Raw genomic sequence first — 72,089 nt, 5'->3', positions numbered from 1 at the left:
ATACTTGAATATATAATTGTTATTCAACTGTGCCTTATGCTTGTATGCACCAGCCTTGTCCTTCAATGCTTTCTAAAAGCCACCAATGGTCCTCTCCTCTAAAATCGTCCCCTAATTTCGATTGCTGAAGTGTTCCAATTGTTACACTCTATCGAGCAAGGACTTGTCAATGCTACTCTTCGTTTTTTCCTTGCCTAAAAAACCCATTTCGAACATATATACAAGACTGACCTTCACCACATCTAGGTCGTTTACAAACTGTATCTTCCTATAGAGCTTTTCGAAGGTGGTCAGATGGATCTCTGTCGCTTGTAGACTACTAAAGTACGTCATCTGCAATGACTCCATCACTTCAACATTCTCCTCAACTTGACAGGTGATCGCCACAGTCCTGTCACCAATAGGAATTCATCCTTCAAAAAATTAACAATGTATCCATTCAATCTAAAACTCATGGACTCATCACCTCTATTCTCATCCACTCCCTCAGTAGAATATTGGTGGACTAGGGATTGTTGAAGACTATATCCGTATTCACGAACCTTCCAAATACAGTCCTCTTAAACAAATGAAGTTGTATATCAATAAGTTTCTCCTTGATTTTCTAGTTAACAACTTCAATATGAGATGATAAGCTTATAACTTGGCCAGAAAAACGGTCTTCAACATTAATCTTGAACATAGTCATCAAATACTGCAAGTAAACAATAGATTCAAATAATAGGAGGATAAAATTAACACAACCAACTAAAAGAAAGCTCTTTGTAATTTTCTCGATTCTCTTACTTGGTCTTGGTCCCCGTTCTCTTACTCGGTCTTGGTCCCCGTACTCAATCCTAATGCTCCATCCTCTCAAATGATTCTCCTACTTGATTCTCCTGCTCGATTCTCTCAAATGATTTTCTCGCTCGATTTTCACTAACGCTTCTCTCAAACGATTCTCATGCTCGATTCTTTCATTCAATTTTCACTAACACTTCTCTCAAACGACTTTCATGCTCAATTTGCATCCTTAGTTCTCATGCTCAATTCTCAATATCCTCTCCCTAAAAATCATACATCTACCAGATCATTCATCCTCATAGACGAACATTCTTCCTAAACCTAAACCCTAACTCTAACAACGAATAATGAAAGAAGCACATGCACAAAAGCCCTAACCAAAAGTAGCACATGCAAAATAATGATCAATGAAATAAGAAAATGAAAATGATAAACAAAGATTTTACCTTTCGAGTTGAACGATGCAATGAACAAAATATGAGATTTTGTAAGTCATTAAAGGTGTAAGGATCATGGGAACATTGGTCTAAAGAAACGACTGATAGCACCGAAATGTGCTATCTCCCTCTCCTTAATTAAGGATCATTAGATTATTTAATGAATTTAATTGATGTTTTTATAGGTCTCGAGTGTACAAGAGGTTGAATAAGGTATTCAGTATGAAAAGATGATAAAACGGCCAAATTAGGAGCTAAATTACACAAAGAGGGAAGGAAGGCCGAGAAAGTACCAATTTGCTCCCATCGGATTGTTACGACGCTCAAAAGGAGCATTGCGCAACGTTCAAAGGCAGAAGAATTACATTTTCATGAAGACAGAGCAGCGTTGCAATACTACATGTAGCGTTGCAATGCTACAAACATCAAACAAAGGCGCACACATTGTCTTGCAAAGCGTTGCAACACTCTCACACAGCATTGCAACGCTGCAACACTTGCTTTAAATCATGTTTTCTATCTAAAATGTTAGGTTATCATGCTATTTTTCCATATTTTCACTTGTTTTCTTCTCCTTTTGACTGTAAATCGTAACTTCTTGCCATTTTTATCATCTTAGAGCTTGATTATTTATTTTGGAGTATGATTTGTGGCTAAGAGGTAAGTGCTTAGCTTAGGTCTTGTAGTTTATTTCCATTCCTTCTTCATTCTTAAGACTTACACTATATTCTTGTTGGGATTGTTATGAATTTGAGAGGTTTCATCTTGAGTTTATTCTTCAATCTATCTTACATGGGATAATCTGACAAATTAGTCGTGTTAGTATGATTAATTGCTTTTATTAGCCCTAATTTGTAATCATTGGGTGGTTAATCACCTAGAAGTAAGGATTAAGTAAGTTTGTGAAGTCAATTTGAGATTCCATTTGATAAGCCTTAATTTCTAATCTAGATAAAGCTCACTTGAATAAAACCATTATCCTTATCACCAAACAAGGACCAGTTTACTTACTTCTCGAGCGATAGTTCCACGATCCTGGTTAAACGATGGAAATCAATTATTCGGCTTAGTATGCCCTTAAACTTAATGGTTGTTATTTTATTGATTAGTTGAGAATTCTCACTCATTCTATAAATTAACTTGATCTTATGGACTATCGGTTAGAATTCTAAGCAAGTAGACTAAGTTCTAATTGGAGATTTTCAACTAATTTTATGATTAAGTCCATGATAGGATTAAAAGGAATTGGATAAATTAGGCTGACCCAAGCTAAGTGTTTTGTTTCGATTGATAATTTTTCACACTAATTCACTCAATTCACTCTGTGCATTTAATTTATTCCGCATCATTTTAATTTTCATGCAATTTACGTTAATTATTTTCACAACCCCCTCCCCTCCCCCCCAATTTTACCACTTTAACTAGAAATGCGCTTCGAGGAATTAATCTTTTGTGCTTCCCTGAGGTTCGATCCCAAACTTGTCGTTTGTACTACCAATTAGTATAAGTAGTTCATTTCATGACTTATAAATATTATTTGACAGCAAGGGTTTATGAACAACAATAAACACTGAGCTTATCAACAACTACAGGAGAATCGTGTGAGGATGATAGTGAGCTAAGAGTGAGAAGCTTCAAAGACACGATTTTCTGTATATATATCGTCACTTTTCAAATTCATTTAAAACGATTGGGTTTGCCGGTGGGGATTGAGGATGAGAAGGAGTATCGAGAACGAGAATCGATAATGGGGAACGAGATCAGGAAGTATGGAGTTGGACCACTGATCGGAATCGGGGATCAATAGAAGAGAACAGGGAACGAGATCGGGAATCAAGGCTAGGACATAGGGGGCTAATCAAGTGCGTCTTCAGGGGTAGTTGGGTAATTTCACAGATGGTTAACATAAGCAAAAGGCCAAATTTCAGTGATTTCCTCAATGCAGGTCATTTTTCAGTTGGGCCCCCCAAAATGGGCCATGCGTACAAAATATTAGTTTACATATATACCCTTTTTATTTGTAATGTAACTCATTATATTTATACATATATACTTCATGGAATTCATCCATAAAACAAGTTTTTCTAGATATTTATTCACCTCTTGGTTGATTTTAAGTTTTCTATGAGATTGAGGATAGTTAAGGGGGATTAGCAATTTTCTACGGTTTATTTACCATAGTTGGGTTTTTTTTTATTATTAGTTATACTTGGATATAAATGTATTTATGTAAATACACATTTATGTTTTTCATTCACGTCATATGTCTGATAGGGTGAACTTAATAACACTAATATCATTGCCACATATATGCAACACGCATATATATATATGTCTTCGAGCTTGAGGACAAGTTGGAGAAAACTAATAATTTTGAATTTGTAGGTGGAGATTGTTGTATTTGAATTTGTTTGGTTTATTAAAAAATTTTGTACGTGATGTTATTTTATATTTGATAAGATTTTGTTTGTTAGTTCTCATTTTTTTTATAGAGGTTAAAATAGTTGCTAAAAAAAATAGCATAATCTTAGTCGGGATATTCTTGTAACAACAAATCCATCAAATTCTACTAAAATGAAGAATTAGGCATTTTTGCAAAGAAACTACAGAAAAGCTACCTTCATTGTGGAGAGGAATTGTGGGGTACATTCATTTGGAGAGTTAAAGACCTCGATTTGGAAGAACTATTGCCGGTTGGATGGAGAACAAACGGAAAAGGATTAATCGCCCATAAGATGAAGCCCTCGATTTTCGAATTTTGTTGGTGAGAGTATATTTAGATTTCGCATCTCTTGGTTGAACAATGTTTGGGTAAACACCATTTTTTTCTGTTTATGCAAAGTAGGAAGCAGTACTCTCTTGGCCGCACGATTTTCTTAGACGAAAGGGATAAGCCTGTTCTACTCTCTACTGGTTTTAGGCTTCACTCACTAACTAAACTCATTCTTTTCCTTGAGAAAGAGAGAACTTTTTTTTTTGGCATATTCTGCAAATTCCTCTTTTTACTTGATCGATCAAATGTGCATGTACCATAAAAATATAAATAAAAGTGGTCTAGTGTAGGTATACATTGTCAATAAGTAATAAACTTAGGACTATTCCAAGTATTGAATCTCAACAAACTATTTATGCAATTTAATTCTTTTAAGAAGGAGTTTTTTTATATAAACTAAGTGGTAACCATGAGTGAGTTTGAGTAATATGCAGAAAAATAAAATAAGCAGAAGATGGAAGTAAGAACTTACGATCAAGTTTAAACCAAAAGGGAATTATGCCTTAAGCTATGCGGCCGCATTAGGGACAGTGACTTAATATGGACAAAAAACTCCACATATTCGATCTTGTGTCAAGTTCCTTTAAGAGCTTTAAGCATCTAATGTCTATATTTCTACGGTTAGTTGGATCTTAGATTAATTTAATGCAATTTCTTTGTACCTTATTTCTAAGGCTACGCGACAATCTTAATTCTAGACTTTTAATCTCCTATTCCTTTGTGAAATTAGTTTTTACCTAAACCTTTCCAGCATTAAGACTCCAGTAGTATGTTAAATTAAGTGATCAACTTAATATAACAAGATAATAATAAATTCAACAAAGAAAATGTAAAGTTCTCCCCCACATAGTGCATTTGCATAAACTCAAGCCATAAGGTGTTAGGGTATCCACATGATTAAATCCCTTAGAAGCTTAGTCCATAATTAGATAAGAACGAATAGACTTCATTAAATCCAACGCCATGGGTTACAATGTAGAAAAATCAAGAAGTGGTTAGGAAAATAAAAGAAAACAAAAAATTAGAAGAAGAAATCTGGAAAAACAGTAGAGAGGGACTTTGAATCAACCCAATAAATGAAGGTGTGCTCTAGGATGGATTCGATCTTTTCTCAAGGTGAAGCCCACTCTACAACACGTTCTCACGAGTAGGGTGACCCAAAAGAGGTATACTCTTTAGAGGAACTTTCGTTCTTGAAGAATTTAGGGTTTGTTTTTGTGGGTTTTTTTCAAAGGAGTGATTCCTCCTCATTTTGAGGATGCAAGTGTTTTATATAGAGTCTATTGAAGGATCCCGAATTGAAGGGAACCTTGAACGGAAGTAAGATCGTCTAAATTTCCATTTTTCGTTGAATGTAAGTTTTACAGTAAATAAAGAATAAGATATGCTTTTACATAAATTATAACATGCTTTAACAAAAAAAAACTTAGGGTTTCAGAAAACCATACCTTTGAAGACTTACTTCAAGAATCCCTCGAACAGAATGCGAACACTACCACAATGGTTTCCTCGGTATTCTTAGGCAAAAAACCCAGGAGTGGTGGGTTCTGACTATTTTGGAATGAGGGAATTCGATTTGAGTAGAGAGGATGACGAGCTGAGATTCACCAATAACTCAAAACTCACAAAACTATTTCTGTCTTTCTCATAGTGTGTATCACAAAGAAAGAGACTACCTTCTCTATTTCTAAAGCCAAAAATATAGCAACCACCCACATAGAAAAGAGGGGAAGGGAGTTGTAACTCCTTCCCTCATTTAAAATTAAATATATATATATATATATATATTAAATTATACGTTATATCGAATGTAACATATAACCGATAGTTTTAATAATGTATCACATATAATATAACCTATAGTTTCTTTTCTCTCTCATATGGAATTTAATATAAATCACATTTATATTAAATTTAACAATTATGAATCCAATTCATATAATTAATATTTGAATCATATTCAAATATTTATTTCCTCTCAATAAAACTATAACATATCAAATACATTATAATAATTATATCATATATAATTAAAATAACTTCATTATATCATATGTAATTAAATCCCTTTATTAATTTGAACAATTCAAATTAATCCAACAAGTTATTCTCATTTAATCCTATTGAGCTACCAAGGAGGCCTCATGAATCTATAACTTGAAGCTCCAATGGTACATGAATAATTAATTAACCTCTTTAATTAAATTATTCACCATTCATTAACTTTTGGACACTCCACTAAAAACCAACAGCTACACTCTTCACACTACATATATATTTCTATGTTCATTGGATATAACCAATCAACAGTACGATGACTCTTCACAAATTGCTCATAAGTACAACTAGGCCAAAATTACCGTTTTTCCCCTATAGTTACATCTAACTCCTTAAGTACAATGGATCCCTCTAATGAACAATAACTCATAGTCTAACTATGACTAAACTCTTCTCGGGCCAGGAGAGGGTATGGCGCCACATTGTTCAAGCCCCAAAATCAACCCTTAAGGGGAGCAATTTATCTACTTACCTTGACTTCGAGGAAGGAGTGAATTTCTTCTTGTATAGCTGTGTTCCAAGCTTCTCAATCAGACGAATCCCCAAAATGGTTGGCTTGTTGAGTCGACGATCTAGTCACTCTCACCCATACAAATCAAAGGACCATTCTCATAGGCAGGAGTTCACAATTCACTCAGGATTCAGGTCATGTTATCTATGGTCATCCTGGTGAAATGTAAGTCTCTATTATAAACCGTGTTATATATTGAGACTAAACATTTCATGGTCCATTCTTATACAAACTTCTTTGTATAGAATATCTCTGCTCACATGTCTATACATGAATGATCAAGATCAGATCATTTGTAGCACTTTACAACAATTGTAACACTTACAAAATGGGTCATACTCGTACACCAGGATAAGGTACCTAACCTTATCCATCTACTACAGACCATTTAGGTTATCGCTTAAACATGTTCCACCTATATGTCTCTACATACATGTTTAAGTTACAAAATAACCTTGGATATTAGTTTATTGGTTTGTGGTTAATGCAACAAAAATATGAATAAAATATCATATATTTTATTAAATAAACAATGAGTTTGTTCAATACTTTTACAAACTATAGAACCCTACGAGATTTAGAGCATCAACCCCAATATCTATATGGATGGTTAATTGCCAAAATTCATGCTCAATAAAACCCTAGTTGATTCTGGGGTCAAAGAATGGCTTGGGAATGAAAAATCAACAAAACTCGAACTGCTGCAGAAAATCCCATTTTTCTGGGTTAAGGTAGGCGATGCGGGCATATCAAAGTCAAAATCTACAAAACAGTAAAAAAAAATCAGTATAAAAGCTCATATAATCAACTCAAACCACTAAAAACATACTTAACTAGCCAAATAACTCATACATAGCCATTTTATCCAATTTAAACCATTTTAGGGGGAATAACATGCAATTACCATCTTTTATACCAAAATAGATGGTAAAATATGTTTTTTTTTTTTTTTTTTTGACATCTATCACCCCCACATCTTAGAAATCTTCCAAATTATGCAATTTGGAGTGACTTCTTAGTTTTATTTTCTCTCAAATTAGGATATATTTAGAGAAATTGTTTCAAATAAACGGTTGAAAATATTGATAAAGATATAGCAAAATTTTAGAACTATCAATGATAGACATTGGAATAGTATTGTTACATAATTTATCCCTCTCACTTAAATGACCTTAGTATAAAATTGGGACAATATTGGTACCTATATAATGTAATACATGTATATTAGATAAAATATAGAAAATAATCATTAATAAATAGATAATATACATTGAACTATATTATATACATACCATAGCAATGGGATGATAAATTAACCCGAATATATTTGATAAGTACCCAAATATAAAAAATTGTACAAGATATCCTTTATATACATATCATAATATAGTGCTATATATTCATGATCATATAATTCATCTGACATATATTGTGTGATCTATCATTTAGATAGGAATATATATACACATATATATTGTGGTATATACGAAATTAAAATAATGAGATAAACGGTGGTATATACAAATCCAGAAAAATTGGGAAAGAAGTATGAAGAAAACGGATATAAATGAAATGGAGAAGATAAATTTGGTCAAAAAGAAGAAATGTGGAATGAAATCCTAAAAGCTAATAAGAGCGTAACTCAATTGGCATAGTGCTTATACTATTGATCTCAACGTCTGAGGTTCGATTCTTCCACTCCACACTTTAATTAATCATACTTTTAAAAAAAATAAATATTAAAACGATAAAAGTAAAATTTATTTATGTTTTTGCAACCGTGACTTTAATTTTTAACTTTACATTTAAGCCAAAATTCATCCCATTTTTTATCTAGGTGGTGGCTTTAGATTCCATTTGGAAAAAAGGGGATCAACAATACATAAAAACCTCCACTACCCATCTTGGTTAAAATTGTATTATTTTTTTCCTTTTATTCTTTCTTTTTTAAAAAAGAATGAAAAAACTTCCATTACCCAATAATTCTTTCTTATTTTTTCTCCTCAACATCTCTTTCACAAGAGCAAGCTTTAAGTTTTGCAATCTTTTTTCTTCTATAATTTTCTAACCTATCATTTTTTTTTATTTATCAACAATATATCAAAATTGTAAAGTATTAGCAATCTATCAAATATCAATGAGCAAACATATTAAATCTATAGCCTATCAACATACTACTAAAAATAAGGTAGCAAGATCATTAAATATTTCAAATATATTACTGGTATATATTTATAAGACATTAGTGTATCGATCGTCGATTAGCAAATATTTGAAGTTAAATAAGGGTATATCAATATTGTATCTAACATCAATCAACCTTTCAAATATATTAGCAATTTATTAATAACAATCAATATTCAATCGATAACCTATTTCGAAGTAAACATATGCTTTCATTTTATAAGCATGATATTCTAAGTATATCAACTGTATATACCAAATACAAGACTCGTGTATCATATGTCAACCATTAAATACTTGAAGTAAGGCACAAGTGTATCAGTAGTATATCTAACAATAATCAATGTTTTTAAGTATATTAGCAATTTCTTTGATAACAATCTGTTGAGATTGGTGTCCTAAATCTCTATTGTATTCTTGTAGTTTGTAAACATTATATAAATAAATTGTTATTAATAAAATATTTTTTATTTTATGAGCACACACTCAATCCAATAAACTAAGATCATAGGTTATTTTATGTAATTTAAACAAGTATGTAGAGACATACAGGTGGATCTTATTTAAATAATAATCTAAACGGTATGTAGTAGATAGATAAGGTTGGGTACCTTATCTTGGTGATACTATGGATACGGCCCATTTTGTAGATCTTACAAGTGTTGTAAAGTACTACAAATGATCTGGTTCTAATCATTCATGTAGAGACATGTGAGCAAGGGTATCCTATACAAAGAGTTTGCGTAAGACCAAACCATGAAATGGTTAGTCTTATTATATAAGACCGTTAATAATAGAGATTTACATTAACTAGGATGACCATAGGTGACATGACCTGAACCCTAAGTGAGTTGTGAACTCTTGCCTATGAAGGCGGTCCTATGATTTGTATGGGTGAGAGTGGCCAGATTGTCAACTCAATATGCCTACCATTTTGGGAATTCGTCTAATTGGGGAGCTGGGAACACAGCTACACAAGACAAAATTCGCTTCTTCCTTGATATCAGGGAAAGTAGATAAATTGCTCCCTTAAGGGCTTTATTTCAAGGCTTGAACAATGTGACCACACTTGGTCATAGTTGAACTATGACTTATTGTTCATTAGAGAGATCGATGGTACTTAAGGAATTAAATGTAACTATAAGGACAAAACAGTAATTTTGGTCCAGTTGTACTTATGAGCAATTTGTGAAGGGTCATTGCATTATTGACTGGTTATATCCAATTGACACAGAAATATTTGTAGTGCGAAAAGTGTAGTTGTCGGTCTTTAGTGGAGTGACAGACAGTTAGAGGATATTGGATAATTTAATTAAAAGAGTTTAATTAATTATCCAAGTACCATTGGAGGTTCAATCTACAAATCCATAAGATCCCTTCTGTAGCTCAACGGGGATTATTGAGAATTAATTTTGCATTAATTTGAATTGTTAAATTAATTGAGGGAATTAATTATACAATTAATTTAAGTTAATTATATGTGATATAATTAATATAATATATTAAATATTTGAATATGATTCAAAAAATTATTATATGGATGAGATCCATATAATTGAATTTAGTAGAAATGTGACTTATATTAAATATCATAAGTAATTGAGAGAAGTAAAACTATAAATTATATTGTATTTGATATAATATAAAAAATTATAGGTTATGTGATATATTTGATATAACATATAGCATATATATATACACACATATATACATATAATTAATTAATTGAATTAAATTAATTTCAATTTTAATTTGATTAAAAGGAGGGAGTTACAATTCTCTAACTCCCTCCCCTTAATTCTCTCAAAATCAGTTGTGCAGAATGGGAGAAGAGTTGGTTGGTGTTTCATTTTTGTCTCCTTCCTCTGTTTTTATAGAAAAGTTTCTCTCTGCTTTTTCCCCAAGAAAATTACAAGAAAAAAGTTTTCTTCTCCCTCCTCTCTCCTTTTTCCTCTCTCTCTCAGATTCAAGCAAAGCTCACAACTCTTGCTTGAATTCTCAATCCCAAGAGAATACAAAAGATTCTCTAGTAGTGGTGGCCATTTGGGATTTCGTATTTTGAAGATCGAGATCCAAATCAAAGAGTTTATGACTGGATCGAGGAATTACGCAAAGAAGATTGGCTTCATAAGTAAGTGAAATTTCTTCCCTTCTTCCTATTCTAAAAAAATATATTGTAATTTTAGTTTGTTAATGCATAATTCTATCTTTGTATTCTATAATTTGAAATTCTGTGAAAACAAAAAATTGGGACTGATCCTAGCTTTCGCTGCATAATCTTCACGGATTCCCTTCAAATGGTATCAAAGCCAGGTTTCAATCCAGTTTTTTTTATTTCCAAAATTTAATTACAGTGGTAGATTACATTTTGTAAATTTTTCATGTTGATAAATGTTTATTGAACGGTTTGCAATTATGGATGTTTCGAGGTTGGATCTTAGATTTATTGCCTTTTTTTTACAATTTGGTGTGTAAGGACCCTTTGTTTTTTTGGCATTAATTGCTATTAAGTATGTATTTAAGTTTTGAGTCGTTCGTGAGTTTTTCGATGTTATACTAGTGAAATCGAAGCCCAAATTGGAGAAGAAACGAAGCAATTTGCGACTGTACAATGGAGACTGTACTGCAACGTTGCAATGTTGCGTAGTGGAAGAACGTTTGTTCGTTCTGTAGCGTTGCAATGCTAGGCACAACAGGTTGAGTTCGTGCGGTTCTAAATCAGTTCTCGTCTGGTTTAGTTTGTGGCTCTCTTGGTTCGTGCGGTTCGAGTCGGGTACAGATGTTAGGCGGTCTAGTTCATGCAGTTCAAGACCGGTTTCACTTGTTTCGAACCGGTTTGGCTATTAATTTGTAATAGTTATACTTTTTTATTATTTAAATTAATGTAAATGTTATATCAATTTAATTAATGGTTTTAGGAGTTTAATCTCAGTCCATAAATTTATATTTAAATTATGCATATGATGTATGATTTAATTACTTTGTATATGTCATGTATGTCATATAGTAAAAATCCCACCATAGGTTATGCATTATTCATGCATCATTTATATTATAAATGTTATAATATATAATTGTATGATTTAATTTTATAGCATGCTCATGCATTATATAATATAAGTGTTATACTATATGGTTGCAGAATTAATAACATCATTTATATTATAAGAGTTATAATGTATAATATGGATGTATGTTTGGACATGTTATTAATTATTTCATTACTTTAGTATATAAGTTTAATGTATGTTCAGTAATGAAATGAAAATTGCATGATACATGACATTACTTTAGATAATCTTATAATTGTTATAATTTTATAAAGCTAGATAATCTTATAATTGTTATAATTTTATAAAGCATGTCATTCGATGCAATAAATAGTTTTAGTTTAATTTAATTTATTTTTTTTATAGAAGTTATAATTAAAAAATAAAAATTAAAAACAATAATTCAGAATTGCATGCAACTTAGGTAAAATCATTTTTTAAAATAGTTTTAAAATATGATTTACATAGACCTAAGATCACAAATATCTAATGAAATTAGAAATTAGTTTAATATTTTTAATTATTTTAATAGGATTAAATTGTTTTTAATAAAAGATTAAATTTGTATCAAATGTATCTATAAGGGACATTTTGTCTAAGGCTAGTTCTACCTAGGTTGGGGTATTTAAGTTGATGTAAACGAAATACCCCTGCCTGGGAACTAACCTAGAAAGGTGAATTAGATAGATTTGCTACAAACATACAATTGTTGATTAAGGTTTGTTAAAGTGTTTGACGAATATTAATCAAAATTATTTAACTATCCAAAGTAGGGGTGTTCAAAAAAATCGAAGACCTGAAAAAATCGTGCAACCAACCCAACCCAGCTGGTTCGGATTGGTTCAAAAAAAATTGGTTTGGTTTGGGTTCTTTTTAATGAACCCAAATAGGTCGGTTCGGTTCTCGAATTCATAGGAAAACTGTTCGGTTCGAATCGAACTGACCCAAGAAGAATAGGCTAGACACTATTTATCTTAATTTAATTTGTATGTACTATGTAGGCCCAGCCCAGCTCACTGCTCAGCCCAATAACAGAAAGCTCAACTCACTTCCAAGTTCCCACTTCTCGGTAGGCTGAAGGATGAAATGTGAACCATTCCCTTGTCGACACGTGGCTCGTGGAGATTGGATGTCTTTTTTATTTCCTTCTTCTCCACGTTTCAACTTCCCCAGACGGCAGACACAGACGGTACTACACGACTCAAACTCAGCACGGTCGCGGCGCCATTTTTCTTTCTTCTGTTCTTCATCCCTTTTTTTCGTCATGCACGGCACACGCCATCGGGCATCAGCCATTCGACTTCGTCACTCGTCCGTTCCATCGAGTCGTCGCTCAGGCATCCCTTTTCCGCTTTTCGTTTTCGTCACTCATCACGCCGACTTCACGTTAGCCATTATTTTCTACTTTCCGATTTTCGTCATCGCCAGTTGCCGTGAGTGTCATATTAAGCTATTTATATATATATATATATAATTATTTTATTTATTCCTCATGGCCTATAGTCATTTTTTTTTTTTTTTTTTGTATTTTTTAATATTGTAGATGGAAAATAGTGAGTTGATCGACATCAACAATGAATCACCACCTATAAATATTTCCATCCCCGATGCATGTTCTAAACCATCGGAAGTCATTGGCAAGAGAAAACCAACTAGGCCATCATCTTCAGTGTCGGATCACTTTACAAAGATTGAAAGATCTAACACCGAAGGTATAAGATGCAAATGTAATTACTGTGATAAAGATTACGCTTGTGACACTTCTTCATGTGGAACTAGTACCTTATGGAAGCATTTACGAAAACAATGCAAAAATTATCCATTTAGAGAGCAACCTAAAGGGCAAACCATACTAAAATTTCAACCGAATGAAATTAATGCAAAAGGTGCTATCAATATGAATTTTTTGTCTACTACCTTTAGTCAACAAAGAATTAGAAATGCATGTGCTAAGATGCTAGTATTGTCTGAGGTACCATTTAGATTTGTAGAGACATAGGGGTTTAAAGAATTTTGTAATATTGCATGTCTTAAGTTTGACATTCCTTCAAGAATCACAATTGCTAGGGATATTTATCAGTTGTATGTGGATGAAAAACAATTGTTGAAATCAACTTTAATCAAAAGTGATCAAAGAGTGAGTCTAACAACAGATACTTGGACTTCCTTACAGAACATCAATTATATGGTTCTTACAGCACATTTTGTTGATTCTGAATGGAATTTACAGAAAAGAATATTGAATTTTTATCAAGTGTCTAATCATAAGGGAGAGACAATTGTAAAGTAATTGAATGTTGTTTATTAGATTGAGGTATTGTTAAAGTTTTTCAATTATTGTTGATAATGCAACTTCAAATGATTCAGCAATCTCATATATGAAGAGAAAACTAAAGATTTGGAAGTCTCTTATATTTGGATGGTGAATTATTGCATATGAGATATGTGCTAATGTTATGAACTTGATTGTTAATGATGAATTGAAAGAATTGCATGATTCGATAGCTAGTGTATGAAATATTGTAAGATATGTTAGATCTTCTCCTAAGCGATTGAAAAAAAGTTTAGATTGTGTTGGACATGAAAAGATTGAATCTAAAGCCCTTGTTTATCTGGATGTGTCTACAAGATGGAATTCAACATATTTGATGCTTGATCATGCTTTAAAATTTGGAAAGGCTTTTCAATGCTTAGAAGAAGAGGATGAAGATTTTGTACATCCAGTTACTGAAGATGAGAATGGAAAGAAAAGAAAGGGACCACCGTCCTTAGCCGATTGGAACCATGTTCGAACATTTGTCAAATTTTTGAAGATATTTTATGATCTTACATTGAAGATTAATGGCTCAACTTATGTCACTTCTGAAACATTTTTTCATGAACTTTGTGAGATTCAATGACGTTTAATAGGTTGGAGCCAAAATGTAAATAGTGTGATATATACTATGGCTTCCAATATGAGAATGAAATTTGATAAGTATTTGGGATCTCTCGACAAGATGAACAAAGTGTTGTTTATAGCTATTGTGCTTGATCCATGATATAAGTTGGATTATGTGTCCTTTTGTTTCATAAGTATTTATGGGGATGGAGTTGCTAGAACAATGACTGATGAGGTGAAAGTTAGTTCGATGCAATTGTATGAGTTTTATAAGACAAGTGATTTAAGTGGTCATATTTTTTAACAACCATGTCACATAGTTGAAATAAGTGAGGATTGTGATGACATGGAAATGGATTTACAGTTGGAATACAAATGAAGAAGAAAAGAGAAAAATTTGAATGAAACAAGAAATGATGTGGAGAGATATTTGTCAGAACCTAATGAAGATCTGATAGAAAATTTTGATATTTTGAATTGGTGGAAATTAAATGCTCCTAAATACAATGTTTTATCATAAGTTGCTCGAGATGTCTTACCCATACCAGTGTCAACAGTTGCCTTTGAATCAGCATTTAGTACGAGAGGTAGAATACTTGGCTCTTTTATAAGTTCTTTAAGTCCTAAGATGGTGAAAGCTTTAATATGTACACAAAATTGGCTACGTGTGAAGCCAATGTTATTAGATCTTACTCCACAAACTGAAGAATTGGAAACTTGTGGTCAAGTATTATGAGGTAGTGTTATCTTTTATATATTTACTCTATAATCTATATTAATATATTGAAATTATGATAGTATTCTTATATAATTTATTGTTTAGATCTTGTTTAGGGTTTTTTAAGGAGTGAGTTTTGTCAGGATTATGTCGTTGAAATCTATTGGATTTTGAAGACTTTTGTAGACATTACAATATAATCTTACTTATGGATTTTGCAGACATTACATTATAATCTTACTTATGGATTTTGTAGACATTTGAAAACATTGTTGCCTATATTTTGAATTTTGTAGACATTATGGTTTTTCTTATAAATTTTGGAGACTTGTTTTGTTATAATAGATTTTGGATATTGTTCTTGTGGATTGTGAAATCTTATGTGTTTTTTATTGGTGATTCCAAGCTTTTTTTTTTTAAGGGAACCGATGAAACCAAACCAACCCAACCCATTTTTTTTTGGGTTGGTTTGGTTTGGGTTCATAATTGAACAAGGGTTAGTTTGGGTTAGAAAAATACACAAATCGAAGCATAGGTTGGGCCTAAAATATGTCTAAACTCAACCCAACCCAAACCACGAACACCCCTAATCCAAAGTAAGTGTTAATTTTGGGCAAAGTTAAACAATCACTTAGTAAAATTAATTAGTCATATTTTTCTTAAGTTAAATAAACCCTAGGTTATTAAAATACTCAATGGGAGGAAAAAGATGTATACGATATATCAATTTTTCCATTCATGTTTTTCCTTTAATATTCACATCGTGAGACTCATGCTTGGCCTTGAGGCACCCTAGGAGTGTCTCCCTTCGGATGGTGTTTGCATGGGTCAATATCAAGGTGAATGGAAAGAGTATCTATAGTAAGTAGGAGAGGGATGTGTATTAACATGCCCTACAGTCCCCTTCATTGGTTTGCACCGTGAGATCTAATTGCACAGCCTCGAGGCGCCCTAGGAGGGTCCTCCTTCGGATAGTTTGTGCATTAGGTCAATATCAAAGCAAACTCTAAAAATGGATAGGATCGCTTTAATTTTTTGCCCCAATCGGTTTTTTTCCTTCGGTTGGCTCATTGGGACGGAACTTTATGATCTAAAATGAAGGCTCAAACTTACGAGAAATTTTTAAGTTAGTTAATGATTTCTTGACCAAATTATGATGACTAATTCTTATAGGAGTAAGAATTATTCTGGTGTAATAATTTGTTGAGAGTGTCTCGGTTCAGTGAAGGGACAACTAACTACCCTTCGGTGGCTTTTGTCCCAGTATCATTGTAAAAATAGATGTTAAATGGGATTCATTTAGTTTTTGCTAAAATTAATTGGATATTTTAGAGTTAAGCTAAAATCTAATATAGATCAATTTGTTTCTTTTCAGCAAAAATGTCAAACTGTAATTTTCTGCTAGTTGTCTCTAGTAATTTGACCGTTTTTAATTATACGACGTGGAAAGATTCAATTAAAATCTTTTTCGTGTTAACAAACTCAACATTGTCATGACTGAGGATTTTCTTTAAGTTCCAACCCTTGATGCAACACGAAATGTTCGTGATGCATACGAGATGTGGAAAAAGGCTAATACTAAGGCCCGAGTTCACATTTTGGCAAGCATACCTAATGCATTAGCCAAAAGATTTGAGAGCATGATTATTGTACATCAGATCATGCAATCAATATAAGAATTGTTTGAGCGAAAATTCTCAAAATTCAACCTAAATGGGGTTGATGACAATGAAACTAGTAATGTCAGCTCCCTCGATAAACTCCAGTCCATATTGAATGTCAGAGGACAAATAGAGAAAGTAAATGTTGCTAAATCTAGTTAAATTAGTCAATGAGGATTATCCTCTGAGATGAAACTTGGAGTTTATATGGATTGTGGAGTTGATCCCACTACTCTCCAAAAAAGGAAGAACTCCGAAGAAAATAAATCTGATTTATTTGTCTTGGAGACGTGCTCAATAGAGAATGATGATTCTGCCTGGATAGTTGATTTAGGAGCTACTAATCACGTATGTTCTTCATATCAAGGATTTAATTCCTAGAGACAATTAATAGTTGGAGAGATGACTCTCAGAGTTAGTACTAGTGAGACCATTTCAGTTATTGCTGTAGGCAGGCTTAAGTTATTTTTTGACAAGAAAGATATATGTTATTAGATGACGTATATATAGTTCCTCATATCAAGAGGAACTTAATTTCTATTTTTTGTCTGATTGAACAAAAGTATTTCCTATCTTTCTCTGAAAATAAAGTGTTTATTTTTAAGAATAAAATGAATTAGGTTTTGGTTCAATGGAAAGTAACTTACATGTACTAAGGCCGTTAGTTACAAAAGTCATGCCAAATATTGAAATGTTCAAAATGCCAACAACTGTTAAAAGACCGAGAATTTCTCCTAAAGAAAATGTCCATCTTTGGCATCTAAGGTTAGGTCACATTAATCTCAATAGGATTGAGAGATTGGTGAAAAGTGGACTTCTAAATAGTTTAGAAGAAAACTTTTTACCTGTATGTGAGTCATGCCTTGAAGCCAAAATGACAAAACGACCTTTTACTAGAAAAGGTTATAGAACCAAAGAGACCTTTAAGCTTATACATTCAGACCTCTATGGTTCGATGAATGTTAGGGCATGAGGAAGGTATGAATATTTCATCTCTAGATATGGGTATCTATACCTAATGCAACATAAGTCTGAAGCACTTGAAAAGTTCAATGAGTACAAGATTGGGGTTGAAAACTTGTTAGGTAAAAAGATAAAAGCACTACAATTTGATCGTGGTGGAGAGTATATGGACTTAAGATTTCAAAACTATATGATTGAACATGGAATTACATCCCAACTCTCAGCCCCTAGTACACCCGAACAGAATGGTGTATCGGAAAGGAGAAATAGAACCCTATTGGACATGGTTCGGTCTATGATGAACTATGCTCAACTTCCTGACTCGTTTTTTGTGAAGGGTCTCTAAATGAAGAATTCCATGAGCCCGTTCGGATCACTCCAATTTCACCGTGATCGAAATATACCATATACATTCAAATGCATAGTTATGCAAATAAACAGTACTTAATGGCATGCTTTGAACAAGAAATAACAAGGGAGAGAGTTCTCATACCAGTTGAAGATGGTCTTCTAACTTTGAAACTCAACGCAGTGGAAACCTCTACCCGATTAACCAACGCACAGCAGATGCATCGACTACAGCAGCACGAACAACCATAAACTCATGAACGCAACGGAGATGACACCACCAGAAAAAAGCCCCAGGTATTCTCGGAGTGAGAACCTAAAGCATGGTCTTTGGTGAGTTTGGTAAAGGTAGGAGGAAAAACAAATCGTGTAGGCAATAAGCAAGTAGGAGAGAAAATAAGCTATTGCATAGCAAGATGCTTATCGCTTAGAAGAGACTACACGATCGCGTAGATTTTACTAAGTGATCGCTTAGGAAAAGGTAGGCGATCGCTTAACAAATACAACACACTACACGATCGTTTAGGAAAGCTAATTGATCGTTTAGAACTTAGTGTGCGATCGTTTAGGCGCTAGGTAGGCAATCCATTAGGCGCGAGGTATGCGATCGTTTAGGCGCTAAACGACTATCATATAGGCTCTTGATTTACTTAAGAGATCATTTACGTTTTCACACCAACGCAACCTTCGATCTTTTTCCGAACTTTCAAACTATTTCAAAATGAAAAAACATTTCATTTTTATTCATCGGTTACAATAACCAACGTTGTTCCCACTAACGCACGTCCGAGTGAGATTTTGGCTTAATTATCATATAATTAATCGATTAAATTATTAATAAATATAATCATATTATATTTTTACCCTATAATTTGATATCACATATCTACTATAGTAATTTCTCCTCTACTTGATATAAATCATATTTATATCTAATTTCCTCCAAAATAATGTATCTCATACATTTAATCAATTATATCATATATAATTGAACTTCCTCTTAGCAATTTGAACATTTCAAATTAACCCAGACACTGATTCTCGACTTTATCCAAGCTACCCAGGGGACCTAATGGACCTGTGGCTCGAAGCTCCAACGATCCATGAATAGCTAACTAAACTCTTTAGCCACGAGATCCACCATCTGTTAACTGTCAGGCATTCCACTAAAGACCAACAGCTGAACTCTTCTTACCACAGATATATTTCTGTGTCCATCGGATATAACTAATCATGAGTATGATGACCCTTCACATATGCTCATAAGTACAGTTGAGCCAAATTACCATTTTGCCCTGTAGTTACATCTCACTCCTTAAGTACTACTGATTCATCTAATGAACAATACAACATAGTCCAACTATGTGTGAACACCTCTCGGACCAAGAGAATGTGTGTGGCGCCACATTGTTTAAGCCCTGGAATCAGCCCTTAAGGGAGTTATCTATCTGCTTACCATTGCTTTGGGGAAGGAGTGAATTTCATCTTGTGTAGCTGAGTTCCCAGCTCCTAAATCAGACGAATCCTCAAAATGGTAGGTTTGAATCGGCAACCTAGCCACTCGCATCCATCCATACAAATCAAAGGACTGCCCTCAATGGTAGAAGTTCCCAACTCACTCAGGATTGAGGTCATGTTATCTATGGTCATTCTAGTGAAGTGAAGTCTTTATCATGAACGATGTTGTATAACGAGACGTTAATACTTCGTGGTCAGGTCTTATACAAACTCTTTGTATAGGACGCCCCCGCTCGCATGTCACCAACACGAATATCAAGATCGGACTATCTGTGACAAGTCACAACACTTGTGACCATTCCATAAAGCGGGCCGCATCCATAGCATTACCAAGATAAGGTTTCCCTCCTATATCCATATATTATAGACCATTTTGGTTACCACTCAAGACATGATCCACTTGTATGTCACCACATATATGCTTGAGTTACATACAGATAACCAGGGATTTTATGTTTATTGATTTGTGGTAAAGTAAATAAAACATGCAATTGAGCAAAATCAAGATGTGAAGTAAAATATCATATATTATACAACACAAGCGTCCATACAAACTGTTTACAAACTACAGAACACGAGACTTTAGAGCATCAACCCCAACATTTTAGATATGCAGTAGAGACTGTTATTTATATTTTGAACAATGTTCCCTTAAAGAGTGTTTCTGAAACACCTTTTGAGTTATGGAGAGGTGATAAAGGTAGTTTACGTCACTTTAGAATCAAGAGATGTCCAGCCCATGTGCTAATGGCAAACCCCAAAAAGTTGGAACCTCATATAATAATAACAATTATTATTGTATAATCTCAGGGAAATTCTTATAAATAGAAAAATCTAAAAAATATTTATATTTTTAATAAAAAATTCTAAAAGTGTCAGTGTTTTTGAAACTTTTTGCGACATTTTTGGAACTTTTTAGCAAAAAGTGTAAATATTTTAAGATATTTTTTATATTTAAAAGACCCCTAATCTTAAACCTTCTCCATTGTAATTTTTACACAAAAAATCACCTTTTTAAGCTATATATTTCATATGTCCTTATTTCATTAAATTTTTTTTTCTATTAATTTAATACACTTGATACACCTGATATGCGTGATACCCCTTAATACACTACTGATGTACCCTTGATACACTCACACTTATACCTTTGATACACTTGATACATTACTAATATACATCTAATAAACTTGATACACTGCTAATATACTACTGATGTACGTTTGATACACCACTGATGTACAATTGATATACTTGAAAAAAACTACTATAATTTATATATGTTTAGATTTTGTTTATTAGTTGTCCTTATTTGTAGGCTACCCCAAGGAAACGAGAGGTGGGTACTTCTTTGATCTAAGTGAGAATAAATTGTTTGTGTCAACAAATGTTACCTTCTTGGAAGAAAACCACATTAAGGATCATAAATCACGAAGTAAAATTGCTTTGAGTGAAATTTCTAATGTATTTACTGAGACTTCAACAAGGGTTGTTGAAGAGGTTGATACATCAACAAGAGTTGTTGATGTGAGTTCATCTAGTCTTACACATCCATCTCAAGTGTTGAGATTGCCTCGACGTAGTGGGAGGGTTATGAACCCACCTATACGCTACATGGGTTTAACAGAAGCCCAAGACATCATAGATGATGATGGTGTTGAGGATCCATTTTCTTATAAACAAACAATAAAAGATGTTGACAAGGATGAATGGATTAAAGATCATATCCATAATTGTTATTTTATGAGCATACACCCAATCCAATAAACTAAGATCCTAGGTTATTTTATGTAATTTAAACAAGTATGTAGAGACATATAGGTGGATCTTGTTTAAATAATAACCTAAATAGTCTGTAGTAGATGGATAAGGTTGATACCTTATCCATAGTGACACTATGGATATGACTCGCTTTCTAGATGTTACAAATGTTGTAAAGTGCTACAAATGATCTGATCATGATCATTCATGTAGAGGCATATGAGCGGGGATATCCTATACAAAGAGTTTGTTAAGACCGGAACACGAAATGGCTAGTCTTATTATATAATACCGTTAATAATAGAGACTTACATTTCATCAAGATGACCATAGGTGACATGACCTAAACCCTGAGCTATGAAGTTGGTCCTTTGATTTGTATGGGTGAGAGTGACCAGATTCTCAACTCAATATCCTTACCATTTTGGGGATTCGTCTGATTGGGGAGCTAGAAACACAACTACACAAGACGAAATTCACTCCTTCATTGATGTCAAGGTAAATAGATAAATTGTTCCCATAAGGGCTTACTCCGGGGCTTGAACAATGTGGCCACACCTTCTCTTAGTCCGAGAGGGACTTGGTCATAGTTTGACTATGACTTATTGTACATTAGAGGGATCAGTGGTACTTAAGAAGTTAGATGTAACTACAGGGGCAAAACGATAATTTTGGGTCAGCTGTACTTACGAGCAATTTGTGAAAGGTCATCGCATTGTTGACTGGTTATATTCAATGAACACAGAAATATATCTATAGTGCGAAGAGTGTAGTTATCGGTCTTTAGGGGAGTGACCGACAGTTAGTAGATGTTGGGTAATTTAATTAAAGAATTTAATTAATTATCCAAGTACCATTAAAGCTTCAATCTCCAGGTTCATAAAGTCTCTTCTGTAGCTCAACAGGGATTATTGAGAATTAATTTTGGATTAATTTGAATTGGTTAAATTAATTGAGGGAATTAATTATATGTGATATAATTAATATAATGTATTAGATACATTATAATATTAAGTTTAATTCGAGAGAAATTAAATATTTTGAATATGATTCAAATACTATTTATATGGATGTGATTCATATAACTGAATTTAGGATAAATGTGACTTATATTAAGTATCATAAGTAATTGAGAGAAATAAAATTATAGATTATATTGTATTTGATACATTTTAAAAACTATAGGTTATATGTTATATTTAATATAATATATAGTGTATATATATAATTAATTTAATTAGATTAAATTAAATTTTAATTTAATTAAAGGGAGGAAGTTACAAATTCCTCCTCTTAATTCTATCAAAATCAATCGTGGGGAAGAGTTGGTTGACGTTTCATTTTTATCTTCTTCCTTTGTTTTTACAGAGAAGTTTTTCCCTGGCTTTTTCCCGAGGAAAATTACAGAGAAGAAAATAGTTTTCTTCACCCTTCTCTTTTTTCCTCCCTCTCTCAAATTCAAGAAAAGTTGCAAAGCGCACAACTTTTGCTTGAATTCTCAAACCTAAGAGAATACAAAAGGTTCTCTAGTGGTAGTGGCCATTTGGGATTTCGTATTTTGGAGATCGAGATCCAGATCGAAGAGTTTATGATCGGATCGAGGAATTACGCAAAGAAGATTGGCTTCAAGGGTAAATGAAATTTCTTCCCTTCTTCCTATCCTCAAAAAGCTTGTTGTAATTTTAGTTTGTCAATGCATAATTCTATCTTTCTGTTCTATAATTTAAAATTCTGTGAAAACAAAAAATTGGGAATGATCCTCACTTCCACTGCTGAATCTTCACTAGTTCCCTTCACAATCAACATTCAATTAATAACTTATTTTAAAGTAAAACGAGTGTATATCATTGACAAGGTCAAGTATGGATAAAAGCCTATTAACAATATATCATATACAAGACATGAGTGTATCAGACAATACTAGAAAGTTAAAAAATTCCAAAACTGAAATCTATAACTATTATAATTAATGGTTCAAGTCATCTCATCTTTGGTGTTTTTTGTGCTATTTGGATCACATTATCCCCACCAAGGTTTTAGAATGGGCGAACAAAAAATAGTTTTTTTTTTAAATAGTTGTGGTTCAAAAATTACCTAAAAGCAATGTTTTTTTCTTTAAAAAAATGTCTAAATCTACTTTTAGGAAGATTTATTAGTTTTTCTGTGACAAAAATACCATAATTTATTATTTTACTATTTATCCCTCAATTACTTCCGTTCTTATAAATAAGGACAACTAATAAACAAAATTTAAACATATATAAATAAAAGCAGTTTTTTTTCAAGTGTATCAAATGTACATCAGTAGTATATCAGCAGTGTATCAAGTGTATTAGATGTATATTGGTAATATATCAAGTGTATCAAACATATAAGTATGAGTGTATCAAGGATACATCAATAGTATATTAAGGGATATCAAACGTATTAAATGTATCAAGTGTATTAAATTAATAGAAAAAAAATTAATGAAATAAGGACATTTATGAAATATATAGCTTAAAAAGGTAATTTTTTGTGTAAAAATTACAATGGAGAGGGTTTAAGATTAGGGGTCCTTTAAATATAAAAAATATTTTAAAATATTTACACTTTTTGTTAAAAAATTTCAAAAGTGCTGCAAAAAGTTTCAAAAGTATCGATACTTTTAGAACTTTTTATTAAAAATATAAATATTTTTAAAATTTTTCTATTTATAAGAATTTCTCAGAGATTATATAATAATAATTTGAATTAGAGAATGAATTAGGGATTTAGATTGATTTTGGTCTCGTATGTGGGCAAGATGCACCTAATTAAAATAATTGGTGAAAATGGAAAAGTGAGTACTATTTTTGACATTACTCCATTAATTACTTAGATATGGTGGGAAGGAGCTTGTAATCATAATCTTGTGGATGTGGTTTTTCAAAATTGAAAATTCCTATCCCCTCATCTTAACGACATTTTACCAAACCAAACATACTTGAATGCGACTAAACTAAACAAGCGAGACTAAATTGACTACTTTATATCTAGTACTTGATTATGGATAAAACTTAATGTCGGGTTGAATTAACTCGAGAAAAAAGTATTTTTTAAAAGATTTATTTTTATTTAAAATTAAAATACACTTGAAAAACTATTTTGAATATTTATCAAATACTCTAATTTCTTTCGAGATACTTATTTTTTAAATTAAACACTTAAAAATATATTCTAAATACATCCTTAAATAAGTGGGTCTAAATTTAGTTAACTATTTTTATGTATACAAAGAGAAATCGTGTTAAATGAACTCCATTTAGGGAATATTCTTTTTTTTTTATTATTATCATCTTAAGAATGTTTAATGGCAAAGGATAAATCAATTTTCTTAGAATCTCACATCTTTGAAACACTAAACAAAAATGAAAATTCTTTATTAAACACTTCCATAATATGAAAAAGAAGGATATTGATGTTATTAACCCTTAGAAAAGGGTTTGGAGTAACAAATTAGTTATTATAGTTCTAAATTATTATAGTTAATAATTTGTATTTGGAATATAGATTATTTTAGTTTGAATTATAATAATATATATTTGAGGTATAAACTATTTTAATTTGAGAAAAAATGATAATCACGGTAGAAAATAACAAAAAATAATAATGAATATAAAATAGTAAAATCCATAATAAATAATAAATATTGTAGCAAATGAGAAAATATTTTTTAAATAATGTTATTTTAATAATTATTAACAAAAATAGGGTTGGGTTGAAACTATTATCAAAAATAGGTTTTTAAATCGTGTATGGGGTACACAATTAGTAATCGTGTACCCATTACACGACTTCCTTCAGAGCACGTGAAGTGGCAGTGACTTGGTACACGCAGATTGCCACATGGGAAGTCATACAACGTTGACCAGGTAATCATGGACAGGGTCCACGATTACCCTAAGTCGTAGTCCCATAAACCCCACGACTCCTTCTTTTTCCTCCCATCCAAAGCTTTTGAACTTTCTTCCTCTCTCACAGCCGTCGGTCACCTACTTCACCATCGTCCACCAATCAGTTACCATCATCTTCCATCTTCTTGCTAATGTCGCCGTGAGCCGATCTACCACCTGCCATCCTTCTTCCTGCCGATCTACCGTCCACCTTAGGTAAAGTTTTTTTATTTTTTTTTTCCAATATATGAGTTTTTTCATTAAAAAATAGAGATTTCTTCCATAGATGTACCATTTTGTTTTTATTTGAGCTTATTTAAGTGTATGGTTCATAGATCTATTATTTTATTTTTATTTGGGCTGAGTATACTCCATAGATCTCAGATTTGGATTGATTATTTTTTTCTGTAGTTTGAATATCATAAATTGGGCTATCAGTTTTTTTAGATTTTTTTGGGTGATTTTTTTGGGCTGATTTCTATAGTTGAATATCTATTATTTTGTTTTTATGTTATATCATAACTCGGATTTTTCATTTGAATTTGAGCTGATTTAAGAAAATATTTGAAATGTCTAGACTGATAATCGTGTACACGATTTAAAAAAACCTATTTTTTTACAATATTTTCAACTCACCTTATTTTTGTTAATAATTATTAAAATAACATTATTTAAAAAAATTCAAAAAATTATTTTGATTTCTTAAAAAGAAGAAACAAACTTCTTGTCGTATTAACATATTTTTTGTCAACTATAACAGTTGTAAAAATTTAAGTAAATATATAGATGCGTCTTGAAGATTTAGTCATTCTTAAACCTAGAAATAATGGAGATAGTGATATTGATTTGGATTGATGAATTATTTGAAATGATAAAAGTGGGTAACATTATATTGAGTTGGTACCGTCAAATATGTTCATACAAATAAATTGAGAAATTACTAATTTAACATGTGAACAAGGGTAAATAGAAAATGAGTAGATATGTAAATAATTATAATTTAATACAAAAAAGAATGTTATTTGATACTAAAGAAGATTTACAAGTTGTATAAGAAAATTGTGAGATACAAACAGTGGAAGGATAGAACTAATCCTGGAGTACCTGGCCCTACTCCATGGATATGACAAGCCAAGAGAATATTGATGGCTGTGTTTGATGAATGAAAAACTCAGTATTCAAAGCTTCTGTATTGGTTTAGTGTCGTTTTTAACGAAGGCAAACTAATTAAGTTTTCATTACACATTAAATATATAATTAAATTAGTAATGAAAAAATTTGTTAGTTGAAAATTTTTTTAAAAAAACAAACAAAGACAAATCGTAGACCGTAGATGCCTTTTACCAATCCACCGATGCTAACATAGTGATGACTTGATTAAAAGTTAATAGTGTACCGAATACACGATTGTCCTTCCCCAGAAACTAATATATTTTTGTCACTTTCCATTTCCACTTATTTTTTAAAATTCTTTCCTATCTATCCTATTTTTGTCATTAATTTCAAAAACCACTATATTCTTAAACTTTTTCCCATACAGAGGATTTTAAAATAATATTTATAGAATTAGCTCCCAACACCCCATTAGATATATTTTATTGAAAACCCATAAAACATAGAGTTTCTTTCTCCACTATGATGAATTTTGATATCAAATGAACTTGAAAACTCATTTCTTTGAATAGGAAACAACACCACACCAAAAATAGTAGCACATCCTTTCAAATGAATTTAGGGAGAGCACGGACAAGATGCAGAGACCTTTGGTTACATCATACACAAACTTGAGATGTGTGCATTGAGGAAGAGAGAAGATCGAGTAGTATTATTATACAGTTCATTCAGCCACACAATTGAAGTAAATTTAGTATTTGTAGCCAGCCACGTACAGGCTCTCGAAGGCCAACCCGCCGCCGCTGCCACCGCCGTACTTGCCGAGAGTGGCTTCGGAGTTGGCCTTGCACCTCTCCAAGAACGCTGCTTGAGCTTTCCCAACGTTCTCTTTCTTCCCACTCCATATCTTCAGCGTACTTTGTTGTAATGCTCGTCCAAATGAAAAGGAAAGAGTCCATGGCTTCAACGCTTCCACTTTGTTAATGGCATTGAGGTTCAGTGTGGCTTCTTCTTCACTTTGTCCTCCGGACAGGAAGACGACCCCCGGGACGGCAGCTGGGACCGTACGGCGAAGTGCAGCCACCGTGTACTCCGCAACTACCTCTGGAGCTACCTATTATTATCACATAACATCATCTTTAATCTGATACTCGGGAGTTGGGTTTATCTCTAGAAAGCAATTCTATATTACTTCAACAGTAACGTAATTCGAAGATGAACTAACTTTTTCATGCGAGTTTAAACCAAGGAAATGAACAAGAGGTAAAGAATTATCACACCTTTGGGCTACCGGAGCCAGGGGTGACCATGTTGGGCTTGAGGAGGGTCCCTTCAAGAAGCACATGGTGGTCACTTAGCGCCTTGTAAACCGCAGCCAGCACAATCTCAGTAGCAGCAGCACATTTGTTGATATCATGAGGGCCATCAGTTAAGATTTCAGGCTCCACAATAGGGACCAACCCATTCTCTTGACAGATAATGGCATAGCGAGCCAAGCCCTGAGCGTTCTGTTGGATAGACAACTCAGAGGGCTCAGTAGCGCCAATCTTGAGAACAGCACGCCACTTGGCAAAGCGAGCACCGGCCTTGTAGAATTGTTGGCACCGAGCCCCAAGGGAGTCGAAGCCTTGAGTTGTGGTCTCGCCGTTAGTGCCAGCCAACTCCACAGTTCCCTTGTCTACTTTGATGCCTGGAATGACATTGTTCTCTTGAAGCACTTCCACGAACGGCTTCCCGTCTGATGTCGTTTGGTAAAGGGTCTCTTCGAAGAGGATTACACCTGAGAGATAAGAGAGAGCATTGGGAGAGGTAAAGAGAAGCTCACGAAGGGCTTGGCGGTTGGACTCCACATTTTCAACGCTTATGCTTGCCAGTCGCTTCCCAATTGTGCCTGTGCTCTCATCAGCTGCTAATATGCCCTTCCCTGGAGTCGCAATGAACTTGGCATTCTTAATCAGCTCCTCTGTACAAAAAGAAATTTGAATTACTTTTCAGAACACATAACAAAACAAACTGTTCTTTCTTCATTATATACATTTGCACGTGTGTATGTGTGTGTACATTAGAGAGAGTGAGAGAGGGGCGCACCTGCATACTTTCCAACAAAGGCAGACATGTTTAGAAGTTGGGGAGGGGGGGAAGGATGTGATTCTGAGAGAGATGGGAAGGTGAGGGGCGAAAGAGCAAAAGCAGAAGACCAATCTATATAGATAAGCTTAGTCATGGAATATTCTGGCAGAATCAGAGCCCATGCATGCATGGACACGTGTCACAAAGTTAGCCTAAGGGGGGTTATCAAGGCTGGATAGAGGAATGAGTGATGGCATTCCAAGCCAAGTGGCAAGTGGCAACTCATCCCCTCAATTATCCATGTCCTCAATGTACCTGAACACAACTCAAAATCCTGTTATTTGTATCATTCCAAACACAGGAAAAAGAAAAAAAGCCAATGGTCCTCATCTATTCCTTCCTTGGAGATTGCAAGAGACGCACTTCTAAACAAAGTTGTTTTTTGGATTTTACCTCTCTCCATAGCCATACTCCTTGTCTCCTCCATTCTTCTTCCCTCATCCGTTTGTTTCTTTGTGCTCTTAAGAAAAATTAGTGAAGTTGGCCGCCACAATGGACCTACTCCTAAATTCTTAATATCCATTAGATGGATATTCAAAATCTATATACCTCTACTAAGTAATAATCATTCTAAATATGTTATAATTTCTCTCATAAGCGACCACATTGCTCCAGTATTTGGTAGTTTCTCGCTAAAAGAAAGATTCCAAGATTAGAGCATAACATTAGTAACTAAACAGAAATCAGCCATATTCAGGTTCCCGTCTGATAGAGTTTAGCTTTATACAATCTCTATATGAAAATGTCTCTGTAGTAAATGTCTCTCTCTAACTCTCAACGGTATATATATATTGCAAGGCATGCATAACATATCAAAGCCAACTACACAGCCAAAGAATAAGAATAGTAAAAATAATCAATAATAATAATAAGCGGCGTTTGTTTCCATATAAGGCACTTATGAGTCAAAATTTTCTTTCTAAACACCTCGTGAAACGCATCATATAATAAGCACATTATTTTGAGGCGAGATCATCTCTCTCCACAACCCACGAATGGTTATGATTTTTGTGTTTGTGGGAGTTACTTGAGAGAACAACTACTGTGGAGAGGCCTCACTTGATCCTCATCGTCGGTTCCAAAATACCGGTCCCCAAACTCACCCATACCAGGCACCACACGAAAATCTCCATTCAGACCGATCTCAATTTCAGATGTCACAATCTTTATTCTTGGGAAACGTTTACACACCACATGTAAGCCTTGAGGTGCCTAGAGTGAGGAAGAAAGTGACATTTCAATAAGAAGACAGAGAATAACATGCTCTTCTGTAGAAAAGAATTTTAAAAACACTTTTAAACTTACTGATATGAGATTGAGAAATATAATATTAGGCTCTGGAACACCCTTACTTATGAGCAAAGAAATAGCTTGCACTGCCGAGTTTCCTGAAAAATGGTCAAGACTATCAGAATAAGTAACTGTGATTTATTACGTAGGAAATAATTCCAATTTTTGCTCCTAGTCCTCACAATCAGCCTAGTTCATGTCACTGATCTCATGAGAGTAATCAATATTCAATAGCCTCGCTAAAGCTTAAAATCAGAAATTTGAGTGAGCGGAGGCAGGAAGAATAAATTATAAAATGTATAGAGTATGAGCTAATATCACAGAACAGCTAACCTGTGCCTAGGATGGGATCCAATAGTAATACATGCCTGTTGGAGATATCCGAGGGTAGTTTTTCATAAATTAACTGCACAAAGCATACAACACAAAAACCATGTCAATTTATGTGAGCGAATTGCATGCTTATATTCTTCCTTGGGAATGCAACAAACTGAGACACCATAGCAAGAGCATACCTGTTGACCATTATCACCCTCCCTATGAATGAGAATCTTTCCAATTTTTATCCCTTTACAACATGCCCGCAGAGCATTTTCCATACTCTCACCACTGAAATCAGTTTAAAATACTCAACAATGTTACTGATAAGGATCAAGAGAAAAACACATTACCTACACAAATTTGAGACACCCATTTGAAGGAATGAAACTAACATCTTGGTAACAAAATAATAGAAGAAAAAGTAAGCAGCAAAAACAATTGGGATGTACGTCTAACCTCCTGATGACAGAGACACCACATAACCTCTTGCAGAAATCAACACCACTATATACAGATCCTGTGTCCACACCAAAAAGTTGAGATTTTAGCAATTCCACGAATGTATAAATAAAAAAGATGCAGTCTCATAAAGAGAACAGACCCTTATGAAGACAGTTGAGTTACTAAGCATGTTGCATCGTCATTGAGTTCGATGCATGTCTTGATGAGAAAGTTACAAACTAAGGGATATCTACACACAGCTTAGGGCTCACATGGATTGACTTGAGAAAAATATGTTTTTCAAAAAACTCATTTTTTATTTAAACACTTTTGATAAAAAAAACTGATTAAGATACACTTGAAAAGCTATTTTGAGTGGTTGCCAGACACTCATTACTCCAAAATGACTTATTTTTTAAATTAAACACTTGAAAATGTATTCCAAACACACCCTTAATCGACTATGATTTCTGGGTAAAGTAAGGACTTGGTTATTTATATGACCTGATGAGATAAATCCCTTTAACAAAAGTATAATTTGTTGGTCCCAACTCAAATACTGACGTTCAAGCAGAGAAGAAAAACATGCAATAAAAATTAAGAATGAAGCTTAAAGATTAACGTTTTCTTTCTTTCACTGCAAAGAAATGTCGGAAGTAACAAAAGGATGGATGCCGGAGAGCAGTAACGCAAATCCTTCAGATATGATTATTTAAAAAAAAAAAATTAAAAAATCAAAATGCATTTAAATTTGACAGAAAAGGCATAAAGTTTAGAAATTGCAAAAAAAAAAAAAGAACAGTAACTAAATGCATATAGATTCCCGTCCTTCAACTGATTGATAAATGGGTGTTTAATACCAGAAGCCTTAATGATATAAATACATAGATAGAACATGTTAACTGGCTTACCAGTTGGAGAGGTCACCTGCTTTTCTGTGAATGGTAAATGTCCCAGACCATGCTCAACAACCTAAATCAAGGGTCAGGAAGTTATGACAACTAATAAAAACCAAACAGAAACTTCTTGGACAATGCCCTTAAGGAAAGTTGACCACTGATAGAGTAAAGGTTTCTACAGGCACAGAAATTACCAGTCGAATCAATCGATCAGCATAAAACACAAAATCATGCTTTGTAGTTTTAGCATCTCGTATTAATGTATGCATACCTCTTATCTGGAAGATAGAAAAAAGGAAGATGTTAATACCCAACAAAAAAATAATAAGAAATGCAAAAAGTATATATTTAAATTACGTTGAGCATTCTAAATAGCACAAAACACAGCAGAAGGATTATATACCTGAAAGGTTGACTGGATGACATATAAATTAGGGTATATTTTACAAAGATCATGCTGTCCAAGCTTTGTGCGAATATGTTGTACAATCAAATCAATGGCTACATGATTATCACCTCCTCTGGGAATGATGATATCAGCATACTTCTTTGTAGGAAGTATGAAGTCATCAAAAGCAGGCTTCACAAATTTTGAATACTGCATCAACAGGACAGCAAAAACATTATTATTAAAGAAAAAATTATAAAACATAAAAATAATAATAATAAATTTTAGAAAGAAAAAAAAGACAAGGAAAAACAAAGCATGATCTATTAAAAGACCAAAAAAAAAACATTCATTTCTAAAGTCACATTACAGTGAAAGTCAAATGAGTGGAAATAATCAGGTAACTGGGATCAATCCAACATTGTAGATTAACTTCGATGTATTTATTATTTGGATGTGAAGAAAAATCTAGTGAGTAAACATTAAGAGGGCATTTGCAGCAAGGGGTTTGTTATTATAATCCTAGATTATTATAGTTGGGTTATAATAGTTTGTGATTAGGATGTAGATTATTTTAGTTTGGGTTAAAATAGTATGTGTTTAAGGTGTAAACTATTTTAGTTTGAGAAGGAAATAGCAAATACTATAGCAAATAATTAAAAAATGATATGTAAAATAGTAAAAGCTGTAGCAAATGGAATTTGAAATAGTGTTGGCTGTAGCTAATTGAGGACCACAAAATAGTATTTACTGTAACAAGAGGTGGTTATTATAGTCTTAGATAGTCCTTTTCCCAAACGTCCCCTAAAATAACCACTATTACTGAAAGAAGCACTCTAATTATGAATAAAAAATAACTCGGTATAGTACTAAACTGTAGTGAATATTTGATGGTACAAACTACTGACCTGATCAAGTACTGCAGCTATGTCTCTAGCCTTCTCCACAGTATCACGCCTTATCCTTCTCGCCAAACGAACATCAGCATCTGCACTGAAAAGTATAAAATGTGAAGCAATTATTCAACTTAGTAGGTTCGACATTTCCCCAAATTTTGGATATTGCATTGAAAGGAAACTGAAGAGTTTGAAAACTATGTTGGTTGCAGAATTTATAACTTTAAAAAAAAAAAATAAATAAATAAATAAAACAACAACAACTCAAATTCCATTCGGGCATTTAGTTAGAACTATTTGTATATTTTAAAATTTTAAATTATATTCAGAAATAATTTATATATTATTCTAAGTTATTGCTTTATCACATTCATTTAATTAAAGAAATATAAACACAATAATTTATAAAAAAGAAAATAGAATTAGAAAACAATGAAAAAAATTATTATATTTTCTACTCATTCTCTGAAACTAAATCCATTAACTAAGTGAACCCTTTATTGCCTCAATGTTAATGAGAATGGAGATATTTTTCTCCCAGCCACCATCTCCACCCAAATACATATCCCACAAAGGAAAAGAACAGACATATAGAGAGAAAGATGGACTTCTATGAAACATAGACACAGATATGGCTACATGATACGGATACGATCGGATACGGTGATTCGTCAATTTCTAAAAAACTAATATACGGAAACGTCTAAAGATGCGTCATTTTTTTATATATCTTTTTAATATATATATTTCTAGAAAATGAGGATACTGATACTTTGAAGATACATTTATTTTTCTTTAGAAAAATCTAGGATATAGATAAATTTAGCATCAAGTTAATAACAATAGCACAAAATACAATACACACACTTAAATACAATACAAAAAAAGCAACATCTAAGATGTTGAAGTACAATAGTTAATAAAATGTAATAGAAAAGTGACTCATATTGCAAAGAAGAACAAGAAAAAGATTAGAGTGAGAAGTATAAAGATAAACGAAGAACTTCATTGAATTGTTGAAGATATCCAAATGGTTTATATTTTTGTGGACTTTGTGGAGACTCAAATGTGAATTTGGAGATTAGATGATTCTAGACTAGGGTTCAGTCCGTTATTTTTTTTCCCCCCTTTTAGTTTTGGACTCAAATAGTGAGTTTTTTAAATTGGTTGCCTAGTTTTAGATTGGGAAAGACTAGATGAGTTGTTTATCTTTTTTCTTTAAAAAATAGTATGCGTAGAAATAGATACGTCAAATCGCGTGTCAGATACGTATCTGGGAAGTATCGGTATCCGATACGTGTCTGATACAGATTCTTTGCCTCACATGAAGTATCTATGCTTCATAGATGGACTTCATTACAAATCTAGTAGTCTAGACTCTATAGAGCTAATAAATTTAATACATAGAATAATAGCAACACCACCATTCATAAGTAGAGACAAAGCCAAAGGAACTCTATGACCTGATTTCATATCAAAAAGTCTCAGAAGCTAAAAGCAAAAAGCCATTTCTAAGAAAAATAGAAACGGCACATTCGAAAGTAAGGACGGAGCATAGAGACCTGTATCAACAAATATCTTCATATTCATCAGTTCTCGAACGCGAGGGTCATGGAAAACAAGAATTCCTTCCAAAATAATAACATCCGCAGGGTTAACCTGCAAATGAGAATTAGACAGTAATGTGTCTGTTAGAACAAAAAAAGATAAAAAGGAAATACATGATGCCATGAAATATAGCAGGATTTATTTGCGAGTGTCACTATAAGATATTGGCTAAATAATATACTGAAGGTGAACTAGAAGGTCTTCCATAAAATCAAACACCTACCCATTATACTTCAAACCAGCTTTGCTTTTCAATAACAATAATTAAATAAAGCACATAAAAATTATCAATGTTTTAAAGGTAACCCTACTCAGACAGAGTAGAAGACCTTTACTATAAATTGTTCATCATTTTATAAATTTTACCTATGGTATAGGTCTCTTTACTATAAAATTTCATGTACTTTACCTCTCCCAGATCACAATCAAGTTATCAAAACCCGAACAGAGTAGAAGAGCAGAATCAAATTCATTGTACAGGCATGTCCTAGGTTCTAAAGATACATGACGGCACATTGAGAATCTATTTGCACGAAAGTAATGCCAAATCAGAAACTAAAAGAAAGAGTTTTCAGCCTGACCAGTTCATATGCTCCACAAAGAATGGGGAGAGGGGAAAAAAATCTAGAAATCAGAAAAGCACAAACGTAAACAATATTTCAATCACAGCAAAAGAATGGCAGTGATGTCAGATTGCCATACCCTTCTTGGTGGAAACACGTTATTTTTGTAACTCTTGAAGTCATATTTTGGAATATCTACAGGCTCCCCATGCCTCAATTTATCCATTGAACTTAAAAGTTCCTCTGTGTCAAATGCATCTGATAACAAGAAATTTTATATCAGAAAGGAGCATTCCATCAGTTTTTCCCACCCGAACCCAGAACATAGCCAAAGTATTTGCCAAACTCATGCAATATATATAAATTGTAATCTGACCATTAGATAGTCCTCAGAGGCTCAGACTATTATTAAGAGTACAACTTGGAAAACATTAACATTTTAAGCTTTTCAAATGGTAAACCCTAAAAGCATCTCTACATATTGCATAAAGTATATGATTCTCAACTATAGCAACTGTAATACTCATGCAACCAGAATGTTCAAATTTTTATTGATTCATAAATATGTATTCCTATGCCTAAAATTGCAATCTTTATATGATACCAAAATGTTGACGGGATAACCAGCTACCACCACAACCCAGTGGCTATCATCACATACCAAAAGGATAAATTCAATCTATTAGACTCTTAACCATATAAATTAAGCCATGACATTAGCAAAGCAGAACAGGAAATCAGAAAAAACATAGTAGTAGTATAGAGAAGGCAGTAACATGAATCGAGTAAAATAGATGACAGGAAGACATGGAAAATGCAAAATGTTTAGATGAAAAATTAGTAACATCCGATGGAATATGCCATCAAGAGAAATACTACCATCAAGATAGATTTGGAACTATTCAACGGTGATATACCTAAGGAATTATTCAATTGTTCTAAGATATAAATTATTAATTGAAACATTAAATTAAACTTACCGGGATGGTCAAAGTTGTATTCATGTACTTGTGTAAGTTCCTCGGGAGTTAAATTATGATAGAAAGAATCCTATGAGACCAACATATAATATCAATATCAGTGTCAGAAGCTCATTAGATGAAAATCCCCATTTGTGATTGTTCTTCATGCTCCATAGAGCCAAGTGGAAAAGGGCAGGAGTAGATTAAGTTCTGAAGATAAATGAATGAGCAATCCATGTACATAGAGGGTGGTTAGGATTCAGAATGACTCCAAGCAGTTGATGTTCTCGAATTCTCCTATTTAGTGGCTCAAATTTTCAAGTTAAAGGAAAATAATCTATCACAATACTTCTGATGTTCATCACTAGTAAACGAAAGTTTCATCGAGGAAGGCTACCTGGTTTACAAGAACGACTCGCTGGTCATGAAGTTGATGAATGATCATATCACAAACTGTTGTCTTTCCAGAGGCCGCACCACCAGCAACCCCTTCAAGGTAAAGAAGACTTGTGAGCCATACACATGGAAGATCAAAGAGACCCATTAATTTGAGTAGGTTGGGAAAACTCAAAGTTATAAAGTGCATAAACAATGTCATAAAATGATGTTAAACTAGAATATAATAAAATAGGTAATAAAAAATCTTCATCAAAAGGAACTGATTGCCATGCGCACCAACGACATAAAAAACAAATAAAAAAAATGACATAATTTATTACAGCTGGACCTTCGATGTCATTTTGAGTTTTCTCAATCGGTTAACTAGGGGGAAGGATGAAAGAAAAAAGAGAAAAAAAGAAGAATAAAAAAGAGAATCATATATCATGTAATTTTAGCTATAATAAAGTATCAAAGGATTGAAGTCGCTTCAAGAAAGGTCTAGACTAACGTCACTTCTATAAACCATAATGATGCAGATCATTACAATTACCTACTAAAAAATTTAGGACAAATGTCACCTTCTCCTTAAATAAACGTCAGTTTCATGCATCTTTCATCTACTCCAAAACAAAAATAAATAAATAAATAAAGCATGTAACGTATTAAAATACTTGCCAATGACAAACGGTTGTTTATGAAATTTTTCAGTTTCTGACATCAAGCTCCTTGTATGTCCATTTTGTTGTTTTCTATCCATAAGAAGTCCAGAAAAATGCACGCCAGAGGAGGCCTCTATTAAATCAACAGCTGAAGCAGAGCCCATGCCCAGAATCTTAACTATAGTAGAGAGGAAATTAGCAATAAGTATTCCTTATTTAAGGAAGAAAACCATTTAGCATACATTCAATAGCATGAAGCCGTTCATAAATCACCCAACAAAATAAGAACAAACATACAATAACTCTCCTTGCTAGACCTACAGACCTACTAGTCTAAGGACTAAAAACACAACAAACCCAACTTAGCATAAATGGCCTCAAAAGATCTAAACACCACAACAATTATGTTAACCCCATTTTGTCATCATAGTAATTGAAGCGCTTAAATTCCGTATGCATACCATCCGCATTAACCAGGTTTCCCTTATTACCACTTTTCCAAAAAGAACCGTTAAATTTGATCACAGATGATTTAGTTTTAACTGCCTGAGTAGATTTAGAGTCCCCTGCAACCCAACAAACTGCTCAACTCTCTACCATATGATTTTGTATGAAGTCTAACCAAGGACAACACTTTACACTAACAACATCTCATTCACATAATCGACGTAGTCCAACCAGAATCATACATCTCATCCGTACGGCAGCAGAACGACAGTCCTAACCAACACAGAACCACAGAACCACAGTACAGCATTTCAACAAACACACCAAAAACGCAGATTCAGATTCGTACACACTGAAATCAACAGAATTAACCAATCAGAAAACCGAGTTCGAATACGGCACACATCTAACAGTAATCCGTATTAACCCAGCTCCATCCGACAATCCGCAAAATAATATGAACGAATCGAAATCATAAACAAAGCTACATGATTTTTTTTAAAAAAAAAAAAAAAAAAAAAAAAAAAAAAAAAAGAAAGAAAACAAACAAGCAAAGAAGCTTCAAAGTTGTCTCACATGGTAGTACGATTACAGTGCAGATCCAATCGAAATCCCGCGGCGATCAGCGAGCAAATGCAAATCTTTTTTAAATATACATATATTGTTTATTACTGTTGTGATCAAAGAAACAAAAAATTGAGATTTTGAGATTCAGTCAAAGTGATGCAAAGGAAATCAAATGCAGTTTGCTCCGAACAAACCTGCCGACGTCGAGCCTGAAAATTTTTGAGACAAGAAAGAGAGCCGAATAAAGAGGAGGAGGTGAGAGAAAAATGAAGGTTTCTTTTTTTTTTTTTTTAATTTCTGATTCAGAGGAGTGGGTTGGCAGTATATATAGTGGAGCCGGAGACGAAGGAGAGGGAGACCTTGTAATTTGTATCCGATTCCATTTTAGAGAGTGCGGGTCATTATACTTCAATTAGTTTAGGCATTAAATTATTTCGATCCCTTTGTTAACAATTTCATTTTTTCTTTTTCTTTTTCTTTTTTTGTTTATTTGTTATTTTTCATAATTTTTTAATTATAATTTTTACTTTTGTTAAAAGTAACATTCAATATCGATAATTCATATTCTATTTTTTCCATTTATTGGATTGAGCGAATATATCTTTTTGGATTCTGATTCAAATCATGAAAATTTTGAAAAAGGAATTTTTTTAATGTTTGAAGTATTCTGATTTTGAATTTGAACTTGCAAAATACATAATTATATTTAGAGAAAATAATAAATATAATATATTATGTTATAACCCAGTTATTTTTATTAAATTAAAATGTGTATTATATAATATATAATAAATAATATAATATTACAAAATAATAATTATATGAGATTTTTAATCTAAAACAAGTTATTAAATCAATTAATAATAGTTTATACTAATCTAACATTGAGTGAGTAACCATTGGAATTTATTTTATGAATCTTCTATCAAACATGCTCTCAATTCTTAGTCAAATTCTAAAGCAAAATCAAGTATTTGAAAATAAAAACTACTTCTTTTTTTGTTTTTAAAATTTGACTTGAGAGTGGCTATTAAAACAAAATTTGTAGGGGTGGAAATAGTATTTATAAACTTAAATTTTAAAATTAAAATGATTATCAAACGGAACTTTCAGCTTTTTATTTTTTTATTTAAATTTGTGCTTGAATGCTATAATTCTTAGTTTTATGCCAAAAAGAAAAAATATTTTTCTTAGTTTCAAAATTTTGGTTTGGTTTTTCAAATTACACTACTGGAAAAAAATCATGATTCAAAGAATTGTCATAAATACATTTTTTTACTCTTTTTTCGGTCTTTAAATTTCCTATCTATGAAAGTGTATTGATGACACATCTAAATTTTGTCATTATTAGTTGTTTCATGACTTTTGTACAATTATAACAATAAGAATTTTTTTTTTTTTTTTACATTTATTAGCTACCATGTTAAAATTTTCTATGACAATTTATCATTGTCAATAAATGACCAAAAAGTTGATATTTTATGTCAATTAAACCTTCACATTGACATATAAATTTCGTTACAAAAACGTTAATAATGTCACATTCAATAATGTTTGAATTACATACATTGATACTTATTATAATCATTGATGTTCAAATGATGATATTATTTCAATGTCACGTACATACATCTCATGACATTTGTGAAACGTCAAATAAATACTTATAAAATGGATAATACTTGTTTCATACATGTCATTACACCTATATTTCCTCCAATTTCGACACAATATATACTAACATAAATACGAACTTCATTTTATAACAATAAGGTTGGACGTTTATACAAAAAAAAAAACTATATACAAGAAAATTAGTAACCAAATTTTTGTTAAGTTATTTACAAAGAAACTAAATGCAATAAATATTGCTAAAAAAAGTGTTGGCACTATTTTAGCAAAAAATACACATAAATAATTTGCTTGGCAATTTCTTCAACTTGCTTTATGGTTTCTTCACTTCAATGGATTTGTGCAAGATCTAGTAAAAAAACAACATTCATTTTAGAATTTAACTCAATATATAAACGTCAATGATAATAACAAAGCTAAAACAATCAATAAGTGGGAGTAGTGTTTATAAACTTGATTTTCAAAAAACACAAGTTAGAGTTCAAACTTCTCACTCTACTCGTTGAACTAAAAAAATATTGAATTACAAAATTCTATATATTTTTTTTATAATGTGTGAGGTGAGAGAATCGAATCTATGTTAATTGAGCTACAAATCCTAACTATGATGCTATCAATAATCGTGGTTCATGATTCAAAATTCTATTCGGAAGAAGTTTTCTTTATTCACTCTGTTTTCCATTTTTATGAACTTATTAAATCTACTCATTTAGACAAAATTTACATATTTTTTATGAAAAAGGTTGATAGATGAAGCATCAATTAGCACATGTCACATAATTAGATATCCACATATAAAATACTTCTAGGATCTTTTAACATTGTCAATTACAATAAACTATATTTATTTTGTACTAAGTTACAAGATATTAATCTCTTTCCATAACTACCTCTATTTGTCTTGTTTTACGGTTATAAATTTTCTTATAAATAATTATTTAACACTTCTAGATCTCACACTCATCTTTTTAAGATATGATAGTTCAAATACCTAACTCCTTTGCAAATATATGATACCTTCACAAGATCAATCTAAAAAATTATAGATTGGCAATTGCCCTTTGTGATGACGATCTTGATATTTCTCTAAATTTTTAATATGTTCAATTTTTTAAAGAAAAAATATTAACAATTGACCTATGAAATATAAAACTAGATTCTATATCTAATAAAATCTAAGATTTTATGCTTGGTAGATACGTGAGTTTAAAAAATATAAATGTGTTAGATAGGTTAAAAATCTTTAGACATAAAATTTAAAATTGTTGAAATCTAAAGGTATAAAATTTCAAAGTTTAGGATTTTTTAGGCAATTTTAAGAATCTATTATGCATTTTCTAAAGTCTAAAAACCTTTTTAAGTATAACAAAAAGCTTAAATTGAATACAAATAAAAAAAGGAGAGAGAATCCATCCATACGGTGGTCTTCAATCCGGATCTCCACAAAACTAAATTGATAGAGCATGAAAAGTTAACACATGAGCAACAAAGTTATCTGACGATTGAATAGACAAAAACTAATGATTGAACCATCTTGATGTAACTCACAAATGGATTGAATAAAAACCTAATCTTATTGGCATATTTAGCATTCCTAACTAAAAGATTTATGCTACGTTTGGTCTGGTTTAAATTAAATATGTTAAAATAACTTTTTTAAAATAAATTAACTTTAAAAGCAATCTCATTCTAGCTTTTGAATTCTCCTAAATATAATTTTTAATTAATATTTAGTTTTCAATTTTATACCTTTAAAAGAAGATTTATTTTATATATTTATCTATAAGATATTTTTTTTAATATTTAAAAATTAATTTATAACGAACAAAATTTATCATACTAAATAATTATTTAAAAAAAATTGATTATAAGTTTATTTTAATTATTCTATCTAAAATAAGATATTTTTATATTTATTTACCAAACATTCTAATCTATTTTTTAAGTTAAAATTAAAATTTACCAAATACTATTGTATTTTTTTTCGCAACTGATTTTTTTTAAAAGTACAACTATAAGTCATTATTTTAAAAGTTAAAAGCAATTCAAAACAGCTTAATATCAATCAAAATTAAACAGAATTTTAAAGTTGAAATTTAAAAATGGTAAAGTTGTAATTTAACATAATAATATTATTCCGAAAAAAAAAAAGTAATAAATGATAGTGCGGTCGGGTGGTGGCTCTGCCGTACGGCGGTGCTGTGAAGAACTTGGCAAGAATTACGATTCCACCGTGGCACTGAATCGGATGTGGGCCCACCCTTTTCTGAATTCTGAGATTACTATTGATTATTTATAATATTTTGTGGTTTTTTAAATAAAATTTTGCTTTTCCCGATAAATGGTCCATGTTCTTTAATATATATATATATATATATATTGTTTTTTTTTCTAGAAAAATCTGTCAAACTTTGGTGAGTTTAAATTATTATTTTATTAATATATTTAAACAAATGAACATGTCACATTAAAATTGACATGGATTTTTTTTGTTATCTAAGACTAAAAATTCGATATTTCGTCCACACAATTATTATAAAATGAAAATTTTAAATCTGTAGATATTTAGGGATCTTTTTAAAATTCATTTAAGGACAAAAAATAAAAGTTAAAAATAGAATGACTAAAATAAACTTTTTAAAAATACGAAAATCAAAATGAATGAGAATTTTTAGGTTTTTTTTAGAAAAATTGAGTTTTAAACCTGATAGATTTTTAACATATCTAATATTGCTTCAAAAGAAAGTTAAGTCGTTGGTTTAGAGTTTTTTTTTTAAGAAATGTGGTTGGTTTAGATGTAAATAGAACAATAAAATAGTAATGTAACGATACATAAATTATTTTAATAAATTTGAATGAACTCTTTTCCGAAGTTATATAATTGTCTATATTTATAAAAAATTATCTAAAATATCAAGCATGATATTCTTGCGTGATATTTTAGCATTTCTTTTTAGGTTGGATTTTTTTTCCCTTTTGAATAGTTATATATAAAATATTATATATACCTTTCAAAAAAAGGAAGACTTTTCTTTCTAAAAGTGGGAATAGAATATTAAAGCAATGATGTCTTCATCATTTACATTTATAATCTTACTTTCTATCTAATTTTAAAATAAATATGGTGGTGTAGAGAATAAGAATATTCAATCGATTTGGAATTAATTCTTTAAGAAAAGAATATTCAGCTCAATTAACTAATAATGAAAATTGTACAGAAAGTTAAATTCTAAAATATGGTGTAGATTTCAATGAATTTTGACATAAAGTGGTTTCTTTTCCTTGGATTTGAATTTCATTCTCATTCATAAACTCTTACCTTTATTATAATTTGATTTTAAAGGGCTTATTTGTCAATGCAATTCAGATTTGTCTTATTGCCTTTCGTTTCATTGGATTCAATGAACATTGAAATCGTGGATTTTATTTTAAACTGTTTTGGAATTATTAGTGAAAATTTTGAAAAAGAAAATTAAAAATCACTTCTCGTCCCTAAGCTTTCATAAAAGTAATAATTTAATATCTAAATTTTTGCTTGTGATAATTTAGTTCTGATAATTTAAAATATGTAGCAATTTAGTTCCTAGTGTAGAAATTAATGTTAAGATTTAATGAGAATTCTTTCATAAATAAAAGATAAACTAATTAGAGACTCAATATTTTTTATAAAATACAAAGCCTACATCATAAAATAATAAAACTTGGCATCTAATTTTATAAATTTATGGTTAAAAATCACTTTTAGTTTCTAAATATTCGTAGAAGTAACAATTTGATCCTTGAACTTTGTTTATAACAATTTAGTCTCTATGTTTTAAATTTTGTAATATTTTAGTCATTTAACTTTACTATGTAACAATTAGTCTCTATACTTTAAAATTTGTAATAATTTAGTTCTTATTGTAGAAATTAATAATAAAGTTTAATAAGATTTCATGCATAAATAAACTGTTAAACTAATTAAAGACTCAATATTTTTGCAAAATATAAAGTTTACATCATAAAATATTAAAAAATGACTTCTAATTTTGATGCAATTTTTTACATAAGAGAATAAATCGTTACAATTTTGAAAGTACAAGGACTATATTATTACATATTAAAGTTCAAGGACCAAATCGTTACAAAATTAAAAATATAGGGACTAAATCGTTACAAACCAAAGTTTAGGAACTAAATTGTTACTTTCAAGATAGTTCAGGGACCAAAAATGATATCTAACCTAAATTTATTTAGGTTAGGAACTAAGTTGTTACAAATTTAAAAGTGCAAGGATTAAATTGTTACATACTAAAGTTTAAGGACTAAATCGTTACAAATCAAAGTATATTGACTAAATCGTCACAAATCAAAATTTAGGGACTAAATTGTTACTTTCATGAAATTTTAGGGATTAAAAATATTTTTTTAATATACCAGACTTAGAATAAATATATTATTGTGAAAATATACTTTTTATAATGACCCGACTATTGTAAAATAGACCTTAGTCATTATTATGCATATAAGGTTTAGAAAACATAAGATTTTGACTAAAATCGAAGATAAAATCAAGAAGAATACAAAAAAAAACCTTTATTTAAAAGAAATAACTTTTATTTTTTATTCTTCTTGATTTTAACTTCAATTTTAGTGGAATGACGGATTTTGTTGCCCAAATTCGTTCTAAATAATTTAACCATACCCATCATCACAAACCGCTAATCTTAGTGGCAAAACTGGGTCGAACACAAGAAGTTCTAAAATTTCTCAATTAAACGATTTAAAGCTCGATGGTAACCAATGAGAGGAGTTTTTGAAATTGTTTTTTTGTAGATAAATTTAAACGCATAAAATAAAATATAGTATTGAAATTCAATTTGAGAAAGCCTAGCTTGGGTTGTTATGGAATTTTTCTATTCAATGTATTTAGTCAAAGAATTCTCATTACTAGAGTCAAGTAATTGTATATACCTAACTGAATTAATTGAAATGACCAGTTAATTCGACCTAATTGACTAATTAACCAATTCAAATCGATGAACAACATGCAAATTTAAGTTGGCCTACCTGCATTAAGACCTAGGGCAAAGTCAGGTTAAACATCTAACAGGAACAACCTTAATGAAATGTCCATGATTCAATTCTAGGTTGGTTAGAACAATGCTCATCCAAATTGATTCACAAGCTAACCTAACCTATTGCTTCTAAATGATTAACACAAAATTATATGTCACGTATCAAATGTCAATCAAAAGTGATAATTATAAAATTCTCAATTGTTCAATAATATAATCATAATCAATCAAGAATAGAACTAAATCCGACAATTACAATAAGATAGTTCAAAAAATCACAAATACATCGAAATAGGTAGAAAAAACCTAAACTCAAGCTAGAAACGATTATTTTAACCCATTATTGACATGTCGATCAATAGAAAATTGGTTTGGTACATTTACTGAGCAAAAAGGGGAAGAAAATAGAATTTGAGTTCCAATCGGCAGATATTAGAGTGTTTTTTACCTAGGGAGCAAAAGATCTATTTATAAAAATCTTAATCGCATCACAACGTTGGGGATAGTGCCATGGCGCTGACGGAATTTTATATGCACGGTGACTTTGGAGCATCATGGCGTTGTGTGCCTTTCTCGAAATCAAACATTTTGTCTTTGAGCGTAGCGCTATGCTCTCTTTAGCGACAATATGGTAATTTTGGGATTCTCTTTCCTGGTTGATGCAATTAAGTTTGTTTTAGCTTCATTTCGTCTCTAATAACGTCTTGTTCTACCCTCAATATGCTCGAAATCTATAAAATAACCAATTAAACACGTAAAATACAAGAACAATCCTAAATTAAGTGGCGCAAGATAGCACATTTTCAGTGCTATCAAACACCCCCAACTTAATTTTGGATCGTCCTTGAGCAATGTAGAAATAAGCACACAGTTATACAATAGATATGCTCACTTAAATTGCATGGTTCATTTCTCAAGTCTTAACAATCTCTTAGAATTCAACTTGCACTAAAAAATGAAATCAGTTCATAATCAATTAATGAAGTACAATTTAAAACTAATTTTAGACTTATTCATGCAAGAGTGAGTTCAAAGTCTTTCTAATTAAGTTTTAGCACCTCGAAATGGCATTAATTGGCTCTCAATTGGTTTTCCCTATACTTGTTCATGTGCTTGTTGGGGTTGATGCCCTAAAGTCTCGTGTCCTATAGTTTGTAAACAGTTTGTACCAATGTTTGTGTTGTATAATATATGATATTTACTTCACATATTGTATTTTTGCGTAGTTGCTTGTTTTATTTGCTTTACCACAAACCAATAAACATAAAATCCTTGATTATTTGTATGTGACTCAAGCATGTATGTGGTGACATACAAGTGGATCATGTCTTGAGTGATAACCAAGATGGTCTGTAGTATATGGATATAGGAGGGAAACCTTATCCTGGTAACACTACGGATGCGGCTCGCTTTGTGGAATCGTCACAAGACTTCTGACTTGTCACAGATGGTCTGATCCTGATCATTCGCGTTGGGGACATGCGAGCAGGGGTGTCTTATACAAAGAGTTTATATAAGACCTGACCACGAAGTGTTAACGTCTCTTTATATAGCACCATTCATGACAGAGACTTCACTTCACTAGGATGACCATAGGTAACATGACCTCAATCCTGAGTAAGTTGGGAACTCTTGCCATTGAGGGCGGTCATTTGATTTGTATGGATGCGAGTGGCTAAGTCGCCAATTCAAACCTACCATTTTGAGGATTCGTTTGATTTAGGAGCTGGGAACTCAGCTACATAGGATGGAATTCACTTCTTCCCCGAGGCAGGGGTAAATAGATAGATAGCTTCCTTAAAGGCTGATTCCAGGGCTTAAACGATGGTGCCACACACCTTCTCTTTGCCCGAGAGGGTTCACACATAATTGGACTATGTTGTATTGTTCATTAGAGGAATCAGTGGTATTTAAGAAGTGAGATGTAACTATAGGAGCAAAACGATAATTTGACCTAGTTATACTTACGAGCATCTGTGAAGGGTCATCGTACTCATGATTGGTTATATCCGATGGACATAGAAATATATCTGTGGTAAGAAGAGTTCAGTTGTTGGTGTTTAGTGGAATGCTTGACAATTAACGGATGGTGGATCTCATGGCTAAAGAGTTTAATCAGCTATTCACGAACCGTTGGAGCTTCGAGCCACAGGTCCATTAGGTCCCCTGGGTAGCTTGGATAAGGTCGAAAACTAGTGTTTGGGTTAATTTGAATTGTTCAAATTGACAAGAGGAAGTTCATGTATGAGATACATTATTTTGGAGAAAATTAGATATAAATATGATTTATATCAAGTAGAGGAGAAAATACTATAGTAGATATGTGATATCAAACTATAGGTTAAAAATATAATATGATTATATTTATTAATATTTTAGTTGGTTAATTATATGATTATTAACCCAAAAATCACTTTTGGACGTGGGTTAGTGGGGCAACGTCGATTATTGTAACCGATGAATTAAAATGAAAATAGTTTTCATTTTGAATCGTCGTCCGAAAAAAGGAGAGGAACGCGCTGGTGAATCAAAAACGATTACTTAAGTATTTTGAAAGCTTATATGATAGTCGCTCTGTGCCTAGACAATCGTCCATCTCGTGCCTAAACGATCGCACACTAAGTCCTAAACGATCGTATAGTGTGTCGTGTTAGCTAAACGATCGTATACATTTTCCTAAATGATCGTTCAGTAAAATCTACACGATCGTGTAGCTTCTCCTAAACGATAAGTATTTTGCTATACGATAGCGCCTTTTTCCCTCCCACTTGCTTATCGCCTACACGATCTGGTCTTCCTCATTCCTCTACCAAATTCACCAAAGACCACGCTTTGAGTTCTCACTCCAAGAATACCCGGGGCTCTTTTCTGGTGGTGTCGTCTCCGTTGCAGTCGTGAGTGCTGCTACGTTGACGATTGGGTGGAGATTTCCACTGCATTGAGTTCCAAAGTTTGGAGATTGTCTTCAACTGGTATGACACTCTCTCCCATGGTATATCTTGTTCATAGCATGCCAATAATTACTGTTTGTTTGCATAATTGTACATTAAATGTATATTGTTGTATTTCGATCACTGTGAAATTGGAGCGATCCGAACGCGCTCATGGAAATCTTCGGTAAGAGATCCTTTAACACTAACTATCAAGTGCAAAAAAAAAAAAAAAACCAATGCGGTAATATGTCAACTGAGGTGCTTGAAATTAAACTCTAGGGTACCATAAACTTACATTTATTTTACCTACGGGTATTAGTTTTCACACATCACTATAGGGAACTATACTTATTCTTTTCTCATGAGTGTCTTAATTAATCACAGTAAGAGCAGTTCTTTTTACCCGTAGTCATGCATAACATTACAAGTTCACTTTTTTCGATATTTTCTTTTCAACACAACATTTTTTTTATCTGCAGATTTTAAAGCAGGCATATATTTTACTTTTACTCCTCAGTATTACATTACAACCTATCATGCACTATAAAATTAGTGGGGTCTATCAGAGTGACAACAAAAATACAAGCTAAGTAATAAAATTCTAAGTATGCAAGACCTAATGTAGGCAAACAATGAATTTAAGTGTGCATGAAAAGTAAGAAATTTTTTTAAAAGGGTTAAAAACCACGATTAATCATCTCAAAAAAAAAAAAATCATACAAGTCAAGATACAAAGGAGTGCGTCATAGACTAGTCATAATAATGAACCACACAACATGAGCAAGCATGCATACAAGCACACGAACAAAATAGCCCGAGCTCAAATGCTCAAGGGCTCCAGCCAGAACATGGACATCCCTCACCCCCAACTTAAAATATAACATTGTCCCTAATGTGATAAGGAATAAAAAGCAAGGGACAAAATAAAAGGGAAATAGAAATCTTCCTTGGATTTTGGCACATGGATGCGTGTGATGCCTGGCTCTTGAAAAAGTAATTCTCTTCATCTTCTTCCAAAAACCTAAACATAAAAAAACATAGGAAGAATTAAGTCAGCAAAAATAAAAATAACCAGAAAAGAAACCTAAACTAAGAAAGCAATAAAAAAACGTAAATCTTGGCTGCCTTCAGGTAGCGCAATTATTTAAGGTCGCTATGCTCGACCCCACTCGGCTTCCTCATCCAAATCCATCAAATACCATCGAGTTACCATCTTCCATCCCTAACTTAAGGGGTTGGCCACTATCCTAAAAAATAATAAAACTGAAAAATATAGGATAAGTAGTAGAAGGAGAATCAATCACAAAAAATAATTTCAATTTTATCTTCATGCCTAAGGATTAGGGATCCTATATCAAGATCAATATTAGTTTTAGCAGTCTTTAAGAAGGGTCGACCTAACAACGCGGATAACTCAGAAGAAGCAGAATCAACATTCATATTTATGGCATAAAAATCAAAAGGGAAAGTAAGGCCACTGACTTTAACAAGCATATCTTTTACCATACCAATTGGCCTAACAACAAAATGGTCAATTAACTACACCAAAATATTAGCAAGGTGCAGAACGTGGGACTGAGAATCAACATTTATAGAAGCAAACATAATATTAATTGCAGACCGTAGATTTAACATGGATATTCAAATTTCCTAGTACCTATTTGACAAGGCACAGAAAATGTACCTGGGTCTTCCTGCTTAATAGGTAGATTACCTGGAAGGACTACCTCCTGCTTGACCTCTTCCTCTTGTTTCTCTCTTTCTAAAGGAACCTCAACCTATACCTTCTTGCCCTTTTTAGTAAGGCTCTTGTTACCTGGAGACTCAACAGAATGCACCTCTTTCTTGTGCACACCTTCCTTAGCAACATAAAACCTACTAGAGAAAGGAGCAACATGTTGGGTTGTATATCCTAAAACTCGCAGTTTGTAAAGTAAACATTTTCTATTATCAATAAAGATGTTATTCAACATTTTTTCAATAAAGTTGTTATTGGATTTTTTAAAGTTGTAAAAACTAAATCCAATAAACTAAGATCCATGGTTATTATATGAATACTTGAACTTTATGTGGAGATATAAAGATAGATCGAGTTCGAGTAAATAGCCAAAACAGTCTATAGTATATGAATAAGATTGGGTGCCTTATTCTGATAACACTATTGGATGCAGCCCACTCCGTAGTTGTTATAATTTGTTGTAAGGTGCTACAAACGAAGTGATCCTGATTCGTTCATATATTGACATGAGAAATGAAGGTGTCCTATGCAATGAGTTTGCATAAGATCGGACCAATAAATAAGTCACTCTTACTTTATAACATTATTTACTGTTTAAGACTGATTATTTCGCTTAGATAACCTAGGTAACTCGATCTTAATCTTGAGTTAACTATGAACTTCTGTTTATTTGAGATTATCCTTATATTTGCATGGGTGAGGGTTGGCTCAACAGTGCCGACTCAATAAGCCTCCCATTTCAGGGGTAGGATCGGGTAGATAGCTGAGGACATAGGATGCAAGATGAGATTCATGCCTACCCGATTTAGGGATAGAAGGAAGGTTGTTCTCTTAAGTACTGAATCCAAGTCTTGAACAAGGGGCCCCCACTCTTTCATTATCTTGAGAGGGATCTGGTTTAGTGATTGGATCACGAACCAATTGTTCATTAGAGAATCAGTGAAACTTAAGAAGCAAAATGTAATTTCGGGGGTAAAATAACATTTTCACTCAACCATTATTACGAACAACCTGTGAAGGGTCGACTTACTGATTATGGATAAATCAAATAGACACAAATATATCTACAGTGAGAAGAGTGAAACTACTGAGCTATAGTGATGCGATTCGGTAATTAACAAATATTGATTAATTCGGTCTAAAGAGTTTTGGCCAATTAATCTCAAATCGTTGGAGCTCATGATCTGTAGGTCCATAAGGTCCCTCTACTAGCTCATAAAACATGAACACCTTGGATTAGTAAATTGAATGAATTTGAAATGATTTCAATTTGAAGTGTTCAAATTGAATTTAGGATTTCAATTTGAAGTGTTCGAATTGTAAATTAGGGTTTGAATTTGAATTGTTCAATTTCAAATTAGGGTTTGTATAATTATATTTGATATAATTAACATTTAATTTATCTAAATTAAATGAAATTTGAAAGTTTTAATATTTAAATATTGATTTAAATATTAATTACATGATTATGATTCATGTACAAATTAGGTGTTGAATTAATTTAATATTTGATATTAAATTTTTATTTAATTAATCAAAATAAAATAAATTTTCATTCAAAATTCAAAAATTGGTTTTTTGAATTTATGAATTTAATTAATTTTGAATTAATTAAAATTAAAATTAATTTCTTAGTGGAGATTTCCAATTTTTGGAAATCTTGAAATGTTGTCTTCTTAATGCAACACCTAGACCACTTCAAAATTAAAATTGATGTGTCTTTCAGCATGTGATCTGAGGGATTGCATGTATGTGGTGGATAAAAACACCTCAATTTTGATTCGAATTTCAACGTCTTTTGTTAAAAATTGAGAATTTGCTGCATAATTTTTTTCCTCTCTCAAACCCTCACAAGTCCCCTTCACAAATTCATTTCATTTTGAGTTCCACCACTCAAATTAAAGGTTGAGAATAGTAGAGAAGATCTATTGGTAGTTCACTAAGGTGTCGAAGCTGAGAATTCGAGAGGAGCATCTTGGATTTGGTAGGATTCAACAAAGGTATGATGTTCTTGAAACCATCTTCTAGAAAATATGGTTTTGCATGCTTTTAGAAATCAAATTAAAAGTAATTAGAATACTTATTGATTCTGATTGCTTCCGTTGCATGATTCTTCATCCTATCACAACATGTATGTAACAATTCAAATTAAGAAGTGGATCAAAACATACCCACGTCTTCTAGGTGGGTAGGTTATTCTATTCCTCGGTATCCTAAGCATTTACAACTTCAACTGACTCAATCACTGGCTCTAAATTAGGCATATGGAAGGTCTTAATGCATCTAACGGTAGAGATGACACTAACATTACACACATTGGACATAGGTTGGAAAGGAAGCTTCCCATACTGAGTGTCTAGTCGACTGGTCGCATTGGTTAGTTGGGATATCTGAGTAGTCATACTCTGGATGTGACTGGAAGTGGTCTGCTGGAATAGCTCCTAGTTCTTTTGGATTTCCATGATGGATTCAGCTAGGCTCTTCACCATGTTCTCCAAAGGCATACTAATTTGATTGGGCCTTAGTATCTCTTATTTCTCCAATGGGTGTTATTGTACAACCCGCCACCTTGCTGATTCCCCGTTAGTTCACCTCAACAACAAGCTCATTAGCAAAGAAAACCTATTTCATAAGAGCAAAAAGTTCAACGAGTTCAACTTTAAGATAATTTACCTATTGTAGATGTGGTTGGCTGAGTGATGTGGTCCCTAGTAATGAACTGTTGATTGTTCTCAACTATGGTGGAAATCAACTCTTTGGCCTCAGTGGGGGTCTTATTCACCAATATGCCACCAGTTGTTGTATAGATGTTATTTTTATCCTGTTGAAGCATACCCTCATAGAAGTAGTGGATGAGGAGGTGATATGAAATCTGATGGTTGGGGAAGCCAGCGTAGAAGCGCTTAAACCTTTCCCAATACTTGTATAAGGACTCCCCTAGATCTTGCAAAATACTGTAAATTTCTTTCTTGATTCTGGCTGCAGGGGAGGTTGGGAAGAATTTTTCTAGGAACTTCTTCTTCAGATCCATCCAGGTGGTGTCACTCCCAGAAGGTAGATAGTAGAGCTAATCCTTTGCATCGGGAAGGCTCTCAAGTTCAATTGCTCCTCAATCACACCATGGGGCCACATCCCATCACACACAATGTGGAACTCTTTGAGATGTTTGTGTGGATCCTCACCAACACACCCATGAAAAGCAGAAAGTCGATGGTTAAGATCTAACATCTCCTATTTCTGGAAGGGATTTGTTTAGGGGCTGAGTTTCCTGAAAATGGTCTATAGGAAAGATATTGGGAATGAGGTTTCGATATGGGTTTTTTATGATCTTTGGAATCCTTATCCACTTTCATTTCGAGCTGTTACGTCGAATTTTGGGAGATTGGAGATGGTTGTTTCTTCTTTGATTGATCATGATTGTAAGTGGGATGAGGCTATTGTCAATAATTTATTTTTAGCCCAGTTGATTGGGATGTGATTTTGAACATTCCTTTATGAAGGTTAGAGTGGTGAGATAGGTGGCATTTGATCATTGGGGTTGGATATTTGTTTAAGAGCAGTATGTGGTTGCTCTCCAGTATATTGATTCTAGATCTTCGTTGAATATGTGCGGCAGGTCCAGTTGGTGGAAGAATTTGTGGAGTTTAAAGGTTCTGGCCAAGGTCATGCATTTCATCTGGAGGGCTTTTCATAATTTCCTTCTGACTCGTCTTAATCTTTGGTGACATTATATTGATGTTCCCCCTCTTTGTCCAATGTATAAGTCGGCTGAAATGTTCACTGAGCATGCCCTCTTTGGGTGATATAGGACAAGGAGGATCTTGAAAGATCTTATTCCTACCTGGAGGGACATGGATTTTCAGCAATTGGTTAATAGAGGTTGGGTGTTGAAGGACGGTTAGGGCGTGTCTTTCTTGAGTTTTTTTGGTCGATCTGGTACCTTAGTTCTCTATATGGATGCCTCTCATTGAGAGGGGGTTGACATTACAGGAATTGGCTTGGTATTTCTTGTTGGTTCTTTCAAGGTCAAGTGATTGGGTATGAGTTCCTTTCAAGTTGCTTATTTTCTTTTTGTGCTAAAGCGCATGCGACAGTGGGGAGACTAAAGTTAGCTTGCTAGAATGAGGTGGGTAATTGCACTATTTTTCATGATTGCGAGTTGATAATCGATATGATTAATCACATGGGTGATTCGTTTTTGGAGGTTCTTCATTTCATTGAAGAGATTTGGAGTTTTAGTTCGTCTTTTACTTCAATTAATTATCACTTTGTGTTGGGATTAGTGTCATAAATCTCTTGTAATCTCATAGTTTGTAAACTTTGTATAAACATATTGTTGTTAATAAAATAAGTGTTATTTTATAAGCATATACTCAATCTAATAAACTAAGATCCTAGGTTATTTCATGTAATTTAAATAAGTATGTAGAGACATACAAGTGGATTTTGTTTAAATAATAACCTAAACGGTCTGTAGTAGATGGATAAGGTTGAGTACCTTATCCTGGTGACACTACGGATACGACCCGCTTTGTAGGTGTTACAAGTGTTGTAAAGTGCTATAAATGATCTGATCCTGATCACTCATGTAGAGACATGTGAACGGGAGTATCCTATACAAAGAGTTTGTATAAGACCGAATCACAAAATGATTAGTCTCTTTATATAACACCGTTAATAATAGAGACTTACATTTCACTAGGATGACCATAGGTGACATGACCTGAATCTTGAGTGAGTTGTGAACTCCTGCTCATGAAGGCGGTTCTTTGATTTGTATGAGTGAGAGTGGCTAGATTGCCAACTTAATATGCCTACCACTTTGGGGATTCGTCTAACTGAGGAGCTGGTAACACAGCTACACAAAACGGAATACACTCATTCCTCGATGTTGGGGCAAATAGATAAATTACTCCCTTAAAGGCTGATTTTGGGTTTGAACATAGTGGTCACACCGTCTCCTGGCTCGAGAGGGACTTGGTCATAATTGGATCATGACTTATTGTTCATTAGAGGGATCAGTGGTACTTAAGAGTTAGATGTAACTACAGGGGCAAAACGGTAATTTTGGCTCAATTGTATTTACGAGCAATTTGTGAAGGGTCATCGCACTGTTGATTGCTTATATCCAATGGACACAGAAATATATCTGTAGTGCGAAGAGTGTAGCTCTCGGTCTTTAGTGGAATAACCGATAGTTAATGAATGTTGGGTAATTTAATTAAAGAGTTTAATTAATTATCCAAGTACGTTGGAGTTTCAATCTACAGGTCCATTAGGTCCCCTCTGTAGCTCAACATGAATTTGATTGAGAATGAGTTTTGGATTAATTTGAAGTGTTCAAATTAATTGAGGGAATTAATTATATATGATTGATTAAATTAATTATATATGTGATATAATTAATATAATGTATTTGATACATTATAATATAGGTAACATGAGAGGAATTTGAATATGATTCACATACTAATTATATGAATAAGATTCATATAATTAAATTTAATATAAATATTATTTACATTAAATACCATAAATAAGTTGAGAGGAATTAAATATTTGAATATAATTTAAATATTAATTATATGAATGAGATTCATATAAGTGAATCTAATATAAGTGTGATTTATATTAAATGTCATGTATTGTTGAGAGAAAATAAAACCTATAGGTTATGTCGTATTTGATGCAATATAAAACTATAGGCTAAATGTTATATTTGATATAACATATAGTGTGTATATATATATATATATATTATTAATTTAATTTAAATTAATTAAAGAGAGGGAGTTACAACTCCCTCCCCTCGTTCTCTCAGTCAATTACGTGGGTTGTAGAAGAACGAATGGTGCTGATTCATCTTCTTCCACAATTCTCTCTGTGAGTTGTGTGCACTGGGAAAAGTTTACAGAGAAGAAAATTCCCCCTCTTCCTCCTTTCCTTTTGTTTCCCTCTTCCAAAACCCTAAGACAAAGCCCACACTTCTTGTCATTCTCAAACCCTAAGGAGAATATAGGAGACTCTATTTAGTAGCGTCTCTTTTGGAAAAAGAGATCCATTCGAGGGAGTTTTTGAAGAAATTCGTTCTTAAAAGGTATTTTCTTCTTCCATTTTTTCTTTAAAGAATGTTGTAGTTTAAATTAAATGTATGATCCTTCTCTTTTAATTCTATAATTTTTGTAAGTTCTGTGAAAAACGAAAATTGGGACCGATCCCCGCATTCCACTGCGTAAACCTTCAATGGGTTTCCCTTCAATTGGTATCAGAGCCAGGTTTTGGATCCCAATTTTTTTTATTAAATTTCATAATTTTAATTAAAGAATTGGTGGGTGCATTTTGTATTATTTTTCATATGATGAATGTTTTTATGGAATGAGTTTTGCATATTGGATGTATTTGAAATTGGCTAGAATTTACTGCTTTAAAGTTGTTTAAAGTTGTAATTGTCCGATGTTTTGTTTAATTTCATGTAATCGAGTCTATAATTGTCTGTGTCATTCATGATGGAGCTCCAGCTTTGAATCAATGATTTTTTGGGGCAAGAACGGAGCTAATCGGATGAACGGGCGAAGTAAAACAGGCTTTATGCCACGCAGCATTGCGACGCTTCTGTCCCAGCGTTGCAATGCTGCGACAACATAAAAGCCAGTGTTGCAACGCTAGCATCAAAGCCTCGCGACACTCCGACCAGAGGTTTCTTTGCAGTTTTTTCTTTTTATTTAATTATTAATTTGTAATAATTAATTATTTATTGTGTTTTCAATAATTAAATTAATATAATTATTATATTAATTTAATTAATGTTTAGGATGTCAATGTCGGTTCGATATTGCTTTTCTATTTAATTATATATATGATGTATGATTTTAATTATTTTATATGTCATATTGTGTATCATATAGAATTAAATCCTACCATAGGTTATGCATAATTCATGCATCATTTGTATTATAAATGTTATAATATATGATATGCATAATTTAATTTTATAACAAGCTCATGCATCATATAATATAAGTGTTATATGATATGCTAGCATGCATAAAAAAAATAGTCATGCATCATTTATATTATAATCATTATAATATATAGTTTGAATGTATGCATGTAATGGATGTTATTTGATTTCATTAATTTGTTATATATAAGTGTTATGTATATGTAGTAATGAAATGAACATTGCATGATGCATAACATTACTTTAAGTAATCTTATAAACGTTCTAATTTTATAAAGTATGTCGATCAAAGCAATGTAGGTTATAATTTGTTTCATTTACTTTATAAGAGATAAATAAATGAAATTTAAATTAAAATCAATAACTCAGAGTTGCATGCAAACTTAGGTAAAATCATTTTTTTAAAATATGGTTCATATAGATATAAGTTCACAAATTTCTAATGAGATTAGAAATTAGATTGATCATTTTTAATCGGTTTAATAGGATTAAATTGATTTCAATAAAAGATTAAATTTATAGCAAACATATCTATAAGGGACCTTTTGTCTAAGGTGAGTTCTGTCTAGGATGGGGTACTTAAGATGACGGAAACGTCGCACACCTACCTGGAAAGGTGAACTAGATAGATTTTCTGTAAGCATGCAATTGTTGATTAACATTTGTTAAAATATTTAACGAATATTAATCAAAATTATTTAACTTTCCAAAGTAAGTGTTACTTTTAGGCAAACTTAAATGGCCATTTAGTGAAAATAATTAGCCATATTTTTCCTAAGTTGATTAAACCCTAGGTTGTTAAAATACTCAACGAGAGGAAAAGATGTATATGATATGTCAAAATTTTCTCCCATGTTTCTCCTTTAATATTCACACTGTGAGACTCATGCTTGGCCTTGAGGTGCCCTAGGAGCGTCCCCCTTTGGATGGTGTTTGCATGGGTTAATATCAAGGTGAATGGAAAGAGTATTTATAGTAAGTGGGAAAGGGATGTGTGTCAACATGTTCCACAGTGTCTTTCATTGGTTTGCATCGTGAGATCATCTTGCACGGCCTCGAGGTGTCCTGGGAGCGTCCCTCTACGGATGGTTTGTGCATTAGGTCAATATCAAGGAGAACTCTAGAAATGGATAGGATTGCTTTAGTTTTTACCCTAATCGATTTTTTCCTTCGATTGGCTCATTGAGGCGAAACTCTAGGGTCTAAAATGAAGAGTCACACTTACGCAAAATTATTAAACAAGTTAATGATTTCTTAACCAAATAAATGATGATTAATTGTTATAGGAATAAGAGTTATTATGGTGTAATGATTGGTTGAGAGTGTCTTAATTTAGTGAAGGGACAACTGACTACCCTTCGGTAGCTTTTGTCCTAAATCACTAAAGCATCATTATAAAATTAGACGTTAATTAGGGTTCATTTAGATTTTGCTAAACATGATTGGATTTTTTAAGAGTTATGCTAAAATCTAATATAGCTCAATGTATTTGTTTCAGTAAATATGTCAAATAGCATTTTTTGTTAGTTGTCGTTTCTAGTTTGACCGATTTCAATTACATGATGTGGAAAGAATCCATTAAAACATTTTTTGCGGTAAACAACCTTGAAATTAACATGACTGAAGATTTTTCTCAAGTCTCAACCCCTAATGCACCACAAAATATTCTTGATGCATATGAGGTGTGGATGAAGGCTAATTCGAATGCTCGAATTCACATTTTGGCAAGCATACCTGATGTGTTGGCCAAAAAGTTTGAGAACATAATCATTGCACATGAGATCATGCAATCAATGTGAGAATTATTTGAACGAAAGTTCTCACGATTCAAGCAAAATAGGATTGATGACAATGAAACCAGTAGTGTCAGGTCCCAAAATAATCTCCAATCCATATTGAATATCAAAGGACTAGTAGAGAAAACAATCGTTGCCAACTCTGATGAAGTACATCGACAAGGATTGTCCTTTGAGTTGAAACTTAGAGTTTATGACTTGGGTTCTGGAGTTGATCCCACTACTCTCCAGAAAAGGAAAAACTCCAAAGAAAATAAATCTGATTTATTTTTCTTGGAGAAGTGCTTAGTAAAGAATGATGATTCTGCCTTGATAGTTGATTCATGAGCTACTAACCACGTGTGTTCTTTCCATCAAGGATTTAATTTATGAAACCAGGTGAAAGCTAGGGAGATGACTCTTAAAGTCAGTATTGGTGAGGCCGTTTCAGCTGTTGCTATAGGTAGGCTTAAGTTATTTTTGGACAAGAAACGATATATGTTATTAGATGACGTATATGTAGTTCCTCATATTAAGAGGAACCTAATTTCTGTTCTTTGTCTAATTGAACAAAAATATACCGTATCCTTCTCTAAGAATAAATTGTTTATTTTTAAGAATGGAATGGAGTTAGGTTTTGACTCAATGGAAAATAACTTATATACACTAAAGGTCGTTAGTCATAATAGTCGTGCTCAATACTGAAATGTTCAAAACAGTAACAACTATAAAAAAACCGAGAATTTCTCCTAAAGAAAATGTCCATCTTTGGCATCTAAGGTCAGGTCATATTAATCTCAATAGGATCGAGAGGCTGGTGAAAAGTGGACTTCTAAATGGTTTAGAAGAAAACTTTTTACCAATATATGAGTCATGCATTAAAGGCAAAATGACCAAACGATCTTTTACTGAAAAATGTTATAGAGCCAAAGAAACCTTGGAGCTTATACATTCAGACCTCTGTGGTTTGATGAATGTAAGAGCACGAGGTGGGTATGAATATTTCATCTCTTTCATAGATGATTATTCTAGATTTGGGTATCTATACCTAATGCAACATAAGTCTGAAGCTCTTGAAAAGTTTAAGGAGTACATGACTGAAGTTGAAAACTTGTTAGGTAAAAAGATAAAAACTACGATCTGATCGGGGTGGAGAGCATATGGACTTAAGATTTCAAAACTATATGATAGAACATGGAATCACGTTCTAACTCTCAGCCCCAGGTACACCTCAACAGAATGGTGTATCAGAAAGGAGAAACTAAACCCTGTTTGACATGGTTCGGTCTATGATGAGCTATGCTCATCTTCCTGACTCGTTTTGGGGATATGCAGTAGAGACTGCAATTTATATTTTGAACAACATTCCCCCAAAGAGTGTTTTAAAACACCTTTTGAGTTATGGAGATGTCGTAAAGGTAGTTTACGCCACTTCAGAATTTGGAGATGTCCAGCCCATGTGCTAATGGCAAACTCCAAAAAGTTAGAACCTCGTTCAAAAGTGTGCCTATTTGTAGGCTACCCCAAGAAAACGAGAGGTGGATACTTCTATGATCTAAGTGAGAATAAAGTGTTTGTATTGACAAACGCTACCTTCTTGGAAGAAGACCACATGAGGGATCATAAGCCACGAAATAAAATTGTTTTAAGTGAAATTTCTAATTAATCTACTAAGACTTCAGCAAGAATTGTTGAAGGAACCGATACATCAACAAGAGTTACTAATGTCAGTTCATCTAGTCATCCATCTTAAGAGTTGAGATTGTCTCGACGTAGTGGGATGGTTATAAACCCACTTGTATGCTACATGAGTTTAACAAAAGCCTAAAACATCATAACTGGTGATGGAGTTAAGGATCCATTGTCTTATAAACAAGCAATAGAAGATGTTGACAAAGATGGATGGATTAAAGCCATGAATCAAGAAATGGAGTCCTTGTACTTCAATTCTATCTAGGAGCTTATAGATCAACCTGATGGGGGTAAAACCTATAGGTTGTAAATGGATCTATAAGAGGAAAAAAGGTGTAGATGGAAAGGTACAGACCTTTAAAGCTAGACTTGTGGCAAAAGGTTATACCCTGGTTGAGGGAGTGGACTATGAAGAAACTTTCTCACCTGTTGTCATGTTAAAGTCTATCAGAATTCTCTTGTCCATAGCCACATATTATGACTATGAAATATGGAAAATGGACATCAAGACTGCCTTTTTGAATGATAATCTTGAAGAGACCATCTATATGAATCAACCAGAAGGATTCATTGAACAAGATTAATAGCAAAAGGTTTATAAGCTTAATCGATCCATTTATGGACTGAAGCAAGCATCTCGATCTTGGAATATAAGATTTGATGTAGTGATCAAACCTTATGGCTTTGATCAGAATGTTAATGAGCCTTGTGTTTACAAAAAAATCATTGACAGCTCAGTAACTTTCCTCGTGCTGTATGTGGATGATATCCTACTCAATGCGAATGATGTAGGTTTTCTTACTGAAATAAAGAAATGGCTAGTCGCCCAATTCCAAAAGAAAAAACCGGGAGAGGTACAGTTTGTTCTAGGGATCCAGATTATAAGGGATCATAAGAACAAAAGGTTGGCCTTGTCTCAGGCATCGTATATTGACAAGATGCTTGTCAGATATTCGATGCACAATTTCAATAAAGGTTTATTACCTTTCAGGCATGGAATTGTATTGTCTAAGTAACAGTGTCCTAAGACTCCTCAAGAGGCTGAGGAAATGAGACGAATTCCCTATCCATCGACTGTTGGTAGCCTTATGTATGCAATGTTATGTACTAGACCTGACATTTGCTATGCAGTAGAAATCGTCAGTCGATATCAGTCTAATCAAGGATTTGATCATTGAACGGCAGTCAAAACAATCCTCAAGTATCTTCGGAGAACAAGGGACTATATGCTTATGTATGGAGATAAGGATTTGATCCTTACAGGATACAAAGACTATGATTTTCAGATTGATTGGGATTCTCAGAAATCCATATCAGGGTCAATATTTACTCTGAATGAAGGAGCTATAGTATGACAAACATCAAGCAAGGATGTATTGCAGACTCCACTATGGGAGTCAAATACGTAGCTGTTTGTGAAACTGCTAAAAAGGCTGTTTGGTTTAAGAAGTTCCTTATTTATTTGGAAGTTGTTCCTTATATATTTGAAAGTTGTTCCAAATATGTCTTTGCTCATCACACTTTATTGTGATAATAGTGGTGTTGTGGCAAATTCTAAGGAACCTCGGAGTCACCAAAGAGGCAAGCACATAGAACGAAAATATCATTTGATTCAGGATATTATGCATAGAGGTGACGTGATTGTCATGAAGATTGCTTCAGAGCACAACATTGCTAATCCATTTACGAAGGCTCTCACGGCTAAAGTGTTCGAGGGTCATCTGGAAAGTCTAGGTCTTTGGGATATGCGGCATATTGTCTAGGGCAAGTGGGAGATATAACTAGGATATAGTGTATGCCCTAGTTTATTGTGATTTTGTACTTTATTTGTATTGTACATTAGGCTCTCTAAGCTTTAGGACAAGTGGGAGATTGTTGGGATTGGTGTCCTAAATCTCTTGTAATCTTGTAGTTTGTAAATTTCATATAAACATATTGTTGTTAATAAAATAAGTGGTATTTTATGAAAACAAGTGTTATTTTATAAGCATATACTCAATCCAATAAATTAAGATCCTAGGTTATTTCATGTAATTTAAACAAGTATGTAGAGACATTCAAGTGGAATGACTGACAGTTAATAGATGTTGGGTAATTTAATTAAAGAGTTCAATTAATTATCTAAGTACCATTGGAGCTTCAATCTATAGGTCCATTAGGTCCCCTCTATAGCTCAACAGGGATTTAATTGAGAATTAGTTTTGGATTAATTTGAAGTGTTCAAATTAATTGTGGGAATTAATTATATATGATTAATTAAATTAATTATATATATGATATAATTAATATAATGTATTTTATACATTATAATATAAGGTAATATGAGAGGAATTTGAATATGATTCAAATACTAATTATATGAATGAGATTCATATAATTAAATTTAATATAAATATGATTTATATCAAATACTATAAATAAGTTGAGAGGAATTAAATATTTGAATATGATTCAAATATTAATTATATGAATGAGATTCATATAAGTAAATTTAATATAAATGTAATTTATATTAAATACCATGTATTGTTGAGAGAAAATAAAACCTATAGGTTGTATTTGATGCAATATAAAACTATAGACTATATGTTATATTTGATATAACATATAGTGTATATATATACAATAAAGTAGTTATTATATATATATAATTTATTATTATTAATTTAATTTGAATTATTAAAGGGAGGGAGTTACAGTTCCCTCCCCCCATTCTCTCACTCAATTACATAGGTTGTGGAAGAATGAATGGTACTTGTGTGCTCTGGGAAAAGTTTACAAAGAAGAAAATTCTCTCTCTTCCTCCTCTCCATCTGCTTCCCTCTTCCAAAACCCTAATGCATAGCCCACACCTCCTGTCATTCTCAAACCCTAAGGAGAATATAGGATGCTCTATTTGGTGGGTCTCTTTTGGAAAAAGAGATCCATTCGAGGGAGTTCTTGAAGAAATTCGTTCTTAAAAAGTATTTTCTTATTCCCTTTTTTCTTTAGAAAATCATGTTGTAGGTTTAAATTAAATGCATAATCCTTTTCTTTTAATTCTGTAATTTTTGTAAGTTATGTGAAAAACGAAAATTGGAACCGATCCCTGCATTCTGCTGCGTAAACCTTCAATGGTTTTCCCTTCACTTTGTTCATCGAGATTGGAATCGCACTACTCATGTGCTTGCTCGTAGGGGTGGTTAAGTTACTTCTTTGGTTTTGTAAATTTTATGATTGGTTATTCTCTAGTTGTAAGTTGGATGTTAGAAATTTTCTAATTTTATTGGTATCTGGAAAAGTTTCAATATAAGATAATTATTTTTCTCTAGAAAAAAATAACAAAGTATGGAGAAAAAGGTAGTAGAGAGTAAGTATATTTTTACGTATCTGTACGATGAAATAGTAATTGGATTATGTTGTAATGGCAATTAATTACCTTTTATGGTGTTTACTAACGTGCAATGGGAACAAATTGAATCATATCAAAAAATCCATTGATGGTGTTTACTTTTTTTTTTTTTTTTTTTATGTAATGGAAATGAAATTTGAACAATTATTAAAATATCATTTTATATTTCTAATAATTTTAGGATGTCCTAGTGTTTCTTTATTTTATCATTAAGTTTTACATTTAACAAAATTTAATATTAGAAAAAGAAATAGTAATTACAAAAATAATAATTATTACAAATTTTGTTAATCTAATTCAAATTTTAATTTGATTATAGATTTATTTTTTCAAAATAATTTTTTTTTAAATCGATATGATTATTTCTACTATATATTTTGGATTATTTTATATCTATATTTTAAGTAAAATCTTTACTTATACAAAATCTATGTAATGAATAATATATTATTTTTATTTAAAAAAATAACAATAATTTCACTATGCAATCTTAAACTAGAGCGAGAAGTACCCAACGTGTCTAGTTTTGGTCAGAGAGCAAGAGTTGGAGAGAGAGTGAGAGCGAGATCAAGTATGAGAGAGAGCGGGATGGAAAGTGAGAAAGCAATTAATCGATGAAATGACAAATCAACTAGAACTTGGATGCGGGACTGAAAGCCTAAAATTCTCAAATTTTGATAGCTCTTTGTTGAGTGTTCAGATCATGAAAAACAATGGGCAAATTCTTGTGATGTGATATGAAAATGAAATTAGTAGTTAATGTTTATATGGAATTTTGACGAAAAATAGATGAAAGAAAGAGCTTAATAGAGGATTGAAATAGAATAAAGTGAGAGATTCATGGAAATTCTTGAGATGGAAAGTGAAAGGGGAAGTAAGAGAGTGAGAAGGAAAGGCAAGAGGGAGAGCTAAAAAATGATAGATAATAAAAGAACAAATGAGAAAGAAAGGGTGAAGGGTGTAAAGTGAAAAAAAAATGGTGTAGATCCCATGTAATCTGCAATCATAACAAGAATATCACATATGTGGAGGTCAACCGAATTACATGATTGGGTGTAATAAAAAATGATGGAGCCCATAATGGATTCCGATTACAGATTGATTATGTTTTTGTATAGGTAAATAAACCCTATATATATATTATGTATTCAATTGTGTATCTCAAATGTCCCAATGACTAATTTATAAAGTTTACAAGATATGAAAAGATAAAGATATAGAGAAGATAATGGAAAAGATATTTAGAGATATGTAACCTATGGACATCTCTATATAATTCAAATATTTATATCACTACCTCTTAGATACCCATAGTATATAAAATATTTTTTATGCCTTATTAAAAACCTTGCTAAGAAAACCAAATAAAACCATATAATTGGTAATTTCTCGAATGGTATATATCCATCATTTGGTTGCTTAGCCCAAATCTCAAGGCATTGACATTCCCCTTTTGGAGTGCACACTCTCATATGCCTTATCCTAGTACTCATGGACATGGGTCATTCTTAGGACTTTGGCCTTGTCTTGGACAACCTTCAATATTGGCCCTCCAACGAGCTGACCTGAGATCGGTCAAGTATCAGGTCAGGTCATTAGCTTCTTGGGGGGTGACATAATCGTTCGTAGTGGCGAAAGTAGTTAATGCTCTTCACATCAGTTACATGTCCTACGTGTGAATAGGTGGATGTGTCAGTCCTGCCTCATGAGTGTTAGGTTTTATGTCCTAAAAACTCGCAGTTTGTAAAATGATAAACATTTTCTATAATCAATATACTTGTTATTAATCTCATAAATTGTATGAAAGACTAAATCCAATAAACTAAGACCCATGACTATCGTATGAGTACTTGAACTTTATGTGGAGGCATAAAAGTGGATCAGGTTCGAGTAAATAGTCAAAATGATCTATGATACATGAATAAGGTTGGGTACCTTATCCTGGTAACACCATTGGATGAGGCCTACTCTGTAGTTGTTACAAAGAGTTATAAAGTGCTACATACGATGTGATCGTAATTCGTACATGTTATGACATGAGGAGTGGGGGCATCCTATGCAATGAGTTTGCATAAGATCAGGACCAAGAAATAAGTCACTCTTACTTTATAACATTATTTACTATTTAAGACTGACTATTTCACCTAAATGACCTAGGTACCTCGATCTTAATCCTAAGCTAACTATGAACTCCTGTTTATTTGGAATTGCCCTTAAATTTGCATAGTTGAGGGTTGGCTCAACAGCGCCGTCATAATAAGACTCCCATTTCAGGGTAAGATCGGATAGATAGCTGGAGACATAGGGTGAAAGACGGAGTTCATGCCTACTCGTTTTAAGGATAGGAGAAAGGTTGTTCTCTCAAGTACTGAATCCAGGTCTTGAACAAGGGGCCCCACTCTCTCATTGGACTAAGAGAGTTTGGTTTAGTGATTGGATCACAAATCAGTTGTTCATTAGAAGATCAGTAGGGACTTGAGAAATAAGACGTAATCTCGGGGGTAAAACAGATATTTGACCTAGCTGTTATTATGAACAACCTGTGAAGGGTCGACTTACTGATTATGGTTAAATCATGTGGACATAATATATCTACGGTGAGGGGAGTGCAACTATGGGCTTTAGTGGAGTAACCCATTAGTTAACGAATGGAGATTAATTTGGTCTAATGAGTTTAGCCAATTAATCTCGGATCGTTGGAGCCCAAGATCTGTAGGTCTGCGAGGTCCCCCTACTAGCTCGTAATGGACTAGCTCTAGAATATCGTGTTAAGTTAATTTAAAACGTTCAAATTAGAACTAAAGAAATTAGTAATTATATGAGATATAATTACATGTCTAATTTGAGAATTAGACGGAATAGGAGAATTTATATATATTTAAATATGATTTAAATATAAAAAGATGGATATGTGTTAAAATTAACTTAATATTTGATATTAAATTAATTAAGTTTTATTTAATAATTAATTTATGAAATTAATTAAAATTTTTATTTTTAAAATCAAAATAAATTTTATAAAATCAAATTTTGATTTTGTGATAAAATTGGAAATAGTAAAGAAAACAAAACACTTAAAATGGAAAATGAAGATTATCCATTTTTGAAGTAACTCACACATAATGCATCTTATTGCCTTTGTCTTCTCCAAGCATGAGCTGCAACTCATGCAACTCACTCCTCTGCATGTTGATCTGCAATATAGTGAAAAGATTGGAGTGAAAAACGAGGATGCAATCTATAAAGAATTTTAGAGAAAATTCGGGTTGAAGAAATGGTTCTTCAACAACGTTGCTACAGTGAGTTTTTCTCCTTCATCCCTTGATTCAAACTTATTTTGAGTCCCACAACTCAATCTAGAGCACCAAGAGAATAGTGGGGAAGATCTTGAGGTGGTCTGCAACAAGATATAGAGAAGATAACAGTTGGAGAAGGAGCTTTGAAGAAGTTCTACAAGAGGTATGTCTTAAAACTCACTTGTTTTTTTGCAAGAGCATGCTTTATATTTTGCCAAAATTAGTGAATTTGAGTGCTTAGATGATTCTTGTGCTTCGGCTGTTGTTGATACAATTCTACAATGAGAACATCGATTTTCATTCAAGAGTTTTTGGTTGTTGGATGGTCATAAATACAACGTTCATCTTCGATCTTAGATTTTCTATAAATACTGACTTTTGGTCGTAACAGTAGATTCATTTTTCTCGCATTAACCTTTATCAGAGCCGAGCAGTCGAGCAATGGTGAGTTGAGTTTTCTTTTTGCAATCATTTTCCTATTTTTAGTCGATATGATTAGGCATCATGCTAATGCATCTCCCATGGAGCCTGTTAACGAGGATAGGTCTCCATCTTGGCTAATCCTTATCGACTTGGAGAACATGATGGAACGCTATCACATCCTTCCTTTATTGTCCTTTGCTTGTTGATACATGTCATGAAATACATATTTTTTAGTAATATTTTGATGCTTTACTTAGTGAAAATAGTCATTTACATGTGTTTTACCCCAACATGTGGTCTTTAATGGATAACTTAGTCAAGTGAAAGTTCGTTTATTATCCAAAGTAGGTTTTTACTGGTTTTAGATGATTTTAAGAGCTTGTACAAAGAATTTTGATTGTTTTATAGAATTTGTTGTCAGTGCGCCTGCATTGCCCAAAGTTTTATGTGCCGCATTAAAACCATAATTTATGGAATCGTGCCTAGTTGTCCATAGTTGCCATTCTCTTAGTCCAATGTAGTTTCTCAGCATCAGAATTGCCTAGTAAACCCCTGGAGCATCATTCGTTGACTACTGGGTCACTCCACTAAAGCTCAGTAGTTGCACTCCCCTCACTGTAGATATATTATGTCCACTCGATATAACCATGATTAGTAAGTTAACCCTTCACAGGTTTTTGTAATAACGGCTAGGTCAAAAGTTGTTTTACCCGAGATTACATCTTGCTCCTTAAGTCCCACTGATCATCTAATGAACAATTGGTTTGTGATCCAATCACTAAACTAAGCCCTCTCGGGCCAATGGGAGGGTAGAGCCCCTTGTTCAAGACCTGGAGTCAACACTTAAGGGAATAACCTCTCTACTATCCCTAAAAGTGGGTAGGAGTGAATTCCATCTTGCACCCTATTGTTAGGATTGGTGTCCTAATTCTCCCGGAGTCTCATTGTTTTGTAAAGATACACATTGTTTAATGAATAAAATAAGTGTTATTTAATTCTAGCATTTATTCATATCTAGTAAACAAAGCTCCTTGGTTATCCTATGTGAACTTAAGCATGTATATGTGATATACAAGTGGATCATGCCTTAAGTGATAACCTAAATAGGTATGTAGTATAAGGATTAAAGTGGGACCCTGATCCTGGTGACACAACGGATACGGCCCACTTTGTAAAGGTTTGCAAGTGTTGTAAACTACTACAGATGGTAGATCTTGACCATTCATATGGAGACATGCGAACTGGGGTGTCCTATACAAAGAGTTTGTATAAGACCTAGACCACGAGATGACTAGACTCTGTATATAATGTCGTTGATACTAGAGACTTGCATCTCACCTAAACGACCATAGGTAACACGACTTAAATCCTGAGTGTTTTGGGAATTCCTGCCTTTGAGTGCGGTCCTTTGATTAGTATGGGTGAGAGTGGCCAGATTGCCAACTCAACATGCCTACCTTTTTGGGGACTTGTCTGATCTAGGAGTTGGGAACTCAATCCACAAGATGGAATTCACTTCTTTCCCGAAGCAGGGATAAGTAGAGAGATTGTTCCCTTAAGGGTTGATTTCGGGGCTTGAACATAGTGGCCATAGCTTCTCTTTGGAAGAGAGGACTCATTCATAGTAGGACTATGACTTATGTTCATTAGAGGGATAAGTGGTACTTAAGGAGTTAGATATAACTATAGGGGCATAACGGTTATTGGCCGAGCTGTACTTCTGAGTGATCTGTGAAGGGTTATTGCACTGTTAATTGGTTAAGATGGACACATAATATATCTATGATAAGGAGAGTTCAACTGTCAGTCTTTAATAGAGTGCCTGGCAGTTAACAGATGGTGGATCACATGATTAAAGAATTTAGTCAGTTATTCACGTACCGTTGGAGCTTCGAGCTACAAGTCCATAAGGTCCCTTGATAGCTCAATGGATTCGATGAGTTGATTTGAAATGTTCAAATTGACAAGAGATATTTTGATTATATATGATATAATCGGTTTGATGTATGAAATACATCTAGTGGAGATTGATGTAAATGAGATTTATACTAAGTACCATGGAATAGAAAAAGAACTATGGTTTATATGTTTCATGAGATGAAATATTAAAGTTATAGGTTATAAATATAGTATGATAAGTTGGTTATCATTTATATTTATAATAATATTAATTATTGGATAATTAATTCTTTTTCTTTAAATAACCAAATGAGTGGGTAGTTATTGGATTCATGGTAACCGTAAGTTTAAAAGAAAAATGGTTTTCCTAATTTTAGGAAGATTTACAAACTGTTGAAAAATTTTCATAAAAAGTTTTTTGAGTTTTCTCTCTCGTGCAAAAGAAATTCACGTAGTCGTCAAGTAAATACGGATTTACTAAACGATGACTGGGCGAGCTAAACGATCGTGCAGTGGTGAGCTACACAATCGTGTATTTACCAGACAATCGCATAGTTTTGCTATACGATCGCTTGCCCAAAGTAAACGATCGTGTAGTGTTTGTAGGCGACAAACTGAGCTAAAGGATGAGCTAAACGATCACATAGCTTTTGCTAGACGATCGCTTAGCTTTATCTAAACGATTGAGCATCGACCTATACGATAGGTCTCCACTATCTCCCACTTGCCCAGTCGTGTACGCGATCAGTGTTTCCTCCTTCGTCTGCCTCAATCCAAGTCCGAATAGAACAGAGCCCACCCTCTGGATTCTCACACCGAGAATATCAAGGTAGCCTTGTTGGTGGTGTCAGGCTCAACTTGACACCGTCGAGGTTATGTGGAGACCGTTCGTGGTGCTGTGAAGGTCGTTCGTGTTGCTGTGGAGTTCGTGACTGAGGCAATCATTGAGGACAAGCGTGAAGTGTTCGTGCTGTGTTGCGGTCGTGTAGATCGAGCGTTCAAAGTTGCTCTCGTTCAAGCGGTCGTGTGCAACGGAGCGTGGAGACGCATCTTCAAATGTTCGTAGAGTTTCTCTCTTTGTTCATTTGAGTTTTTCATGCGGTAATTTCTAAATGAATTGTATAACCGCTTGTTTGAAGTCGACTGGAAATGCATTGTTCATTCATGATTGTGATTTGGAATAATATTTTTTCCGTTGCTCATGGAAATCTCATATTCGATTTCCTTCACCTTTGTCCCTAGCTATCTACCTGGTCTTACCCCCGAAATGGGAGGCTTATTGAGTCGACGTTGTTGAGCCGACCCTCACTCATGCAAATCTAAGGATAATCCCGAATAAACAGAAGTTCATGGTTAGCTCAGGATTAAGGTCAAGTTACCTAGGTCATCGCTTTGAAATAGTCAATCTTAAACAGTAAATAACATTATAAAGTAAGACTGACTTAATTCTTGGTCCGATTTTATGCAAACTCATTGCATAAGGCACCCTCACTCCTCATGTCAATACATGAACGAATTAGGATCACTTCGTTTGTAGCACTTTACAACAAATTGTAACACAACAGAGTGGGCCGCATCCAATAGTGTTACCAGAATAAGGTACCCAACTTTGTTCGTATACTATAGATCATTTTGACTATTTACTCAAACCTGATCCACTCTTATGTCTCCAGATAAAGTTCAAGTACTCATGTAATAGTCATGGATTTTTTAGTTTATTGGATTTATTTCTAGAACGAAATATGCAATTCATATATTCAATAACAACTTTATCGATTTATAGAATAAGTTTACTGTTTATAAACCATGAGTTTTAGGACATAAAACCCAACAAATTAAGCATGCAATTCATCGAAGTTAAAAAGGAAAAAAGGATGAAGAATGGACTTACCCTTGAAGAACAATTTATTCACCTTTCCTCTTCGATCTACTGCATGATCACAAAAAAATCGACCTCTTTCCTTGAACACACAAATACACGAACATACAAATACACGAACACAACAATGGAACCCACAATGACTGGACACCACCATGACAATTCCTTATTATTCTTAAGGTTGAGAGCCACGTAGAGTTGAGTGGGCTTACGATTTTAATTTTGTCAAGGAATAATTTTTAATTGAGAGAAGCAATTCATAGAGAGTTCTTGAGAGAAGAAGATGGAGATGAAAATGGTGAACTCAAAACTTACGCTTTGTGAAACTGAATGACATGTTATTTTGAGAGAATGTGGGGTTTGAGGGAGTTAAGAAATAACTTCCCCTTTTTAATTTCAAAATTCAAAATAATGAAGTTTAATAATAAAAAATAATATACATTAACCAACTTAATATATATTATAAATTAAATTATATGTTATATCATATATAACATATATAACCTATAGTTTTTATTATATCACATACAATATAACCTATAGTTTATTATTCTCTCACATAAACTATAGTATTAACATGAATCACATTCATATAAATTTTAACCTATAGTTTTTATATGAATCACATTCACATAATTAATATCTGAATCATATTCAAATATTTATTTCTCTCAAATAAAATTTTATATTGTAATGTATCATATACATTATAATAATTATATCATGTATAATTAATTTTCTTTAATTAATTTGACTATTCAAAATAATCCAAAATCAATTTGACTCTCATGAACCCTTATGAAGCTAACAAGAAGACCTTATGGACCTATAGATTGAAGCTCCAATAATACTTGATTAATTAATTAAATTCTTTAATTAAATTAATCAATTTTCATCAACTGTCGCTCACTCCACTAAAGATCGATAGCTACACTCTTCGCACTATATATATTTCTGTATCATTGGATATAACCAATCAACAGTGCGTTAACCCTTCACAAATTGTTGTAAATACAGCTAGGTCAAATTACTATTTTACCCTTGTAGTTACATCTAACTCCTTAAGTATCATTGATCCCTCTAAGAACAATTAATTATAGTCCAACTATAACTGAATCCTTCTCGAGCCAGAAGAGGGCGTGGCACCACATTGTTCAAGTCCTAGAATCAGCCCTTAAAAGAGAAATT

At 32.8% G+C, this 72,089-nt stretch overlaps 2 protein-coding genes and 2 long non-coding RNA genes across 5 annotated transcripts; 1 reads left to right on the top strand and 3 right to left on the bottom strand.

Moving 5' to 3' along the window:
• Positions 1-13,016: 13,016 nt before the first annotated feature.
• On the top strand, positions 13,017-14,971 carry LOC120086884 (uncharacterized). Its single transcript, XR_005484359.2, has 3 exons — positions 13,017-13,229; positions 13,340-13,508; positions 14,426-14,971. It is a non-coding gene; the product is annotated as an uncharacterized LOC120086884 (long non-coding RNA).
• A 12,232-nt stretch (positions 14,972-27,203) lies between these two features.
• On the bottom strand, positions 27,204-29,949 carry LOC120085107 (fructose-bisphosphate aldolase, cytoplasmic isozyme 1). The gene is made up of 3 exons (XM_039040967.2): positions 28,762-29,949; positions 27,954-28,636; positions 27,204-27,787 (listed from the first exon to the last, which is right to left on the bottom strand). The coding sequence occupies exons 1-3, from the start codon at positions 28,931-28,933 to the stop codon at positions 27,425-27,427; spliced, it is 1,218 nt and encodes a 405-aa protein (XP_038896895.1). The 5' UTR covers positions 28,934-29,949; the 3' UTR covers positions 27,204-27,424.
• On the bottom strand, positions 29,640-38,639 carry LOC120085106 (uridine kinase-like protein 3). Of its 2 annotated transcripts, XM_090317867.1 has the most exons (16): positions 38,420-38,625; positions 38,235-38,329; positions 37,228-37,389; positions 36,569-36,660; positions 36,190-36,259; positions 35,349-35,467; positions 34,601-34,697; positions 33,051-33,130; positions 32,158-32,352; positions 31,949-32,032; positions 31,767-31,827; positions 30,871-30,931; positions 30,609-30,702; positions 30,427-30,499; positions 30,109-30,191; positions 29,640-30,015 (listed from the first exon to the last, which is right to left on the bottom strand). In XM_090317867.1, the coding sequence occupies exons 3-16, from the start codon at positions 37,373-37,375 to the stop codon at positions 29,827-29,829; spliced, it is 1,446 nt and encodes a 481-aa protein (XP_090173993.1). In that variant the 5' UTR covers positions 37,376-37,389; positions 38,235-38,329; positions 38,420-38,625; the 3' UTR covers positions 29,640-29,826. The 2 variants fall into 2 exon arrangements, with proteins under 2 accessions (XP_090173993.1, XP_090173994.1); XM_090317868.1 differs by lacking the exon at positions 38,235-38,329 and having other exon boundaries at positions 38,420-38,639.
• A 12,983-nt stretch (positions 38,640-51,622) lies between these two features.
• LOC120086283 (uncharacterized) lies at positions 51,623-54,015 on the bottom strand. The gene is made up of 2 exons (XR_005484181.2): positions 52,259-54,015; positions 51,623-52,157 (listed from the first exon to the last, which is right to left on the bottom strand). It is a non-coding gene; the product is annotated as an uncharacterized LOC120086283 (long non-coding RNA).
• Positions 54,016-72,089: the final 18,074 nt, after the last annotated feature.

Source organism: Benincasa hispida, chromosome 9 (assembly GCF_027475165.1).
Source record: "Benincasa hispida cultivar pf3 chromosome 9, pf3_genome.v1.1, whole genome shotgun sequence".
In the NCBI taxonomy this organism is placed as follows: domain Eukaryota; kingdom Viridiplantae; phylum Streptophyta; class Magnoliopsida; order Cucurbitales; family Cucurbitaceae; genus Benincasa; species Benincasa hispida.
The sequence above is the reverse complement of the archived record's forward strand: the minus strand, read 5'-3'. Positions and strand labels throughout refer to the sequence as shown.

Bases quoted from the DNA above. Each gene is read 5' to 3' on its own strand.
- LOC120085107 (XM_039040967.2), bottom strand. From the start codon at position 28,933: ATGCATGCATGGGCTCTGATTCTGCCAGAATATTCCATGACTAAGCTT. The intron at 28,637-28,761 runs GTGCGCCCCTCT...CTTTTTGTACAG, and splicing joins CTTTGTTGGAAAGTATGCAG to AGGAGCTGATTAAGAATGCC. The intron at 27,788-27,953 runs GTGTGATAATTC...TGATAATAATAG, and splicing joins CTGGCTCCGGTAGCCCAAAG to GTAGCTCCAGAGGTAGTTGC.
- LOC120085106 (XM_090317868.1), bottom strand. From the start codon at position 37,375: ATGGGCTCTGCTTCAGCTGTTGATTTAATAGAGGCCTCCTCTGGCGTG. The intron at 32,353-33,050 runs GTCAGTAGTTTG...CTGTTGATGCAG, and splicing joins TAGCTGCAGTACTTGATCAG to TATTCAAAATTTGTGAAGCC. The intron at 30,192-30,426 runs GTTAGCTGTTCT...ACCATTTTTCAG, and splicing joins GGATCCCATCCTAGGCACAG to GAAACTCGGCAGTGCAAGCT.